This window comes from Trachinotus anak, unplaced genomic scaffold (genome assembly GCF_046630095.1).
Source record: "Trachinotus anak isolate AG129_WGS33_773 ecotype Australia unplaced genomic scaffold, CSIRO_AGI_Tana_v1 ptg000002l, whole genome shotgun sequence".
NCBI lineage: Eukaryota > Metazoa > Chordata > Actinopteri > Carangiformes > Carangidae > Trachinotus > Trachinotus anak.
In genome coordinates, this window is record NW_027273853.1 from 27,732,385 (window position 1) to 27,783,592 (window position 51,208).

The 51,208-nt window shown below is 39.7% G+C and overlaps 5 protein-coding genes across 7 annotated transcripts in view; 1 reads left to right on the forward strand and 4 right to left on the reverse strand.

The window, feature by feature from the left end:
* Positions 1 to 5,631, reverse strand: part of LOC139607105 (troponin I, fast skeletal muscle-like) — a 6,302-nt gene extending 671 nt beyond the window's left edge. Inside the window, exons 1-5 of one of the 2 annotated variants that reach the window (XM_071459741.1) lie at positions 5,545 to 5,631; positions 4,255 to 4,290; positions 3,518 to 3,554; positions 1,629 to 1,757; positions 836 to 925 (exon numbers count right to left, since the gene is read on the reverse strand). In XM_071459741.1, the coding sequence (XP_071315842.1) occupies positions 836 to 925; positions 1,629 to 1,757; positions 3,518 to 3,554; positions 4,255 to 4,265 (267 nt within the window). In that variant the 5' untranslated portion in view covers positions 4,266 to 4,290; positions 5,545 to 5,631. Of the gene's footprint in view, positions 1 to 835; positions 926 to 1,628; positions 1,758 to 3,517; positions 3,555 to 4,254; positions 4,291 to 5,130 lie in introns of both variants that reach the window. The other variant, XM_071459748.1, reaches the window with a different exon arrangement.
* Positions 5,632 to 15,376: 9,745 nt separating this feature from the next.
* LOC139607101 (troponin I, fast skeletal muscle-like) lies at positions 15,377 to 26,291 on the reverse strand. Its single transcript, XM_071459726.1, has 7 exons — positions 26,188 to 26,291; positions 20,129 to 20,164; positions 19,481 to 19,517; positions 19,262 to 19,390; positions 18,958 to 19,047; positions 18,165 to 18,341; positions 15,377 to 16,854 (listed from the first exon to the last, which is right to left on the reverse strand). The coding sequence occupies exons 2-7, from the start codon at positions 20,137 to 20,139 to the stop codon at positions 16,774 to 16,776; spliced, it is 525 nt and encodes a 174-aa protein (XP_071315827.1). The 5' UTR covers positions 20,140 to 20,164; positions 26,188 to 26,291; the 3' UTR covers positions 15,377 to 16,773.
* Positions 26,292 to 28,821: 2,530 nt separating this feature from the next.
* On the reverse strand, positions 28,822 to 34,362 carry LOC139607093 (troponin I, fast skeletal muscle-like). The gene is made up of 7 exons (XM_071459713.1): positions 34,278 to 34,362; positions 31,705 to 31,737; positions 31,213 to 31,249; positions 30,930 to 31,058; positions 30,403 to 30,492; positions 29,694 to 29,870; positions 28,822 to 29,073 (listed from the first exon to the last, which is right to left on the reverse strand). Exons 2-7 carry the CDS (start codon positions 31,710 to 31,712, stop codon positions 28,978 to 28,980), a joined length of 537 nt encoding a protein of 178 aa, XP_071315814.1. The 5' UTR covers positions 31,713 to 31,737; positions 34,278 to 34,362; the 3' UTR covers positions 28,822 to 28,977.
* A 3,782-nt stretch (positions 34,363 to 38,144) lies between these two features.
* LOC139607209 (uncharacterized) lies at positions 38,145 to 42,342 on the reverse strand. The gene is made up of 4 exons (XM_071459931.1): positions 42,211 to 42,342; positions 42,042 to 42,122; positions 41,225 to 41,409; positions 38,145 to 41,041 (listed from the first exon to the last, which is right to left on the reverse strand). Exons 1-4 carry the CDS (start codon positions 42,296 to 42,298, stop codon positions 40,160 to 40,162), a joined length of 1,236 nt encoding a protein of 411 aa, XP_071316032.1. The 5' UTR covers positions 42,299 to 42,342; the 3' UTR covers positions 38,145 to 40,159.
* Positions 42,343 to 42,490: 148 nt separating this feature from the next.
* On the forward strand, positions 42,491 to 48,778 carry LOC139607221 (endonuclease domain-containing 1 protein-like). 2 transcript variants are annotated; one of them, XM_071459946.1, is made up of 5 exons: positions 42,491 to 42,601; positions 46,727 to 46,815; positions 46,898 to 47,012; positions 47,247 to 47,421; positions 48,107 to 48,778. In XM_071459946.1, exons 1-5 carry the CDS (start codon positions 42,587 to 42,589, stop codon positions 48,577 to 48,579), a joined length of 867 nt encoding a protein of 288 aa, XP_071316047.1. In that variant the 5' UTR covers positions 42,491 to 42,586; the 3' UTR covers positions 48,580 to 48,778. The 2 variants fall into 2 exon arrangements, with proteins under 2 accessions (XP_071316047.1, XP_071316039.1); XM_071459938.1 differs by lacking the exon at positions 42,491 to 42,601 and adding an exon at positions 46,434 to 46,636.
* Positions 48,779 to 51,208: the final 2,430 nt, after the last annotated feature.

Consider the following 51,208-nt stretch of genomic DNA (forward strand, 5'->3'; position numbering starts at 1 on the left):
ATTTTCATGTACCTACAACCTAATATCCTATTTAGTTCTTAAAAACTCAAATTTAACCAATGAAGGTGCTCAATAAATGTAACAAGTGACACAAGTAAAAATAAATAAATAAATGCAGAAATAAATAATGAAATACATAAATTAATGCAAAATAGATAGATATTGGAGATTAAAAACTCTATTTCTGTTTTAACATTTATTTCTGTATTTATTTATTAAGCATTTCTACTTTATTTATTTATGAATTTCAAGATATATTTATGTATTTATTTCTGTATGTCTACATTTATTCATTTATTTAATTATGCATTTCTGTATTTATTTAAATATTTATTTATACATTTATTCATTATTTATTTATGCATTTCATTATTTATTGTAGCAGTGCGATCTACTGGATGATCTGCTATCACTACTGCATTGACTATCACTACTAAACAGGACCTTTGCCTTTCCAGTGTTGCCAATTTGGACACTTGATTTAGATTCAGACTTATCAAACCCTTGAAATGACATTTTCTTCATAAAGCCAGTTCTGCCCCGCGAGAAACACAAATTACCAAGGAATTAATAATTTGGAAAGTAAGAGGAGATTCAGTCACAAGGAAGAAAAACAAAAAGTTAAGAGGCTGAGCTTAACACAAACACACACAGCCACATTTGTGGTAAATAAACACAAACTACACAACCTCTCCAGTGGTCAGATGTGTGCAAACATTTGCTCAGTCAGAGTAATTCTTAACATTACCAATGTGTGCTCTGTCACAGTCTTCTTTCTCATAACTTTCTCATGAACATGAACAGCTCAGTGGCCATACAGCAGGAGGAGGTGTACCTCTTTTTCAGCTTTGCTCACTTTGACCGTCATGTCGTACCTCTCTTCATCCACTTTGTCAATGAGGGCGTGCAGCTTTCTGCAGGTGTCCTGAAAAGGTAGACATGGTGTCTTTATACTAATCACAACCGTTCACTAATGGATATTAATTAGTTGACAACAATATAGCAACAACAGGCTGCTTACATTCACTAAGTTTTTCACATTGAAGAAAAGCAAAACATCGTCAGCATAAAATGAGATGAAGAAACACAGCCAGAACTTAAAGTCTAAAGGATCCCTGTACCTAGGCTTGAGCAATATCCAAGATTTAATATCTCAATACAGTCCAGTCCATATATTGTGAAAGTTGTTGGTGTTTTTTTTTTTTGGATGGACATATAATATATAATTATATTACTGTATTTTATGTTTCAGGTGTAAGCTGCCACTAAACAGCAGTTCAAAGTTGTATTTGTCACATGCCAAAGTACAATGTACAGTAGGGCACACTGAGCAAAACTGTAAAAAAAAAAAAAAAAAAAAAAGTTTAACATTATGAAAAATATTCCATAGGGCAGGAAATATCACAATATTCAATATTCTTTATATCATTGAATATTGGCCCAAGCCTACCTGTAACTGAGCTATTTTGGCTGTTAGTCTGAACTGTTCAGCGTATTGTCATGACAACCACAACCATTGCTGCTGAGAATGTTTTTAGGCTTAAATTTAGGATAAAGGTCAACTAAAGGCCACAGAGACTGGGAAAGAAATGGTGAAACGTGAAACTGTAGATTGAAGGGTCTCTCACCATGAGGGCGGCTTGGTCTCCGCTCAGGCTGGGTTTGGGACAGTGCTCAGCCATGTAGGCCGCCTTGGTTTCTGCGATTTCCTTCTTCTCATTTTCAATCCAGCCCGCCGCAATCTGCAGCATCAAACTCTGCACGACACAAGCAAAGTCAAGAGTCAATCAAAGAAGGAAACAACTTACAAAGGTCACATGTGAGGATTCCACAGTAAAGGCTTTTTTCTCTTATGTCACTGCTGTGATTTTTCCACATGAAAAAGGAGATGCTCAAAAGATGTTTTTAATACGTGATATTTGGTGTATTTACATTCAAAATTCAGTGTGTCACCCCTCAAAAATGTGCTTTGAATTTCCCTGTGGATTCACACTAGTGTAAAAAAAAAAGAAATGCAAATAAAAATCAACAACTAAAAACATATTTAAAAAGTGGCTAGAATTACTGCCTCGCTGTTGTATGCCTCTGCCAGCCAGCAAGTTGCAGGAAATATGGTCAAAATCTCCCTTTACTGAGTTACAGTGTTGAATAATGTCCAGAGTTTTTACAGAACATTATGATGTCAGAGTGAAGTTGACCTTTGACAATTTGGATATAAAATGTCATCACTTCATTTTATCTTTATAAACATTTGTGTTCACTTGCATCATAATCAGTTTATGAACTTGTGAGTTGTGGCTAAAAAACAAGTTTTGTGAGGTCACAGTGACCTTTGACCTTTGACCACCAAAATCCCATTCAACTCAGTTCAATCAGGAATTTTTGCCTCCATGCTGGTGGAGGCATAAAAAGGCAAAACAGAAACATAATCAATATAAAAAGTTCTTCTTTTTTTTTGTTTGTTTGTTTGTTTTTTGAAAAGTCACAGTTTTATCTCTTAAATTATTATTATTGGCCACATCATCTCTACACATAACATTAGTTACCATAGTTATGCAGATAACACACAACTTTTTATTTCATTATTCAAAGAAGACTTGTATCCCATAAACTTTCTTGCTGCTATTTTTGCTATATTTAAATATCTGACTTGTATATATTATATTATTATTATTATCTATTATTTATCTTTTTAAGCGTTCAGTATTTGTCACTGACATTTTTTAAATTTCCTGCTGCAACACTGCAAATTTCCTCAGTGGGACTGATACAGGAATATCTCTTTTTATCAACTGATGGTCGTAAACTCTCTACATATGAATAGATTCTGTATGAAATGGTACAAGTAAAATATGATTTGATCTTTTTGTGTCCTGGTAAAAGCCGTCACTCTTTATTCGTCACTCCGTTTGTGAGAAATAACCCTCTGGATTTTATTCAACACACACACAACTTCAATCCAAAGCAGTTTTTCAGCAGCAGCATCTTCCTATCAGCCTCTTACATCATGAAAACACTTTGTGTGTTTGACAGATTCAACCAGCAGGTGGAGCCTCTGAGCTTTAAACTGTCTCAGCTCAGATGTGTGTGTGTCTGTTCAGACAAACTGAAACCAACACATCAGCTCAGTGTGAGATCAAATCCAATGTTACAAACAATCAAACAACATCATTAAAAACACAGCAGACTGCACTCTGCTACAGAGGCTTATTATTAACCACACTGTAAAAGCAGATAATCAGAGGAACAACAATCAAGGCTGTGACAGTCTATAATAATAAAAAGAACTTCAACTACAGTGACATTTTTTACAGGTTGAAATTACTGCAACTAAAAATCAAACCTTTTGCCACAACAACAAAAATATCCAAACCTGAGAGCACAATCTTCAACAAAGAAAAAACACAAGTGCAGCTGCTGATTGTAACTATGCTGTTCATTGATGAAATGAATATGTTAATTTCTCTGGTTAAAGAGGCGAGTGATTGGTCTGTTAACAGCGTGGACTCTGTCATACCTTGAGATGATGCTTGCGGCTCGAAGTCATCTTTTTGCTGTGAAGAGCACAAACAACACGGTCAGAGTCAACTCAGCTGCATCAGTCATTCGTTCTGTTCCTCAGCACAGTTCAAGCTCATGTCAATTTCTCATCAGTCAACATTTCAGATACAGAAACCCCTTCTCTCTTTCTTTGATTCTTTGATTCTGTCTTTCTTCTGGTCTTTCCTCTCTTTCTCTCCTCCTATTTTTCTTGTCTCCTTCCCTTTTTTCTTTATGAAGATATGACAAAGGAAAGGACTCTTTCTTTCTTTCTTGCTTTCTTTCTCTCTGGTTGTTTCCCTCTTTCCTTTCTTTCTTCTTTTCTTTCTTTCTTCATTCTCTTTCCTCTCTTTCTCACCCTATATCTTTCTTTCTTTTTGGTTTTCTTGCTCTTTTTCTCTCCTTTGCTTTCTTTCATTCATTCTTTTCTCTGTCTCTCCACCAAACTTTCTTACCATTTTTCCTCTTCTCTGTCTATAGGAAAAGAAAAGACTCAGTCTTCCTTTCTTTCTTTCTTTCTTTCTTTCTTGCCTTCACGGTGAGTCCTTTTACTTTCAGTATATTTCACTGCTGATGCTTTGAAAACAGTTTTTCTTGTACTGAAACATCTAAACGCTGTGACATTGATTCTTTTCTGTCCAACATCTAAAAACACATTAAAAACTATTTTCTGACACTAAAATAAAGACTTGATGAAGAAGAGCCAGAACTTACTCATGCGACATGTTGGCGGTTTCTTTTCTTCACAACCTGTTGATCAGAAGAGAAAAAAACAGAACAGAGGAAAAAGTCATTGAGACACTGAGTGAGAATAAAAGAAGTTATAATCTGCTCTCTGCTTAAATATCAGAGACCGACCCTCCTCTGGATGAAATGTGATCTATTCAAACAGTTGATGAGCGGCTGAGTGGTGACAGAGCTAAGTTTGGAGATTGGGTCAAGTGTCGCCTCTGACGCCTGTAATAAGCTACTTTACAGGTGTTCAACACTAAATATCCCCCGGGAGTTAACACTTCAATTCCTTTCGTGGAGAAGAATCCCTGCAGCAGAATCTGCTGCGGCAGCATGTTTAGCTGCCAGTACACAAACTCTCACACGGTGCAAAAACAAACCCGTCACTCAGTTCCAGAATCCGATTTCAGGAGTTATTTTTACTAAAAATAATCCGAGCTTTCAGTACTTCGTCTGGTCTAATGAGTCTGGAAACGTCAGAAGCTTAAAATACGACAGAAAATAACTGCATTAAGATTACATTTTCAAACTGTAAAAAAAAAAAAGTCTGAAAGCAACAAAATTTATTTTATCCAGACCTAGTGAAGGAATTTTTAAATCTTCCAATTCAATGAAATAAGAATACACTGTAAAAAATGTTCCCAGACCAAACCTGCAGGAACGTCCAGTCCCAGTACAGAGGTACAAAGCACTGTTGAAAACTTTCAACTGGCCAAAAGCATTCAAAATTTAATTTTTCAGCCTCAAAGGCAAATTTTGTTTTTCTTTTGTGAAACAAATAATTAAATAATTTGACACCAACAGATTTGTTGACTACATTTTTTTGCAGTGTAATTTCTGAAAGCAAAGAAATCTCACCATCCTCTCTCAAATTCAAAAGCTCTGGCGCAACCGAGGACTCCACATGCGATCTTTCAAAAAAGCTTCAGCTTAAAGGAAAAATTCAAATTTTCTAAACTTTGCCAAACAGCCAGATGCTTCAAAAATGAGATCCAACAATTATAAATGGACGACTAGAAATCCTCAGCTCATGTCAAAAGCAAATAATGAGATCTCTCCCGCAGTAATCAGCCCTCTCCTTCACCCTGGATCATGTTTCCCTTCACTTATTAACAAACCCCAGAGGTCAGGACCTTCATCACCTTAGCACTTTACAAGCAGGTCTCCTCAAAAAGACTCTAACAGTCTCCACACAGCCGCTTCCTATCACTTTACCAGCTCTGTCCAGACATGCAGAGAGGAGGGGGAGGAAGGAAGGGAAACTGGTCTCACCTACGACGAGACAGAAAGTCCAGGAGAAGGGCAGCAGAGCAGCGGCCAGGGGCTGTGGGAAGAGATCTTCCCCGAGGTGTATATATACAAGGGCTCAGATATGGATATGGAGCTCCTGTTTATGGAAATGCAGGATCCTCAGACCAATCGGCCAGCAAGCTCCTGAAATATCATGACCCCCTGCCAGCTTCACCCTGTAAATCAGGCATCTTCGAGGTGGAGCCTGATATCATTTTCAGCCTCTGATCGGTGCCACTAGGACGCTATAAAAGGGAGGAAAAGTATGATGATGCTTCACATTAACTATAAAACCATCACCAGATGAAGACAGGGCTGGTGTGAGGAGTGAGACAGTAGAGTCATTTCTGTTTCTGGCTTGTTATCATGCTGAAAGTGCTCAAGATCCTTGGGTTAAGTGATGATAAGCACTGGATACATGGCTACACTGCAGAGTTGGCGTCTGATTCACAAGTTAAAGGCAGCTTGAAGGAAAAATGTTTTGCTGTTACATCTCTTAAAAGGCTCAAACTGCTACAAGGAATTGTATTTATAGCCTTAAAGCATTTTTTAAGAAATGATTTGACTGCTTTTGTCTCTACTGAAACTGAACAAAAACAGAGACATGTAGGTATGGACAAAAGCCTGCTTCGGTCAAACTTGCAAAACCTGGTCTACTTGCTTTTTTTGTCGCCCCCCTCAAGAGTGTATGGAGCAAAGGTAAACCTCTGTCCACCACTCAGTATGTGTCGAATCTCAGCGAGCTCGCATAAGAAACACGAACATCTCATTAGAGGCAGATTTCTCATGAACGACACGTCCGTTCAAACTGACAGGTACTCAGATCCCAGCGTCTCCTCGCCGCTGCCTCCTCTCACAGAGTTCAGCTGTGGCGTTTAGGCTCGGGTGGTTTTCCTGGAGGGAATAAACAACAGAGCCTCTTTCTCCACAGCTGCCTGACACAAACTAATGAAGAGCCAAGTTTTTGAGCTGATGACCAGCAGAGAGTTACATTTTTTTAAAATAATCACGAAACAAAGGGATACAAGGGAAATAACTCCTAAACCTTCTTAAAAGCCTTTTTTAAATATCCATGGAATAAAAATCTTTTTTTCAAAACAACACAATTTGATCCTCACAGACTGAAATAAAACTACTAAACATTAGTAACGTCTGCTGTTACCGCTTCCTTGTAGGTATATTTATGCAGCTTGTCTCTTGTGGTTGAAAGTGGACTTAAGTGTGCTTACATGATCCGGACTTTATCTTAACTTATGTCTGGATAGAGAAACAGATGACTAAGGTACATTTTAAGGGATGTTTGGCCGCTAGAAAAGAGCAAAATCCAACAGACATCTTCAGAGGAGCATAACAAGGTGATCTTAAGACATCCACGAGTGACGAATTCAACACATAAAATGCATAAATTCAACTTTACAGAGGACATGTGTTTACCTGAATTTGGAAGAATGACCGCAGACACTCTGTGATCATCCAACCGTAAATGCAACGTCCCAGGAGTCAACAGCTGACGACCTCCACCTGTCTGATCTGCAACATTTTCTGACCCGTATTAACAGTTCCTTATTGATAACTTCACAGAACACAAAAAGACATTTAACACAGTCATGCAGCAAAAAAAAAAAATGGAATATCAAAACCTAAGCACGATGACCCTCCGGTGTTGTGCAAGTTCGGAAACAGGCTCAAAAGAGAGAAACCACTGGTGAAACTTTGATATTACTTTTTAGTATTGCTCCAAATAAAGTGCTTAACAAGCTCGCATTTCTGATATCTATAAATATCATGTAATCACCAACTGGCCCTGGTTAGCGTTTCATTTTGGATTGGATCTTCTCTGAGCCGTGAATCTGCCCTCAGAAAGGCTTCCAGACCTTTCTCTGGCTGCTGAGGGCCCTCTCATATTAACACTTGAGCTATAAAAATATGCGGGCATGATTTCAGGTAGGCAAGAAGGCAGATTTTCCATGTGGATAACATTACGTTCTGACCGACTCATGAAAGTTTTCTTTACTGCTTCAGATTTCTCTCAGGGAGAATTTACCTGAGCAGATATGTTTCGTGAAACATGTACCTATACATGAACTTGCAGGTAGTTTGATAAAACATGTTTAAAGGCCTAATTACTATATATACTAAAAGTACACATATTTAATCCAAGGTATTTTGACTATTTTGCTTGTCAGTATCTTCCAAAGCTCCATCACTAATATAGAGGAAAAGACTGTGGTTATTATGAAACAGCCAATGATCATTTTTAGCATCACTCTGTGGATGGTGTGGTTGGTTGGTCGGTCAGTGCATCACTTTGATCCAGAATGAAATATCTCAGCAGCTACTGAATGGATCACCATAAATATAATCTATAATAATAATATCTGTTGTGCAGAGACATTTATGGTCCCTAGAGGATGAATCCTAATGACTTTGGTGATCCTCTCACTTTTCCTCTAACAACCAGCAGGTCAGTGTCTTTGTATATACCTTAATATCTATATTTACACATCTTCTGATTGGATTGGCACTAGATTTGATTCAGATATTTACTTTAAGAGACATTCCCATCAACCTCTGCTGCACTTTGTTTCCACTGCTAATTAGCGAACGTTAGCATGCTAATAGGCTAAACTAAGATGGTAAAGTATGATAAACGTTTTACCTGCTTATCATGACCGGAGACTCTTAATCCTGTTCATGTGAGGACTGTCTCTCGTATCCTGTTTTTTATGTGCATTTTAACCTGCATTTCAACGCTTTACACAAACTGAATTGAAAGAAAAGAATTTCAACTTTCACTGAGAGTCTGCCGTTAGATGGAGCTACTGCTAGCTAGCTAGCTAGCTAACTAGCTGGCATCATGGCGGACGGCCACTGTTAGCACGACCGCACAGGAGCTGTCGGTCACATGATGTCTGGAGACAAAAGGCACTGAACTACCAACAGGTGAGTGGTTCGCTCCTGTAGTTACCTGGACCAGGCCTCGGTGGACCCGCTGCCTGTCCGGTTTGTGGACCTGAGAACCACCGAGCTCAGTAAAGATTTTGTAGTAACAACGAGATCATTCACTCCACCAACAGTGACGCAGGCGATCCAATGACAGAGTCGGTTATCTTGGTGTCGTAAAATATCTTTGCAGCAGTGGAGTGGAGTTACTTCAGGGAATTATCACCTCCACCAGGTAGGTTATAATTACACCCGTGTTGATGTGTTTGCTTGCTCACAGGAGTGTGTAAAAGGTGCCAAACTGATTTGCACCAAACCCGGTGGAGGAATGTGGTGTGGCCCCGGGAAGATGAGTGGATCCAGGATTTTTTTTTTTTTTATTAATCTTTTTCCTAAAATTGTGAGATAGAGCATTTTTCCACACAATTATTTAATTTTCTCTGGAAATAATGTTTGGACTTTGATGTAGAAAGTGAGATGTATTAATGGTGTTGAGGTCTATAAGATAATAGATAATGTGGATCTCACAGACGTGTAGGATTGTTGTGTGTGCTCCACTGAGTGTCCAGTTTCACGACTTCTATCATGTACACCTCAGAAAAAATATCTCAGCGACAGCCATGATTTTAACCCTTGAAAAACAAATCCTGCCACTGATAACGCTCCTCTGATAGCATCTTAGAAACACCTGCACAGGTTTATCTAAAGAGGAACTCCTAGATCAACTGCAGCGCTCCAGACTGCTTTTTCCTCTTTGGTTAGGGACATAAAACTCAAGCTTTTTTTTGAAAGCTTACGCAATTTCCTTTTCAGCTTGTTTCATTGGATTCATAATCTGAGGGGAAAAAACAGACAAAAAGTTTTATATATAGATTTTGTGAGAACTGCTGATGAACCACTGATGAGGGTCCTGAGATGTGGCACACAGCTGCAGAAAATTTCCAGTAAGTGAACCTTGTGCTAGAAATCTTATTAATGGGCAGAGGACTCTTGAGATGTGACCAGAACTGTAAGCTTTTATCCTGCAGCTTTCCCACTGAACGAGATCACATTTTGCACAACACAGTGGAACGTCTGTAATGATCGTGGTCTCTCATCTTTGAATGAAGCACCAGGGCAGATATAAGAATGCTGTTTTCACAGGACAGAAACTGTCACTCCTCAGTCAATGACAGAAATGTTAGATAACATCAAAATGTTGATGTTTCTGCAACAAAGCTGAGTTCAGACATCAATATGACAAGAAACACAGCAATCAACCAGCAACCACACCAATCAGAGGGTAAAGCCTGTCTGCAATTGATCTCCTTGTAAAGTCTTCTCCAGTGATCACCTCAGACCCGCTGACCTGTAAAAAGTGTCACCAGAGCTATAAGCATTTAGCAGGTCACACTATAGGACTGAAGGCTGAGGGGAAACGTGGTGACAGATCTGAGTGAGGTGAGGACAGCAGAGATGAAGGAGTCTGTGTCATGCTGGGAATGTAGCAGCGGAGGGTGATGCTGGGAGTCGGGTTCATGGTTCTGTCAGAGAGGCCGGCAGGTGTTTTCTACCGAGATGTCCGGCCTACAACTCGAGCCCCAAGAATGCTCTGTATGGCAGGTCAGAGTGTGGAAATGCGAGTGAAGCGTGTGGCCTTTCCTCACTATGTGAAAGCATTAATAACTATATGCGTATGTTTACATGGAGTTTGATTCATACTCCTGATGCTGGGAGTAGTTTTTTAGATCCAGCCACCATCTGGTTGTGTTTGAAGCGTGGACGAAGCGGCCGTGTTGCCACCTGCGGGGATGGTTTGTGGTTGATTTACTGCCTGTCACTAAGGGTTTATATATTACTGTATGACAAACACATCACAACCAGACAGAACTTCACATGAATGGAACTACTGGTGTTTTCACCATCAGTTTTCACGCTCACATTCACACCTGTCGCCAGTTAACCTAAACCCAATGTCTTTGGACTGTGGAAGGAAGCCGGAGAAAACCCACGTAGGCACGAGGAGAACATGTAAACTCCACACAGAAAGGCCGGCAGGTTTAAAATTTCTTGCTGTGAGGCAACAGTGCTGGACCACCGTGCCACCGTGCTGCCCTGGTTTCAGAACTCAGCACTGGAGACGTGATCTGACATTGCACCGCTCTGCCCTCCATCTTTCTCAACCATCTCCACTTCCTTTGCAGCAGATTGGCAGGTAATTTTGTGTTGCATTGTGTATTATAATATCATCAGTGATGAATAAAGGTGCCTCAATGAGGTTTGAGTCCGGAGCTTCTCACCTGATTCAATCTCCCAGCTCAACCTGTGACATCGTAGTTACTGCTGCCAGAAAATCCAAATCTGGGCAAAGAAGTTGGAGCCTGTTTGAGTTTTTACACTAGCTACAGTATAGTTACAAGCTTTTAGCAACAGTGCATCTACAGTAGGACTATGAGTTCTGTCACACCAGATCAATGGTCAACCCATATACAAACTGAGGTAGAAATCAAGTGAAGGTAATTAAGCTGCAGCAAAGTGCAGTGAATGTGAAGTTTCCAAAACACAACCAAAGCCTGAATCAGATGTTAAATTGGGTAAACTGAAACCTGGTTCAAACCTGGTGCGTTCAAAGGTTTGCAGAAGCAACAGATATTGACGTTTCCCTTACAATTGGTTCAGCATCACTGTGAAGGTAAAACTTGTCAGATGACAGGTTTTATCGAGCAGGTTATGAGCTACTGTACATGAACATGTTTTGCTAATTCAGATGTTTGTGAGCATCGAGAAATTTTATTCTGGGTGTTGTGATTTTAATATAATAAGTTGGGGGGAGGGGTAAGTAAAGGGGGACTTCTTACTCAGAAAAACACGCATTACCTACTGAGAGTCAAATGTGTTGTGGAAAAATGTGTTTTCTTTTTCTTTCTAATGGGTAAAGTTGAGGATTTTTTCATTCACTCAGAGGTCATATATTTTGGAGGTTGGAGCCGCATCTAGTGGTCAACTGAAGAACTGCAGCCAGGAACACTCACTTCCAGCTGCTTGGTGTATTTATTCTCCTTAGCTTCTTACAGTTTGACCATTCTGTTTGTTTGATCCCCGAATTTCATCAATTTGGAGAAAATTAAACCAACTGATGTAGATGTCTCACTGAATGACGTCTCTGAGCAGACAAACATGATGCCTACACTGGATCAGAAAACTCACCAAGCAGGTGCTGTCAGGGTTTCTCAGCGGGTGGAGACTCACCTGCTCTTTAACCTCCTTCGTCTCTCACTTCACTTCAGTCTTCATCAGGTCAGTGCTGCCAGTCAGTGCCTCACAGGACTGGAAGGGGAGGACATATGAATGAAATGTAAATACAGCCACTTTATGAACATGACCTTCAGGTCCTGACCTTTCCTTTTTGTCTCATCTGGCCTGCTCAGACATCAGCTGCGGTGTAAAAGCAGATCTCATTCACAGATGAAACACTATCTTAGACTGAAAAGTGCCCTGAAGATGAATGAATGTTTCTGCTTTACATGATCAAACTGGTCCAACAGCCTGACATTGTCATGCTGACATCTTACTCAGTTGTAATTAAAAGTGTCACCCAGTAACTGTGATGTAACGCTTTAACGTCAGTCCTTGTTGCAAAGTGTTGTTTAAATTAGAAGTGCTAAAGGATGTGACCTTGAGAGCAGCTGATTTCACTGATTAACAGCCTTCATTTAGAGAGGAAGAACTAATCGGTGAAATCAGCTGCTACGGTGTTTGATTGGAACACAGACCTGCAGGTTGGACTGCAGCTCCCTCTCCCACCACAAATGTAACGCAGCTAAATAATGTAAGTATTACTAAATAACCTCACAGGTTAAAAGATGGGTCAGCGTGGTGAACATTGCATAAGGCAAACTGTTGTGTCCGTCCTCTCTCCAGATGGCTCTCCTGCTCTGTTCTCTCATTTCTAATTCTGGCTGGCGTGAGTCTGAGTGAAGAAGCAGCTGTCATCTGAGGATATGATACAGCCGTCAGCAGAGGTCAAATATAACCTGCGGTAACTCTGAGGAATGAGATGCCAAATACACAAGACATTGTTGAGGCTGTCAAGTGCTGGTGCAAAGTGTTAAAGAGACGTGGTACCGAATGAGACCAGTACAGTAAAACTTACAGGATACTGATATCCCATCAACAATATTCAACCAGTCAGAGGCCTCATAAAACACATCCTCTTTTGGACGTGAAAACCACTTCATGCTCTGCTGTCAGTGCAGATCAGAGGCTGTCGTGATCAGGATTACCCTGGGATTTCAGGACGAGCCAGGAAACCCGAGCCCATAGTCTGACAATCTGACAGTTGTTTCATATGCTTCAGCCATCACTGGATGTGACTGCTCAGCAGAAATACAGCAGCTCAAGAACCAGTGGATGAAGGAGCAGAAACCACAAAGTGAATTTAACACTTTAATATTTTAAATCTTTGTGTGTCATGCTACCAAAGTTTTCACACGGAAGAAAGAAGTCAACACATACTCCCGACTGACAAAAACAAAAGTCACCTGACTTTGTGGAAGTGGGAAGAAACAAATCTAACATGCTAACATGAGATCAACAATTATCAAAATGAAAGCACATGAATGAGGTTGGGGTGGTTCCATCAAAATTTTAACAACATTTGCAAGAAGTCTGCAAAAGAAAATGCCAGTTAATGCGTGTTTCCAGCCACCTCTATGAAGGGAATATATGATGGAGATAAACAGTTGGTGGAGCTAATTCTCCAGGTGGCGCCACTAAACCACTGCAGAAGAAGAGGACACAAAGAGGTGAGGTCATTAAAAGAGATCAAGTCAAAGCTCAAATGTGACATTGAAAACATGATGGAAATATGGACTTTTAGAGAGTGTTTGTTTTATGTATTATTGTGAAGCAGTTTCTAGTCTCCTCATGTGTGTACATTATTCTGTAACACTTAATTGCATTTTGTTTTTTTGCATTTGTATCTCAGCTAAGCATAAAAACCTTTTAGCCATATTTTGAGTTTTATGTGCATTTTTGAAACTTGCAAAAAAGTTTTTACAAACTGAAAAACTGACTGAAAAGTTTGTGTATTGATAAAAACAAAACAGGACAACAGGCAATGGGAACACACCTGATGAATAAATGGTGACATACATCAATTTCACTCAAGAAGTCACTCAGAAGTGTCAGACTTTTATCATGTTTTCCACATCTCGTTGCACCTTCTTCAGTGGTTTAATGTTGAGAATTAGAGCCAGCAACTGTTTATCTTGATGAGCCCAACTCCTCATATTCACACAACAGTGGTGCTTGGACAATCAATTAGCATTTTCTTTTGCGTCACGTTTGGATGCCGTCCTGTGCACCTGCGTGAATGATTACATGTCAGCCAATGAACGAGCTGGGGAGCATCAGCGAAGCTCTTGATGATCATCAGTTGATGAAACCGGACCTCAGTGTTTTGCCTGAACTAAAGCTTTGCTCCATATATTTAAGAGCAGGCCACAGCTGTAGTGAAAGTGTCTAATACAGTTTAATTACACACAACGACTGCCAAATTATTTTTAAGTTTACACATAATCTATTGATCATTTGAAAACCTGATTTAAAGTACCTCGAATGGGTTTTATTTCATCGTCAGAAACACTAACGTCACAGTAACGAGAACTCGTCTGGACGCAAGAATGTACTCAACGTTCAACAGGTTCATTAAGTCCTTTAAGATTCCTTGTTGCTGGAGCCTAATGAGTCTAAATTCATATTTCTGACATGTAATCAGGGTTTTAATATATGACTTGACGAAGCTGGAAACAACTGTCCCCCCCAGAGCAAAGGGGCAGCTGAAACTGAAACCACCACCCCCTCAGCTTCCACATGAATAACCTTTCAGCACTGTTAGGCCTGTTTTATTGCCTTTTATTTTACTGGCTGTTAAACAACAAGAAGGGTTCTGATTTACGGTCTGAGCATCGGGGAGGAGGGAGTTTATCTGACAGCAGCAGGAAACTGAATGAACTTACCTCAAAGCAAATCAAACCAGACCAGGTCACGTTTGAGTTGACTCATCTGCAAGAATAAAAAAAGAAAAGAAAATCCAGTGATTATTGTGGAAAACATGACTAAGATCCAAAAATAGTGATGCTTGAGTGAATAACTCACCTCATCTTCTCTGACTGAAAGAAACGGCTCGGACTTCTCCATTCATAATGGTGAATAATTACAAATATAACATGAATTAATTCAATAAAACACATTAACAGTCTGCTGTAGAGTCACCTGACAAATTATATGCAATGATTGGTGCAAAAATAAAATCACAATTATTTCTATCTGAGTCCAGTTTGGTTTCCCTACGTTTGCATCAAAGTCATTTCTGAGTTTAGATCTGTTTGATGTTACAGACGACATGAGCTAACTGTTAGCTTACTGCAAGCTAACGGTTGTCAGGTAACTGTTGTCTGCAGTATCTAAACATTTCAAAGATCAAGAGTCAGTACTAGTTTATGTTTTGTGGTCTTCATGCATTTTGGAAAGACTTTTAAATCTTCCTCATAAAATGTTGCATTGGCTCAGGGTTAACATAAAGCTAATGCTACATAAAGAGTGTAGAGTTACTCTAAAGCAGGTAAAGTTTTTCAGGAAGCAAGAAAAGCTGACATTTTAAAGAAAATATTTTTCTTTACCAGTGATCTTAAACAAGCTTTTACAGCAGCTACAAGTTCTCATTTCCTCACTTTTAGCACAACGCAAATGTCAACTACATTTCTCCATCCTCAAATAATCTGAGCAACGAACCAAACCCCCAAAAGATCCTCGTCACAGGGACTGACATTTAAATTTCTGTGATTAAAACAGAAAAGCATTTACAAATTCAACAAGACTCTGAACAAGATGAACATGAAGCTTTGGTATTTAATGTGACAGCAACAAGACGAGAAAAGTAGATCACATTGTGGTTTGAACAGTTTAGAAAAGATGACATGATGTTGTTCAGTACAGACTGGTGACTGAATTATACTTCTGCAGAGTGGACTTCCAGTCACCGACAGGTTCGTTTCCTTCTGTGTACTGTTTGTCACTGGCCTTTTGCTTTATTTGATCCATTACTGACCGTTAGCTTGTCACGCTAATGCTAGGCTTGCATCTGAAGCTTTATGCAACAAAACAAACAAATTATGACCAAATAATGTGTCAGCATCCATCAGTGGTGGGTCAGGTAGCCTCAATCTGAAGGGATCTGTCTCAGACTTTTAATTTTATTAACCTTTTTATTTAAGTCTAATCTGCAGTAAAATAATATAAACTTGAAAATGAAAATCTTAAGCATGATACTGATCACTATTATTCTGCTAAGTCGACACCCCGAAGTAAATGAAAAGTGACAATAACATGATTTTTTTTTCTCTTTTTCTGGATTCACTCCCGGAGAAAAGAAAATCATGTTCACTTTCTGAAACACGTCAGTTTACAGTGGTAGTGAACTTTAAATTGTTTGAGATGAAGAATTGCTTTGACATTTACAGTCTGTGGGTTTATTGAGACACCAGGACGCAATGAGATGACAAATTAAAAGAACCTCAATTAAACCTAAAAAACACTTTTCTTCAAATTTCCGCTCAGGTTTTTTATAATGTGGAAATTGAAAATGTGCAACAGAAATGAAAAATTTTACAGTGACATTTTGATGCAGAAGTATAAATCAGCCTTGACACAGGCAGGTTTGATTCACTACTCATGTACTAACTGACATTGGCACATACAGTACAAATACATCACAGTACAATGTCGATACAGGCAAAAGCAGGAGGCAACTTCAACTCAGCTGAAGAGTTTTGTTCCAGAGTCACACATCCAAAAACCTCAGAACCCAACCCTGCCTCATCTGTCTCCGCTCACATCACAGATTTTAGTACAAATTCTGTGCAACTTCACTCAGCTCTGGATAAAACTTTATGTTTCTACTGATTTTAATAACCTAAATTAAAAACAGCTAGGGACACCAAGTCAAGCATAGAGGGGTGATGGATGAATATGAACATAAATCCAAGAGTCAGTCATCACTTTTAAAAACTTGTGAGGAGATTAAGGCCATTTACCACTTACTGTACCAGAAGCTTAAAACACACACTGTTACCTGTAACCTCCTCGGCTGTCGTGCCTCATCTGTTCAATAAAAGTTGGTGGATGTGCAGCATTTTGGAATAAAACTCCTCAGTTACAAAGACATTAGACCTGAACTCTGTCCTGAAAATCACTCTCAAAACCAACAATCAGGGACAGATGAGATGTTTAACTGTCAAACATCTTCTTCCTATCAGATTTGTCTTCAATGTTCTTACGCCAGTCTCCCACATCGCGCAGCTGCTTGTCCTGTGAACACAGAGAATATTGATTTTAGTTTGAATAATGACCTGTTAAATGATAGAATACAAGAAGAGGGGAAACGCAGTGAATAAGAAGTTTATCATAACATTACCAAGAGAAAAATGGTGATTAGGGAAATCAATGAATGTCACTCCTTCTCACAGATTTAACATGAGTTGTTTGCAGTTCCACCAAAAGCTGATTTTTCAACTCTCATGGTTTCATTTAAATAACAATATTTCACAAAAAAGCAAATATCGGAGACAAATAAGTTGTCCATGAATCTCACCATGTCTGATTAGAGTCATAGGCTTGTGACTGTTTATTTCATCAGATAGTTTCAAACCACACTCACTTTTAGTTTTTTAGTTAGACAAGTTTCTTTCACTAATTTCACTATGTTTGAGCAAGATTAACGTTTAAGAACTAGAAAAGAAGTGAAATAAGTCATGTTTTCCTTAATGACATAACTGTAGCATCCAACCAGTTCTCCAACCTGAACAAACCACGCAGGTCGTCTTTCTCAACCCTCTGATACGACCTGTAGCGGCGTCTCCTGGAATAGCCCCTACGGTGGCAGGTGTACTGGGTCGTGGTTGTCATGGTTACAATAAAAAACACATTGACTGTGATGAGAGCGGCGGACCTGCCTTCATTGCCATGGTTGCTATGGCTTGGTTAGGTTGACGGTTAAAATCAGTACTTCCTCAACATTAGACAATGTTTGTTGTCATGGTTACAATAACAACAACGAACGGTCATGGATAATAGAAACAACACAAACTGCTCCTGTCACATGGGAATCGAACACCGCTCTCCTGGGTCATATTCATCCATCCACCCCAACCTCCTCCTGACATGGACTTTGTCGCTCTATAAACTACGTCACCGCACTTTTCCCTTTGCTGTTATCGTTACTACAAACAACGAAACGTCACTCTGGGTCATAATAACCTGCTGACAGACGACCTATTGACAGTCTCGTAGCCTCAAAGTATTTCCACCTGTTGATGGTTCAAACCCTGTCTGATTTATCTGACTGCTCGTTTTTCTCTGCCTGTTAGACGCCTTTTAGCAACGCTCCCAGATTTCAGCACCAAACTCAGTGAGAACAGGCTTATCATAGCTGAAGAACAAGATGCAAGTTAATGAAACAAAATGATCCTTAAGCTCTGCCTATTAGTGTAGTAGGTGCACTAAGTTAAAGCAGATGTAAAAGAACCAAGATGACAAACTAAACCCTGTCTCAGGGAAACGCGTCTGTGGAGTATCTGTGTTTCTGTGTGAGTCTGAGACCGAAGCAGGCGGCAGCTCACCTCCTCTTTCACCTCCTTCTTGACCTGCTTCAGGTTGGCCCTCAGGTCCATGTTGACTGTGTGCTTGGAGCCCAGCAGAGCTTTCAGCATGGCGTCAGCAGACATACGCACTTTCTTCAGCCGAGGTCTCTTGAACTTTCCCCTCAGATCCACGATCTTTATGTTGAGATCTCTGACCTTTAGGAGGATTCCAGACACAAGGGATAATTATTGACTCCTGTTGTAGGTCAAATTACATTTCAGTCCTGTTTGTTAGAGCTGAGTTTCTCCCATTCACTTCAATACAAAGTCCATACAGCTGTAAATTCAAATAGAATTTAATGTTTCTGTCTGATCTCCAACCATTTCTAGCTGACTTACAGGTCAGACTTCACCTTAGCTTATCTTTCCATATGAATTCATACAGACGACTCATAAAAACACTGATGCACAGTGTGTAGAAATGTGGGAGTCATTACTGTAGCATGTACTGTAAACTGTGGATTGTCTCCCTGGTTCATGTCTGCAGTAAAAGTCATCAGAAGATGCTATGAACTAACTCTGAACAGAGTGAAAACACTCACTAACCTAGCAGCATTAAGGCTAAAAACTACCCATAATGCAACACTCTCTGCAGGAGCCCATATTAGACTGGTACTCTCTCCATTCAACAGGAATATTTAGAGTTGTCAACACATAATTGTCTCGTCCTCTAATGAAAGACGACCCCCACATATTCAAAACGAATTTCCAGAAGAAAAAAAAGAGTGTCTGCTCAAATATAAAAGTAAAAATACATTTTGAAGTTCCTCACCTCATTGAGAACCATGTTCAGCTTGAACTCTATGCAGTATCTCTCATCTTCACTGATGTCAATCTGTTCATGAAGTTTCTTGCAAAGCTCCTGAAGAGAAAAAGCTTTTGTGATTGAAGCACTGATTAAAACTTTCACCAAGGTCACTTCACCTGATTGCGGCTGAAATATTGTCCTCTTGTATTAATCATCTTGTATTGTCATAAAAAGTCTAACAGGGGTGTTTTGTAGGATGTGCATGAACTGAATTTAAGATGTAAAGGAACATGTTACATAAACAACCTATAACTCTGTTCTTTCTCACCAAGAGCTCGTCCTTGGAGTACGGCAGCTCCAGAGGAGGACATTTATCTGCCAGGAACTTCTCCCTCTCCTCAGCCTTTACTGTTGCTTCAGCTTCCAACAAATTATTCGCCACCACCAGCATACAGCTCTGCAGATCACATCATCGCACACCTTTGAGTATTTTCAAGTAAGCAAGACACAAACAGCAGCATCTCTCTGCTATTCATTCACCTCTTACCTTCAGAGTGTGCTTACGTCTCGCAGACAGTCTTTTCCTGCAGAGACACAGAAACATGCATCAGACTCGGGGGAATTAAAGGAGACTTGTTATAAATAAATTCACAATATATTATTGGCATGTATTATTTTTTTTTTAACAGAATCATGTAGTGATGATAAAATTATTGAGTTCACAATTCTGTTTTATAAAATGAGACAAATTAGATTTTTATTATATTTTTGTTGCAGATGATGCTGCACAAAAAAGTTTTTTATTGCAGCCATAAAAATCAGTTTGATCATTGAATTAACGTGACTGTAGCCGAAGCTACATAAACATTAAATGGAAAATGTTTAGAAATTCCTATAACATAAAATATATAAAACATGACATGGATCTGCTTCGAAAATCGATATCGAATCAATGATGGCTTCCACATGCAATTTAGGAAAACACTGTGAAAATACCCTGTTTCACAAAGTTACTAAATCCAAGACAAACAAAACCAAAAGTTCCTTGATCTGCACCAAAAATGATTTACTTGTTCCTTGGCTCATTGAACCAACTTTACACTAGATTTTAAGACAATTAAGACACCTGCCATTAAAAAATTAACATAACATGACAATTAACATGACCTGCTGATAAACTATATTATTTACTTACTCGCTTGCCATGTTGGCTGCAGGATCCTGATGTTATCTGGCAGAAAAAAAAGGAAAGTATTAAAATGATGTTAGTTACCTTTTGAAATGTGATAAAACATGGACATTTCTTCAGTATTTAAACAATAATACACAACAGATACAGTTCTACAAATACAAAACAACAACAAAATCCCGTTTAAATTTCAGCAACAAGGAGCAAAGAACTCTGTTGTTTTGAATTTTAACTTCCTGCCTACAAAGGAAGTGGGAATGTGTTGTTGTGTACAGTGACTTCGGCTGCTTGTGGTTACTTTTACCTGCATACTGAGATTCATTTGTCTATTACACATTATTATTGTGTAACAAGCAAATTATTCCATCTCCTATTATCAATAAAAATGTATCATATTACACAGTTGGGTGGAAAATGTGTCTTATACAAAGCTCTTGGATCAAATGATGCATCAAATTTTCAACATGGCAGCAGCTGCTGCAACAAATGTATATACAAGTTTTTACTTATGTTTAGTGTATCTGGCAAAAGTAACTATTACAACTCAAAATGAACAGGTGGGCTGCAAGAAGTCAGTAACACAGGTGTATTTTTTTTTCTTTTGTGCACATATTAAGTGCACAATGGCATCCATTCATTAGTAAACTAAAAAAGGAACGCCCATCCTCCTGTGTATAAACAACACGACCTCCTCTTCTGGCAACACAACAACATTACATTTTACATTTCCTTTTTTTGCTGCTCTAGTGGAAAAGATCTTAGAGTAGTGAAGATACAACATCTCTGGCCAAGCTATTTTTAATGTGATGAAACGGAATATATTTACTCTATATGTGATGTATCAACAGTTTCAACATATGATCTGAGTCTCAACAGACATATCAGATTAAAAGGCTATGACAGCGAGATTAAAAATATATGGAAATTCTTAGTCAAGTCAGTTTCTGACGTCTGTACATTATAAATGTCCCACCACTCTTGACTTAAATCTCACATCCCAGTCCACCTGTATTCAAAAGTAGCTTAAACTCTACATCATTACTTTCCACTGCACTGTCTCGGTATCAAACTGCTTCACATTTGAGGTCACGTCTCCTCCTTCTATTTCTCTCTTGCTGTAGAAACTCCACCTCTCTCACATTTCATGTTTGGATCATGTTAATTCTATCTTAAGGCATCATGTTAATTCCAGGAAATTTCATGGAACGGAACTTTGTAACCCAGGACGTGTTAATGCCTCTAAGGACCATACCTCTATTTTTAGCCACACTAGCAGCTTGGCTCAGAGAATCAAGGTCCAACACTATGGTCAAGACTCTTAGATCTCAACTATTAGATGGATTGGCATGAAATTTGGTTCAGATATTCTAGTACTCCTCTGACTGGTCTTTGAGTGCCACCAAGCGGTCAAAATTTACACATCCACCTTTCAACAGGAAATGATCCCTCTAAAACTAAAACTGAAACCAATTACTGAATTCCTTTGGCTAATGATAACATACTAACATGCTAATTGTCAATATGTTTTGCTAACATGCTAAATTGTAGGATACTACCATACTCAATAAAGCTATGGTAACATGTTAACATGTAAAATGTTACATGTTAAAAGTTAGTATTTTAACCAGCTGCCATGCTAAGTGTTTTGTCTGACTGAATTCCTTTCACCAATTTATCAGTTGTACCTTGAGTCTAAGGCCCGGGTCATACCGCCTACATTAAGATTCACCCCTGAGATGCTGTAGGCTCTGGACATTGTTGGACTGTTTTGGCTGACATGCTTCTTCAGTGTCGCATGTCAGGGACAGTACCGGTTTTCAAAAGGGGGGACCTGAGGGAGTACTCCAATTATCATGTATCATACTATATATATCACACAGCTCAGCCTCCCTGGGAAAGTATATATTGTCTGTGGAAAGGCGGTTCAGAGCAACAGTCGAACCTCCAAATCAGGGGCAGCAATGCAGGTTTCATCCTTGCCATTGGAGGAGGCTTACACCGGTGCCCTCCGGGGCACCCTGTGTGGGGTACTGCAGGAGTATGGGGTTCCAGGGCCAGTGCTATGCACCATCCAGTCCTTGTATAACCAAATTGAGAGGCCATATTCTTGACAATGTTAAACACATTTCCATTGGGTGTTGGACGCCACCAAAGTCGTCCCTTGTCTCTGATCCTGTTTGTGATGTTCATGGAAAGGATCTCAGGGCACAGCCAGACTGAGGAGGTTGTCCGGTATTGGAAACCTCACAATTGTGTATCTACTATTTGCAGATGATGTCGTTTTTTTTGTTTCATCAGACCGTGACCCTTTGACTTTGATCCCGTGGCTGGGATAAGAGTCAGCACCTCCAAATATGAGAGGTTCCCTCTGCACTGCTGCCCCAATTGGAAGAGTTGATGCAACTGGGGGTCTTGTTTGTGAGGGAGGGTAGGATGGAGCAGGGGTTTGGCTGGCAGAATGGTGCGGACATGGTACCAGACCATTGTGGTTAAGAGGGAGCTGAGCCGCAAGGCAAAGCTTTCGATATACCATTGGAATAGCCTGCTCATCCTGCTACTTCCACGACCCAACCTTGGATAAGAGGTAGAAAATGGATGGATGGAAATCAAATATTCAGTTATTGATGGCCATTATCAAAGGCAAACTCAATGTAGAAAGATAGAGCTGGCAGTGGCAGCACCGCAGCAGCAACACTGGTGGTGTGGAAACACAAGACGCAGCAGTTCCATGAGGTACTGTAGCTGTCACACAACGTCGGCAGTGTGTCCCAGGCATATTGCTAACATAATGTGCTAAAACTAGCATGCTAAAATATTAAATGTTAAAAGCCAGCACATAAGTATGTTAAAAGCTAAATGTAGGCATAAAACCTATGTTGACATGCTGAATTTAGTCTTTTGGTAATTCTAACAAGCTAATGTGCTACAATGTGCTTTATGGTTTATCTTTTTCAATGACCATTTTCCAAATAATTATATGTTTTTAGATTCTTTTCTCACCACCCAGACAGCTTTTATCAGTGTTTCATTTACTCACTCAGCAGCCTATGAAACTAAGCCTGCAGTGAATTGAAGTGAGTTCCCTGCTTTGTCCAGTTGTTAATCCAGCTTTGGTCCCGTCTCATACCAGCTGTCAGCACTGTATGAGGTGGGTATGCAACTAGAAACTGTGTCCAATTTTATATTAAATAGATAAATAAATAAAAACAGGAAATTGTTGACAACCCTACTTTTTAATTTTGCTCATCCGAAGTTGAATGCAAAGTTGGGCATTAACAGTAACTTGTCAAAAGACACATAGTGTTTACAATGTGGAGGTTACGTGAGTATTTCAAACTGCAGTACTGATACAGAGAACAAGAATGTTACTGAAAGATCATGTTAACTGTTTATAAAACCAACACTGACTAGTGGTAGGAGATCAGATTTGAACAGTGTCAAATCAGCCCAGCAAGCCACTCTAACTATCTCTACCTCAGGAGGTTTTGAGGTGTTGTAACATCATCAAGTTACCTCATCCTTTGCCTCTAAAAAAACATTTTAAGAACTGTGCCATGCTCAATTTCTCCTTCTTCAACTTGCTGTTTTTTTCTGACCTGCAGTCCAAACCCTAAAACTATTCAGATTTCAGAGAGCTGCTTTCTCCCCTTCACTCCTCATAGAGCCTGCATGCAAACTATTTCTTCAGGCATGCTAAAGGCATGGCTCTATTGATAGTACTGTCCGACCGTGTGTCTGACGGCTGGTCCACCACTTCGTCCAGTCTAAAACATATCGACAACTACTGGGTGGATTGCCATGAAAATTGGTATAGAGTCAAAACTCAAGACAACTTTATTGTCTGTGTCAAAGGAACAGAAATATGTGGTACTTAGACACTGTAGCCCAATGACTTTGGTGATCCCCTAACTTTTCCTCTATCACCATCACGAGTTTGATATTTGAAATTTTAAGTCAAATGTCTCAACACTAGCTTTCATCTAGTGCTGCCATTGGGTGGAATTTGATTTATGGCCAAATACCTGAAAAACTAATGACATTCCCATCAGCCACAGCAGCACTGTGTGACACAAGCTCAGCAAATAGGTCTCAGAACTTAGTTGAATAAAACCAAAACCATCTACATGGACAGTTACCACTAGACTAGGTAAACCAACCCTTAGAGTACCAAACTTGAGGGGCCTGAGGCCACTTCCAGAGGTACACAGAGGCCAAACAGTCACTGCCTGAGCTGCTTGTAATGTTTAGGAGCTGTGACCGACCAGTGGATTAAGACTCTATTCCTGGAGCCACAGCTGTTCCTAACGTCTTCATAATGTAGAAAAAAAACTTGACAGCGGGCTTGTCTTAAAAGAAAAGACGTCTGACAGCCACTGCAGGCATCCTGAAAGACATAGCTGGCCCAGGAACAAATGGCTGTCATCTGTAGACCAGTACCAGGCAGGGGGGCGGGGTATCTCCAGGGCTGACAATGTATTTTAGGACAGTCAAAACTCAAGAGGACATAACAACATTTGCCTTGGTGATGGAATAATATCTGCTGGGTTAAATTTGGGCCCTGATTTTTTTTGTCTTAAGTAAGCGTGTGTGTGCGTTATGGGTGGGATTGTCTCTGGACAGGAGGGTGGAAGGGTTTTGCAGTAACCCAACACCAAAGAACATCCCTCAGACAGCCAAGACATTAGAGCATATCACAAAAATAACTCAACACTGGCTTGACCTCAGATGCACATACAGTTCATCTGCTTCACACAAGAAGGTACAATGGCATTTAAAAAGTTGTATCTAAAAGAGAAATAAGATATCTCAAAGAAAAAAAAACATCCAAAATCTGTCTCAAAGGCTCCTTTATTGTAGGAGCCTTGTTTTTAAAGGGTAACGTTTTACAGTTGCTTTAACACTGTAGAACCAAAAACAGACACAATAATAAAGTGTAGTAAAGTGTAGTAAAGTGTAAAGTGACGACAACAACTGAGGTTTGGACCAGGAGGTTTTCCTCCTAAAACTTTGCCTCTAATTCTGTGAAAGATACAGGAGGAACCAATAAGTGCCATTTATTTCCATTCAACCTGAGAAAACTTGGTGATCACGTCCATAAAACTAAGGAGACCAAAAACTATTGTAAAAGTTCCTCTATCATAGGGACTCTTGTTCTGTAAAAGACAAAATGAAGCTTTGCTGTCGCCTAAACACTCAAACACTTGTGAGGAAAACAGGCTAAATCTGGGGAGCGGGGATTAAAGTGAAGCGTAAAGTGAAGACAGAGGCCGAGGTTGGCAGCCGCTGCAGATTAGTCCAGGTTTTCCCTCTGAACCACCTCGGTGCTGACAGGAGGATAAACACTGGAGGATCGATTTTCACGTTCATGTGTTGTAGTGGTGTTTCCTTTCAGTACACCACATCACCAGACCGTAAATCACAAGTTTGCCTCTCCAGCTAACCGAGCACATGCCTGAGCATTTCTAAAAACCACTCCCGTAAAACCACTGAAATCCAGAAAAAGCTCCCAGAAGGCAGCAGTAAGAGCTGTAATAACGAACAAAACAGAGAGGAAACCAAAAACTCTCCATGTCTGATGCAACGTTTCTCTTAATGCAACAATAAAAATACATTAAACTGATTTAATATCAATTAAACATCAACTACTAAATGTGTAAATTGCTAAAATTCTCTATAACTGTCACTTAACTCTTTTTACATTTTTATGCAAGATCAAACAATCGTGAACCTTCGCTACACACTGATCAGATTCATTGGCACATTGAGTTTATCACTTGGTTGAATGCCAACAGCAGCCAGTCACACTCTGCGTAGCTTCATTACCATGTGAGTAAACATCAAACGAAAAGCTCTGACGCCAAAGATTTTTCTACAAACCTTTTTCTACAACCGTCCAATGACAAAGTTTTATTTAAGGAAACACAAACAAAACTTTGTAACAAACATAATGACAAGATGAAGTATTAAACATGCACATGCAAACAACCAGAATGTTACACAGTTGTAGATTTTATCTGCTAAACAAACTACAACAATATCAAAGTGAAGAAGACGGTTGTTCTTACTTTAACTGAGCAGAGCTGTCAGGTTGTTAGAGTCACAGAGACACAGACTGAGTCCCAGGCAGACGAAGTGTTAAGAAGGTATATATTGCAATCTCTGATAGCCCTCTAAATCCTCCACTTTCTCTTTATGGAAGTGGATTACCAGTCAAACCAATGAGCTGGCAAGGTCATGAAATACAGTACAGTGTCATCTGCCCCCTTCCTCGGCTCGCCTCATTATAAATAACCCGCCCTTTAAGATTCTTATCTGTATTATTTTGTGCCATCGAGCTTCTGACAGACAAAATGCAGGAAAGTGATTAAAGCACAGAGGCATTTTGTAATCAACAGTTCATATATATAGACAGAAATAATGCTGCAGGATGAAATCTGTGTCACTGTATCTCACTGTGGAATATAGTAAAAAGACAAATAAATATACAATAAGTACCAATTGGTTTCATGTAAACTGGAGCAGCTGAAGTAATTAATTGAGAATATTAATCTACAAATATGTTTTATTTCATATTCTAGTTCAGGTTTAGAGCTTTCCACTTACAGCCAGTGGGGTCTGCAGTAAATATGGAATCAATCAAATGATTTCATATCAATCAAATCCAGTTTTATTCCCATGTTTTCTATGCTTTGATTAATTATATTAGTGAGTTTGCTGTTATGAGTATTCACATGAAGGCAAGGCAGAATTTCTGTGGGAAGTTTGTGCAGTTTCTATTTAAATTAGAGTAAGTTTTATAAGTGATTATAATCTGTTTTGATTACCAAGCGCAATGAGATTTTTTTTTCAGGCTCAGCTCAGAGCTGAGTCTGAACACTGATGTTTCCATCATCGATAACTACAGCATGAAATGATCAGAACTGAAAACATTGGCCTGATTTAAAGCAGCGTTTACAAGAACTACTGATGTAAAACAAACCTTTAAACATCCCATATTTTACACTTTTGATATCTATAAGAATTGTTTCTAATTGCTTGTTATTATTAATTAATTGTTTTTTAATCAATTGGTTTTAAGAACCAAAAACCATCTCAGTGTAGTTTTACATCTCCTCTCTCTGGCTTCTCTCTGGAGCTCAAGTAACAACAGGTCAGTCAGCCAATCAGAGGAGAGGATCTGTGCCTCTCTTCTGATTGGCTGACTGTTTTCTGAGTGATCCAGATTTCAGGGAAACACAAATGGTTGGATGGTGGGATGTCCTCACGACTGGTTTTAAGGCTCAGTGTCTGAATACAGGCTGTGTGCATTTCTCTGTGGACTGAGGCTTTGATACTTTCACAGTATTAATATAGAACCTAGACCTGCTTTATAATCACAAACACACGGACATCTGCCTTTAGACTGGATGGGAGCTTTAACAGTATCTGAAAAAATCAATAACTTAGATTAAAATGTTGTCTGGTGTTTGTCTCTGTATCAGAGCAGCTACGAAGCTTTTAGATTTTGGTCATGGAGCAACAGTTCCTTTATATTTAGATTACTTTATATTTAGTGCCTTTAATGAAGAGATTGAAGGAAGTTGAACTCACAGTGTGCTGAAGCAGCCACGTGGATCTGGATGAGAATCAACTAAATACCTGAAATGTAAAAACAAAGCAGATGACTTCATGTTAATGTGAACTCAATTTCACGAATGGTAACAATAAAATTTATGCCCCTATTTAGTATTTATGAGCAGTAAATAAACATTTAATGGTTTATCTCACACTATAATGTAGTTTAAAGCAGATATAAGGACATTTATTTTAAAAAAGACTTCACTTACCTCAGATCTGCTCCTGAATGAACTGAAGAAATTCTACTCAATAAAAAAGAGAATTTTTGTCCATGAATAACAATAATTTCATAGGTTTGATGCTAAAAGTCTCCAACAGAACTATAACTGTGGTTCATAGAGCTGATTTAAGACAACATGTTTTATTTATAAGGAAATTATGGGGGGTCCAGCATCTCAGGGTCGCTCACTATAAAATTACACCTCCAACAAAGTGTTGAAGATGACCTCTCTTGCTTGGAGTTTTCTGACACCATGAAAGGCTTTACACATCATAAACCTGCAACAACCAAGAAACTGGATCAGTCTGTAGTTCCACTGCTGGATTATGTTCACTGCTTTTTAACAAGATGAGCTAAAAAAAAAGCCACATCCGTTAATTCCCATCCACCTGCTGTATCTGGGGGTCACCCACTGGGCTGTACTGTCACTTCACACAGAGGCTGTGGCCCAGGAACCCTGTAACCCCTCGGGCCCCTGGACTAGAGCCACTGTATGAAGTGGCCGTTAACATTTATTGTGTGAGAGTCATAGAGCTCAGTCAAAAGACACAAAATGACAATAAGCAACACTGTTGTTTGTCATAATCCATCCACTATCTCAATGTATTGACCCACTTTTACTTATTTTTATTACTTATTTTCCAAACTCGTGAGTTGGATTGCTTTGATTTATAGCCCCTCTTATTTAGATGCTTCGTTTTAGACTGTGACTAATTAAAATGGCAAATGATGAACCTAAGATTTTTCTTTTGTAAGTATTAATGACACTGATTAATATTATCTATAATAATCTTTCGAGACCTGTGGTATTTCAGTTTTATGATCTGATACAGTTTTTACAACAAACACATGTGACTCTAAGTAAACATGAGGACACAGCTCCTCCAGCAGGTGTCGCTTGTTTATTCAATCAAAGTTTCTACAGTTTACAAGTTGGTTCAAAAAATGAACTTGTGCTAAACCAGTGAATGAAAAACAGACTACTCTATAAAAACTGCAGGTGTGTTGAGACACTGATTTAAGCCTCGGCCTCAAACATCTTCTTTCTCCCGTCCATACCGGCTTTGTCTTCAATGTTTTTACGCCAGTCACCGACATCACGCAGCTCCTTGTCCTGAAACACCAAGACGGCCACAACTCAGAGCTGGATCAGGAGGTTTCAGGAAACTTTACTGAACTCTTTGAGTCAGACGTTTTGGATAAAGATACTACAGATACTACAGTAGACAAGAATTACAGGAGTCTGGTAACCCTACTTTCCTTTGACTACCTGATACAAGCCTTAAAGGAGTTTTTAGTAAGTTTTGCTATTGCTAATGTTAGCATTAACAACTGTTAACTGACCAGTCTTGCCAAGAGCTTTAGCATTGCGTTTACAAGACAAGAGGGTATAACTCCTCTGAGCAGCTACTTCTTCAGGGCAGACTGGACGCGACAGAGACTCTATCAGACAAGATGGGCCTACCAGGCCAGGGCTAGCTAGTTAGCATGCTAGCTTCAGTACAAGAAAAGAACTGATAGAAATAGAAGCAAAACAAGAAGGTTGCCTTCTGCCGCTGGAGACAGCTCTGGGTGATTTTTGTTCCACACTAAGTAAAAAGTTGTTAATGCTAGTGCAACAACAGCAAAACTCAGAAATATCTCCTTTAATCAAACATTGTCGATATTAGAGGTTGATGGATATTGATAGATGATAGTTTGAAAAATAATAAATACATCCAGGCAGCTTCTCACCTCCTCTTTCACCTCCTTCTTGACCTGCTTCAGGTTGGCCCTCAGGTCCAGGTTGACTGTGTGCTTGGAGCCCAGCAGAGCTTTCAGCATGGCGTCAGCAGACATACGCACTTTCTTCAGGACGGGCTTCTTGAATTTGCCCATCAGGTCTTGAACTTTGATCTTCAGGTCGTCGATCTGGAAGGTGAAGACGATATAGAGGCCAGATTCAGCTCACTACTGAACATTTGGTGGGACATCATCAGGAAAGTCATTTTTACAGCCTGGATATTGAAGGGTTGCAATTTTGATTTTAGATACCAAGATTAGAAACCTGACAAGTTTTAATATGAATTTATGTTTTCAAACATAAGTTAAGGTTATTTTCCCTTTCAGTGGCATAAAGGGAGCCACTGAAACACAGGTTTTCTTTACCTGGCAAAAATACAGAAGGACTGCTGGACAGAATGAAATATATACCTTTTCTCCGTCCTAAAGCCTTACCAGTTAAAAATTTGTGTAAAAGATGGAAGGTTTATCCTGAGGGTGGGAATATTTGGGAATTTTGGATCATTTAATTTATATTTCCCCAAAATTCAACATGACATAGGCTGGTCACTATCGATGGAAACTCTGGAATCTGTACTACATTTTAAAATAAAGTTATGTAGGTTTGAAGAATATTTGGGAGCAGCACATGAGTTTATGATGGAGATGTTAAATTATTTACCTCCTTGTTGGACTTGTTGACTTTCATCTCCAGGTCGTATCTCTCCTCATCGATCACGTCGATCTTGTGGTGGATCTCTCTGCACAGCTCCTGAACACAAACATTAGCAATGTGTCATGATGCCAGAAAAACACACTGCAAACCAGAACACTTACTCACAATATTGACTAAATCTGATGAGGAAATTTGTTTACATGGCATCTGTGGCTCAGGAGATACAGCGGGTCATCCACTAATCTGAAAGTTGGCGTCTCCAGTTCATGTGTGGAAGTGTCCCTAAGCAAGATACTGAACCCCAAGTTGCCCCTGATGGCTTTTCTATCAGTGTATGAATGTGTGATTGGGTGAATGTGGGAAACACTTTGTGTGATAGACAAGCTGTATAGAAGTGCAGTCCATTACCCATACGGAGCTGAAAACTGACCCAGCATTACAGGACAAACTGTGTTATGCTCATCTGCGGCACATGAATGTGTTCAGAGTGTGATCAAGCGTCACTGTGGGATTTTAATGTGCTGGTGACGAACCTGCAGCTCCTTCATGCTCCTGGGCATGGACAGAGAAGGACAGTTCTCAGCCATGTACCTCGTCCTCTCCTCCTCTTGTTCCCGCTCTTCCTCCTCCAGTAAACCTTTGGCGATGGACAGCATCAAGCTCTGCCAATGATAAAGCCAGATAACATCAAACATTACAGCACATCGCACATTTTTAGGTAACTCTTAGATGTTCATAAGAATCTTAATATTCAGCCCTTTGCTTTTGTTATTCGCCTCAGCTTTGCTTTATAAAAACACTGAGGGAGTCTTTTACCTTCAGATGATGCTTGCGACTCGAAGACATCTTTTTTCTGAGGAGAAAACAACAACTGTTTATCATGATGGTCACTTGTGAGTCATATAAATTTTTTTTTTTTTTTTTTTTGGGGGGGGGGGGGGGGGGGTCTTTTTATGCCTGTATTATAGATCAGTACAGACTGACAGGAAAGGGGGTAGAGAGAGGGGAATGACATGCAGGAAAGAGTCAGACCGGTCGGGAGTCGAACCGGTGACTGCACCTTTTTTTTTTTTTTGAGTCATAGAAATAATTTTTTTTAATGTTAGGACTCAATAATGGGATCTAATTAAAATGAGATGAACATGTTTTGGCAGTACAAATAGGTGCACTTGCACTTCTACAATATGGTGAAACCCTTGTTACATACAATGTATGATTCTTAGAATTGTTCAACAGTTGTTGAAGTTTAAAATGTTAAGTTTAACTGGGTCTGAACTTGAACAGATGAATGAGACCAGAATTACTTACTCTGACATGTTGGCGTTCGTTTGGCTTCGAACCCTGCAGAAAAACATAATTTCCCATTTCAAAATAATGAAGGATCAAGACACACAGACGAATACACACACAAATGAAGAGCTTATTTGTTAGGAAAAGTCATTAACTGTGTGCTGTTCAACGGACACAAAAAGAGGGGAATAGGAAAGAGGGTGAAGGAGGGGTCAGGACTGGAATACCTCTGTCTGGTCTTTCCCAAATAATAACGCCACTTAAAAGAAATACGACACTGACTCGAGGATCAACGTGCTGCATCGAGGAAAAACCTGTTGTCTAAATTAGGGCAAGGATCTGGGGTCCAGTTGTCCCCCTCTGGACATCCCTGCCATGAAAAGTCTGTCTGCTAGAAGATTATCAGAAAACACCTGATACCTCTCCTGCTGGTGCAAACATCTCAGACATGACCAAGACATCAGCCATATTCTCTTAAAATAGAGACCATGCATAATAATTCAAATCAGCACTCGCTGCATCCAAACAGTGAACAGAGAACTAAAGTCTCTCCTGTCTTTACTAAAAGGTCTAAAAGTCACAACCATTTCAGCCTTTAGTTTTTAAGAGTTAGTCAACTTCAGGGTTGTTGCAAAGTTTTTTTTGTTCACAACTCTGGAAAATCTGCAAATACCAAGTCTGATGCAGTACTTCTTTGTGTAAATATAGACTTTCAACAGAATAATACACAAATAAACAAAGTTCAGGAATGGATCAGGAATGGATCAGGCTCTACGTATCTTATATCAAACCATTAAAAAATGACAGAATCTGCACTGATCCCAATTCTGCTGATTTTTTTTTTTTATTTTAATTTTAATTTTTTTGCTCAACAGACAAAATAAGAAATGGATCAGGTTTTCATATCAGCAACACAATCATTCAGAAAATATTTTTAATACAGTTACAGAATGAAGACCATATCAGTTAAATGAACTTTTCATTAAAATAATTGTCCCTAACCCTCAGCCACATGAGCAGATCCAGTTTTTACAAAGTTTATTGTTCCAGTTATGCTAAATTCTTATTATTAAATTATATAACATTTCATTTTGTATTTACATATTTTAATTATAATGTATTGAATTTTAAATATTCAAGATTTGTGTTTAAAACAATTTTGCATATCCCCATACTAACTTTCAAATCAATTAGTTTAGTTTAAAATGATGAAATTGGAATTGAAGATATATATATATATATATTAAATCTATATTTTTTTAATATTTTGAACTGTTGGTCACATCACAGTAAACATAAAAAACATTTTTTAATTGTCCATGAATATGTTTTGTTGCAATTAAGACATACTTTGGACTGAAACAAAATGTTATTAATATAACGCAGAGCATCATCAGCATATGAAAATCTTTGAAATACCTTTCAGTGGTGAAATTCCTTGAGTTAAGTGTTAAATAACTTTTCGATATGTTAAATCTCCTGAGTGATGACAGAACTTTGCCCTCTTATCGAGTATCAAATACCAGCCAGTGTCAGATGATTATTTGCTGAGCACAGCTACAGACACGACAGTGTTTCTTATTGCTAATTAAATTTCACTTAATAGAATTTAATTTGATAAAAAATATTTTAATGAACTATTCTATACTTGTTACCCTTAAAATTGTATTGTAGTGTATCTGAAGAGTTGGGTGACACCAACATGCCTTAAAGGTTGCTTGACAGTGTGTTAGACCAAAAGATTAATATAAAAGTCTTATTTCAGTGCAGAGCCTTGGTGCCCAGTGATGCTCTAAATGCTGTTTAGCAGGTTTTCTAACAGGAAAAAGCCCTGGAGCAAAACTTGAACCTCCTTCACACACAAGATGTTTTATTCCATTAAGATCTTAGGGCAAAGGAAGCAATAGCATATATTAATATATACTATAATATAATATATAGTAATATAAATAAATTCTTTTTTTCTGTTGGAGCTCACATGTAGATCATAATTAAATGTACATTAGAAACAATTTATGAGTGTATTTGTAATATAAATACAATGCACATGTATATGTAGACACACCCTTAAAAAATATCAGAAAAGTATTTACAAAATGTGTTCTTGATATTGCAATCCAATATTAACATAAATGTGGATTATTGTGAGCATAACTGGATCAACATGAAGCCAGAGGTCATTTTATTGGCTCTGACACATCTTATCTATCCATGCAGTCTGTGATGACACAGAGAGAAACACTGGGACTATCACCTTCCACCTCTAGAGTCCACTTACACCAACACACCACATCACACCTGCGGCACCGAGCCCTTCATCCCGAACTAACCATAATAACATCCAAAAAACTCCTCATCCGACATCATCACCTTCATCATCCTGCAGCAACAGTGTCTAACGAGCTGGATTATTTTACCAACTGATCCATTTCACAGTTTAAATATCCAAAGCAACATCAAAAATCATCAAGAACAACCAAAAACCTTATTTACCATGAGTAACTGCATGACAACAGGACCAAAAAGCTTTTATATGAATCAAATCTGTGCAAACAAATCAGCACCAGCAGAGAACAGAAAAGATTTCTCACCTTTTGGCTGCAGATGGAAACAGAACGGAGCAAGAGATTTGGAAAGAGGCTCAGATTTGACATTATAAGTTGGTATATATTGTATTCCCCAAAGGCTAAGGAAACCCCATATTTCTCTTTATGGAAGTTGATGTTCTCATAGACCAATGAGCTCACCAGTACCTGAAATATTATATCTGACCTCCCCTCCACTAGGAAATCTCCTCCCTATCTGACCATTATAAATAACTCCCTGCCTTCTAGATTGTTTCACTGATTATATTATTTCCATTAAACCCCCAAAAGGAAAGTGCTCTCAGACATCCTGGAGTTCAAAACAAGGGGAACTAGAGTAAAGAGGCAATAGATATTAGTCAAGAAATAGAATAAGATTATATATGAACACTGTTAGACTGATTCTATAACTGAAGGCTGGCTCTGAGGCAGCTTCTCAGGGAAGGAAACCAGGGAACAGCAGTGATGAAAGTTGAGGGGAAGCAGGTGGGAGAGCAGTGGGGTTTCAAGACGGTCATTTAAGACACACTAAATGGACGCTATTAAGAAGCTGTTAACAGGAGCAGAGAAGTAAAAGAGGTTAAGGTTATGACAATAAAAAGTTCATGAATAGAAGGAACTTATCTGATACTTAAGATCAGTTTACTTATTAATTAGCTGCAAACTTATGTCCAAAGAATGTATTTAACAAACTGAAAGTAAATGATTTGAACAACGAGGACTGTAGGACATTTGAGAACCAATTTTTAAACATGGATGGGAGTTCAGTAAATGATGGTAAAATAGTTGCAAACTCAAGTGGGTAAAATTGTACATTACATAACTAATGGAAAACAAGCTAACATTGTTAAGCTCAGTTAAACAGCAACATTTTCAGTAACAGAATAGAAACAAACACGTGGTCCGGCACCGAGTGCAGGCATGGGTGTGTGCCGACCCCTCCCCCCAAATGAAGAACTTTTTGATCACAAAGAATCTGCATCTATGAATAGTATCTTATAATATATACGATAATTAATATACTAATATTAAGCAATACATTTGAACAATAACTACACTTCTACATCACTTACGTCTTCCTGACAGATGTGAAAGCAGAAAAACATTTTCTCTGGTAGGGTGGTCCCAGTGAGGGAGGGGTGAGTCAAACAGATGGGTGGGTGGGTGGGTGGGGGTGTTGTAATGGCTGCTGGTGACAGACGATCTGCAGCATGTGAAGCCACGAACACAGTGATGATAAGACAGCGGACGGGGAAGCCTTGAACCACAACTAACCAAAACAACCGTTAAGTACATATTTTACTTTAATATTTCAACAGTACAAATTATATCTGACTTAAGAAACATGACATGAGAAATACATCGCTTCACATTTCTGAACATCATATTCATTGAGAACATTCTGGCCCACTGAGAAATCACCTGAGAGAACGAGTAAGAAAACCTATTCAGTTGGATAGGATGACTTTGACTTGGAGCATTTAGAATAAGGGATAAACCAAAATATGTCTACTACAATATGAGCATTAAAACATCCTTCAAGAGATATATGATCTTCTTCAGTCTCATCACCACCTGCATTAGTAAAACACCAGTACTGTACACTGAAGGCTAGCAAATATATTACAGCAAGGACCACTTTACACAAATGTCATGTTCATACTTTTGCCCAAAATAAAACATCAAAAATATTAAACATTTTACAACATACTGAGAGAAGTTAAAGTCTTACAAAGTGTGCAAATGTCACCGTACGGTCACGAGACGACTTCAGATGAAGGCACCATACTTTTAGTTTCCAGTCCTACCACTCCGCTCACGTCAAGACTGAACTGTGCTGCAGGGTTAATGTTGTTAAAACTGTCCTGTACAGCTGATTCCCACTGGGGCTGCCCATGAACTTAAATTTAAACATGAAAAATACAACAAAAATGATATAAAATGCCCTCATTGTGCTTCCAGGCATAATGTGGATGCCACTTAGACGTTACCGTTTGCCCTTTTTAATAATTTTAATATTTGCATGGTTTTTATTGACAGTTTGAGTTTGATTTTGGACACTTGTCTTAGCTCGATTTGTCTTTACTCTAATGTATTTACAGTGGCTATGCGTTGTGCTAATCATACAAAAATCATACAGAAAATTGATTGGACAAGTCACAAACCATTAACCAATCAGAATCAAAACTTTAACCACAAAACTTAACATTAACTTTTCGCTCCTTAATTGAACTGTTACTGATTCAGGACTAAACTTTAGCCTACTAGCTAATGAAAAATCTATCTCTAAATCTAACAGTGTGCAAATATCTGTGCTGTTCATGTTTTGTACTCAAAAATAATTCCTCAGCTTTGACAACACAACTTCAAACTTCAGACGATGATAAACTTAATTTAACAAAACTGTTGAACTGTTATTTAACAGCAGCCGAACTTGACTATCTAATAAAACTTTTAGTCACTAACAAATATAGAGAAAATGTGTCTCTATTGAACTAAAAGAATTCAACATTGGGTTAATATCAGTCTGATTTATACTTCAGGAGTGCCGAGGTTCAGAGCACGACAGGATTTGTACAAGGAGTTTTTTCATTGATTGATTGGGAGGCAAAGCATTAGCTGATCAGAACTAAAGTTTTGATCGCTAAACCGAACCATTAGCTGTTACTTAACCAGAAAGAGACTTTGCTATCCAGCACACTTAGAGTCAAAGTGTTGCTGTTGAACTAATACAGTTAGAGAAAAAAAATCAGAGTGGGTTAATATCGGTTTGGCTCATGTTTTATGCTAAAAAAATCAGTTACTTTCTGGTTTGACAACACAGCTTCAGTGTTCAGTGTTTTAACTCTGTGTTTTCTTTTGTTTTTATGCTGTTTTATGCTGTTCTTTTTTGTCTTTATGTAAAGCACATTGAGTTGCCTTGGTATGAAATGCACTATATAAATACAGATGCCTTGCCTTGCCTTGCCTTCAGAGCTGGCAAGTTTTGGGGGAGTCTCAGACTTTACTAGCTGACAAGTTTAGAGCTAAGAAGTGTCTATTGGAGTACTTAGGTTTAGGAAAATCCAGCCAAAGGCTAACATCTTCCTGGTTTATTCTTTGTGCTAAAAATGCCTTCAGTTCAGGGGGTCTATTTTACCCACTGGACTGGACCATGAGCATGAGCCTGAAGCAAACCTTTAGCTGATTAATCAAACTGTTGCTTAACCATAACTAAACTTCAGTAGCTACAAATTCACAGTAAATCTGAGAGTAACCTTAGAGGGGACTAATGTGTCTGGTTCACGTTTTGCACTAAACAAAGTTACTGTCAGTTTTGATGACACAGTTTTGTACAACATCGATTGAGGGCGCAAACCATTAGCTAATCTAGCTTCAGCTAGCATTAACTAGCTAACATGGACTATGAGCAAACTACAACCAAACCTGTAGCTCTTACATTGATTTTTTTTTTTTTTTTTTTTTTTTTTTTATTAGATCCGCAGTGACCCCAGAAACAGTAAAGATATAGTTGGAGCACAACCTGATGGAGCTTACCTGACTAGCGAGCTAAAAACAGCATCCTACAAGTTGAAAAACTTACATTTTTAAATATCTGTCATCTTTCCTGTCTGAACTGTGTTCGGACACCTGAACTGTGACTGTAGCGCGAGTTTCCAAACCTATTGTTCACCTGATGTTGGCATAGGTGCCGAAACTATTACATGATGAATTTTTTTAGGTCATTTATAAAGGCAGATATTGAAAAACTATCTCCAATGTGACTGATGATTTTGGGTTTTATATCACCGTAAGTGGAATATTTTGGGGTTGAATGGTGAAACCTTTATCTGAAATTTTGTATTCAGAAAAGTACAAGATACTGAACAAAGCTTCATGCTGAGACTAAAACTTGTAGTGTTTTAATAACGGCCCTCCACAACAAACAGATGTAAACTCAGGGAATACAGTAGTGTGAACCATGTAAACACTTTAACTGAACCATTACCTTAATCTGTTTATAATGTTGAGCATGTAAACATGGTAACTGGCAAACTCATAGCTGACAGTAAAATAAAATAAATCAATATTAAAATAAAAGGCAACACTTGCATTTAGGCAACCCCGTGTGTAGTGCAAAATCATCTCTTGCAGCGTAAACCCTGAATCGCAGTTCAGTGGCACCGACACACTAATACTGATAATCCACAGAGATGCACATCACCCAGCTTCACTGCATACACTGAAGTTCAAATTCACAAAGCCACAGTCTGAGCACCACCAGAGAGATTTAACCAAACAAACTGTGGCTGAAAACGGGTCAACAGTCTTCCTCACAGAGGAGAGGTCGGGTACCTATGACCTCGGAAAACACACAAAAAACAGCGTGAAAAGGTCACAAACAACAGAAGCAGTTCAGATTTAAAACGTGTGTCCGTGTGCAAAGTTCCCTCTTGCAATAAAAGCAGATTAATCAGTAATGAAATCCAGTCAGTGGTGATAGATCCAATGGTGACAAAATCACATGTACATCCTCTGATCTTCAGAGTTGCAGCTTTGTTTCAACAGGGTTGGAAACAAACTTTTTTTTTTTAACCCACCAACTACACTGGCTACTACATTCAAACAACCATTTTAATCAGCAAAACAGATTATTAAGGAAGAAATACAGGCCTCCAAACACACGATGGCCAGTCACTTGCTTCATTGTCAGCTCTTTGTCAAAGTCTATATGAAACGTATCTCAATTCACTTCTGGGATTAGAGATATTTCTAAAATGCATCTCGAGTGGCCCCTTTGTGTTTTGATTTCACTTTCACATTAAAATTAGTTTTAAATCTGTGGGTAGAATTAAAATGCTTGTAAAACAGTTTTATTAGTAATAAAGCCACAAATATGGATATGTAATATGCAATTTTTTTTAATCCTGTCATCTCAAGATAATGAGATATTATAAGGGGAAAATTATCTTTTCACAAGGTAACGGGATAATTATTCCATTATCTCGATGTAACAAAACTCAGTTATCTCGAGATAAAGGGATAAAAAAATATTTGCAAGTGTGGCCTTTCTCGGCTTCTGTACAGAAAGGAAGTTTAGGCTGTTTAATAACTCACTTTATGTATTCAGTTAAAGGTGCTCCGTGGTGCTATGGAGAAATTGTTTTCTCATGCTCAACTTGCATATGTACAAGGACGGGGGAATGCAAGGTAATGCAAAATTCTAGTACATGTGAACCGTACTTCATTTGATGAAAAACAACCAAACAGCTGTGTTTGAAGAAAAGTCCACTGTGTATATTTAAATAACTTTATCTGAGTTATTTCAAATCTCGACTAGGGTTTGGTGGCAGGATGACTACCCTCGCGTTTTTCTAAACTCTTTCCAACTCTTTCAATATATTGCCAAACCCTATGTGCCACACAGCTCACCAAGATGCATTTTGTTTCCAGGTGTGAACCGGGACTAGTCTAATGAGTAATTTCCCACCCTGTACTGGAATGACATCAATTATCTCCTGAGATCTCCCGTTAAGAAATTCCCCTGATATAAAACACCACCACGACGGCATGGCACAGAACTGAAGCAGGACTATATCAACTATACAGCCAACACTATTACATCGTTATACCAAGAAGCTGTATACATTATAGTGAAGTCTATTGCGTATCCTGTTCTGTGAGGGGGGAGGGGGGCATCACAGGTAGGTCACATTTACAGGTTTGAAGAGGAAACACATCAAATTCATAAGTTTCACAACCACTGAACTCAAGTGGGGACGATAATATCCAGTTGACCAGTCTACAGGGGAAAGTACAGCTGCCCTTAAGGAACATATCTAATACCATGGGAGGGTGGTGGAATAATGAGAGCCTGGAGCAGCAGCCGGGCATGATGGGAAATTGAGTCAGGTCCAAGCCACTTTGCGGGAGATGGCCTGTTTGAAGCACTCAGGGTCAACGTTGCCCCCGGGCCGCAGCGCCCTCTCCAGGCTCACCAGCACATTTTGGTGGCACTCCCTGATGTTGACCGGGTACTTGGCCCTCAGCAGCTCGTAGGCGGCGATCAGCCTCATGTTCTGCTTCACCATCAGGTACTGGATGATACACGTCGGTGCCAGGGAGAACCCGTCCCGACAGTGGACCAGGACGCGCTTCTTCTTCTCAGTGGAGGCGTCAATGCACTCATTGATGTCCTCGAAGCAGCGCTGCTTCAGAGCCGGCCCGTCGCCCAGAGCGCCCGGCACGTCTCCGATGTCCACCTTGAGGCGGGACCAGCTGTGGCGGGTTCCGCGGGAGCAGGTGCAGGGTATGAGGCTGAGGCTGGGCCCTGGTTCTCCCGGCACACAACTCATATCAATGATGCTGTCGATGTTGTTGCGACACAGGGTGCGACCGTTGTATGCCGCATTCAGGTTGCCAACATAGATGTAGTCCGTCACCTTGGAGATGACGGGTTCAGAGTACTGGAAGTGTTCAGGGCCGCTAGGTTTTGGCTCAGGTGTATCGGGGCCCCGGGCGCCTGCCGGCCCCGTGGCGGCTCTCCTGCTGTAGTTGCGCAACTTCTTGGAACCCGAACGGGACGGAGGGTTGGAGTCGGACTCAGAGCTGCTGTTCCAGGGCGGAGAGAAGAGAGAGAAGCGGCTGGAGGATTTGCTCTTGTTGAGGATCTCCACTGGACTGGACAGGCCGGAGCTGGACGCTGTGGTGGAAGCTGAGGCGCAGAACAGAGACGCTCGCTCCAGAGAGCCTGTGCTGCTGGCTGCTCCTGCACTGTGGGCCTGCTCCATCTGCAACAAACACACACATCTGACATCCAGTCTCCCATAGAACCCAGAACTCTTCACCCTGGGAGCCTCTGGATGGCCAAGTGACCTTCTTGTAAACAAGCAAGACACTGAATGGATTGGGATTGTAAACCTTTCTGTAAACTTTCTTTATTTCTGGCATTTCATTTCTTTAAACTGTTGTACCTGAGCTTTGAGGTTGTTCTTCCACTCCTGCGTCTCCAGAGCTTTGAAGCGTCCGCTGCTGTCGGAGGAGACCGACACACAGAGGGGCCGGTGAGCTCTGGGGGGGAGCTGGGGGGTGAGGGCCACGGGGACGGGCCTTGCATCGGCGTGCTCGCTCCTACTCATCATGAGATTTGGACAGGAGCCTGGGACAAGGGAGGACACATCAGAACCAAATATCAGAGACATCTGTCGGAAGTTACAGTATTTGACCCTTTTGGGGGAAAAAAAAAAAGTTTAGCCAACTTTGGAAAGGAGCCAAAATAAAAAAAAGCTGTCTACTTAATTGATTTTTTGTGAACAAAACCTGATATTGCAGTTATCAGTGATGACACTGGACTCACCTTTTCATATTCTTTATGTAAATTCAGATACAATAGCTTAAAAAGGTGTGTCTTACACTAGTCAGTCATTTTATACCAAGATCATGTCTTTACAAATCAAATACAGTCAATAACTTGATGATAATATTCCAGAATTAATTAATATTATGAAAATCATGCTAGAGGGGCATTTGAGGATTTTGGAGCAGCATCTAGCTTTTGCAAACAGTGCCAGAGATCCCTCTTTGAGATAAACTGATGTGACATGAACAATATGCATTAAAAGGTACAAACTGGGGCTTTTCCAGTGTAATCATTCTTTCCAGCAGTCTGCCTCAGTTATCAGGATGCTGCATTAGACCTCTTTATGCTGGCAGTCACTCTACCTGCACCATCTAAGCCATCAGATCTAGCAGCATTTCCTGGATTCAGGTGTAAACTAGGGTTTCACTCACCAGCACATTCTGAGCGGGCAATGGACTGAATCAGCAGTGTGTTCTGGGTTTTCAACAGGCCGTGCAGGGTCCCCGCTATACCTGGAGATGAGAGGTCACCTTGCTGTAAACGTAACAAACTCTTACGGCTGCTTGGAAGGGTGACTGTCATGACAAACCCCGGCCTTACCAGTCCTTCCATCCTGCCTGCGGAGCACCTTTTTATCCAGCAGTTTGTGGGCACTCAGGTCTTTGTTCCACTCTTCCTCGGCTTCCATGTTCCGCCTCCTGCAGACAGAGGCACAGAAACGCGGCCCGTCATCTTTGGCAAGCCGAGAAACACTTCAGCTCCATGGGACGGACATGACTTCAGCTGCAGGCGGCGTGGACGGATGCTGCTGCTAGCATCGCCGGCTAGATTAGCCGCTAATAGCAGCCTGCTAGCTCACTGTGAGGGGGTCATGCCGTCGGGCTGCTGGGGGCTCTAACTGTCGGTTATTCCCGCCCCACGGGGAGAAGAAACACCGCAGCAAACTAGAGAGTGCACAGCAGGGGACGGAACAAACATGACGGCCGAAGAGGTAAAAAAAGAAAAGCTAAACGTTAGCTTGCTAGCCGCAGCTAGTGAGCACGACTACCCGCCGTTTGCTGCTCGTATACCGGTGCCGCAGCTCATTACGCCCAACGACAACTACAACCGCATCTTGTGTTTGTCAGTAGCTGCACAACACAGCCTAACGTCGGTGACAAACACCGCGATTACAGCAACGAGCACGGCGGAGCTCCGGTGGCCAGCTGGCAGGGACCTGCACCACCAGCCGAGCGGCATCGCCTCAGAGCCGCATGCGCAGTGTGTGCGGCGCTCAGCCCGGATCTGTGTCTGCCAGGCGGAGCGGCCCCTCAGGACAGGCTCCTCCAGCCACACAGTTCAGCTAATGAGGAGTTAAAATGAGGCGAGATGTGACTGGGGGCTAAGGTTCGTGAAGAGAGAGCAGTATGTGTACATACCCTGAGAGGAAAACTACCTGGAAGACAACTGTCAGTGAAAAAAACCCATTACTCAGGGATTGCTTGATGGAGTTACCGGCATCTCTCAGGTGGGCGGCACAAGTCAGTTTCTCAATCAATTAAATTTCAACTGATTGAGAACACTAAAACCAATGCCTCTCCAATAATTTATGTAGTTAATTAATGATAATTAAATGACAAACTCTCAATTAATTATAACATACTACTTCATATTTAGAAAATGCAGATTATCAAAATAATAATTTCACACTTTCCTCTGACAGATGGAAGAATTGTGTAATCATACCAAGTTTCACTGAAACAGTTGTACTGAAGTTATTTTTAATGAAACATAATACTATGTTGTAAACATTTAAATAGCCCAACCATACGTTTTGTTTCGCTGCAAAGCTACTGCTGCGTTACCTTGTCTGCCACTATCTTAGCTTGCAAGCTTTTTACAGGTGGGCAGTATTACCTTAAAAATAAAATGAGGTTGTTACCTTAAAATAAGACAGCTAGCAAACAATATTTCTAAAATTAAACGTTTCCAAGTGACTCACATTATACGTGGTTTTGAGACTTTTTTGGGAGAAGCCGTCCTTTCCCCTCACGCTCCACCCTGGTTATCAACCTGCCTGCACCTGATGTGTTTTAAATGCACATGTTTTAAACAGTGACGGGGGCCATGTCCCCTGTGTCCCCCCCGAAATCTACGTCTATGGCTTTATCAATGTTTTGGTTCGTGTGTGAGTCATATAAGCTTTTGTTTAAAGTAACCTATGTGTCTCCAGGGGTAAAAAAAGGCCCATTTCAGCACATTGAAAGTCAGGGATTTTATCACATTTTTACTTCCTTTGTTCCTTTGAAAGTTCCCTGGAAGCACCAGATTCATGACCCAGTGGCTCATACTTAACTGTAAATACTGTTACACGTTCAGCAACATCCAAATGTGAGCGTATAGTATCATAAAAACTGGACATGCATGTCTGCAAATTAATAATATTCTTTTAAACCTGTACAAAAACAAATTCTAACTCTAGTTTGATGTAATGACCCTCAGTTAAAAAAAGAGCTGTAATGTTAATTTGAACAAAATAAATCCAGCATTATTTCTTATTGTTTTTTTTTTTAAAATTATTTTCTTCTTTCTTTTCCTTTTTAACTTCACAACAGCTGAACAGTTTCATTATGTTGTCACATGACCTCCCCTGTTAAATAAAGAAATGCTCTAAAGAACCATTTGACTAATAATAGACTTAAACATTCATGTTGAGAAAGCTCTAAATAAGCATAGCAACACCTAAAATATTTGCATTGCGTCTAAAGTGAAGCTACAGCTTTATCACCTCACACCATCAGTTTTATTAATTGACTCACCCTGTGACGCTGGTTGTGGTTGTTGGTCTGTTTCTCCTTGTGTCAGCAGACTGACTGAAGCAACAGCAGCAGCTCTGGCTGAAAACAATTATCTGCTGCTGATCTGGAGCCTGTTTTTTTCTTCTTCTTCTTGTGTTTTAATTGGATGGCCGAGTCTCTCTCCAGGTATCCTGGTAACCCACCGACCAGCTGATGTCACTGCTCTCCATAATGAAGTGGGAGTGTATTTGGCTGCCTTTGTCAATAAGCAGGCAGGGAAATTCACAGGAGATAAGACCGACAACAAAGGCCGGGTCTGCCATGATGTGATTTAAGGTGACCAGGACACACTCAGCGTCTGTGGTTGTAGTATGTTAAGGTGGTCTGATCAGATTAGTTTCATTACTTTGGCTTTGAAAGGCTCCTCTGACTTCATATGGATGCAGACACGTGCACAGATAGACCTCAGGTCTAGTCTTGTTTTTAAACTTAATGGAGGCTGTTGTCTGAGTGAGAGTGTCCATATTAAGCTGTTTTAATAGTAGTTTTAATTTCACAACAGTGACAAACATTACCGAGTCGTAGGACAGACAATGTCCTCACCTGGTTGTCACCACTGAAGGCAGCTCAGTGAGAAGTGCTGCTCTGCAGAGCTCTGGGTCTGTGGACGTTAACTGTGGAGGCTGAGGGGAGCTGAAGAGGGACGGGCCAGGGCTCATGGGTCTGGCAGAAATTCAGAAATTCATTTCAACAGATTCAACACGTTTTTAGATGAGAACCAGAGGCCAAATTAAAAAAACTTAAATATAAAATTAGAAAAAGACATTGAAAAAGTGTCTTGTAAAAACAGCACTTATCTGGTCAGAGACCAAAGGGCAGGTGCTTGAGCACCAGCTGAGGTCTACCCGTGCACGTGTCTGCATAGACAGACCACAGCATGGAAATAAACTTCCAGAGACTTCTAACTTTGAGAATCATCCTCCAAGGCACCAGGTGCAAAACTGTAATAAGACTGAACATCTGCAGTGGCCCAGTGGGACTGTGGAGTTCATTACAGAGAGCTGAACCGTGATATGGAGGCCAGCGACATAAAAAAATAAAAGTAAAGCCTGTCCTGTCCAGAGGATGGCGCCAGAGGGAAGACCATGTTGTTAACTTTTGGACACCTCAGACTCAGTTTGTCAGGTCTTTGCTGTCAAATTTAACTGAAGACTCAACAGACTAAAGACAGAAGACAATTTCTGTGGTGATTAATAAAAAAAAACTGGTATAATTTAAATATTGACATATATGTCCAGACCGTAAATATGCATGTTTATGTATGTATGTTTATTGTAAACGTATGTAAATATATATCTATCCCATAGCCTGCCAGTATATGTTAATAATATATAAAGTAGAATCCAAAAGTCTCAGACCACTGTATATTGTTTCAATAAACCTGCAATTGTAAATGAAATATGGAAACAAATATGGTTGCAACATGTCATTGTTCTTGTCTTACAGCTGCACTTTCTGATAAAACCCATTAAAACCTCGTCACTTAGATTGAAAGAGGAACAAAAAACATATTTTCAAGATGGCAAAAATACATCTGATCACAGTGACACCCAATTCTAAGTAGTGACAGACAAAGGACAGGAAACATTAAAAATAAGGGTGTGAAGGAGTGGTGACACAGGACGTCTAAACTGAGGCTGACGTATTTAGCAAGTTATACTCATTGTGATCTACATGTACTTATTGTCATGTTTTACAATTTTCATGTTTTACTTTCATATGTCTCCTTATTACTGCTCATTACTCAATTACACTTATTACTCACTACTTAATTTACATTTTGCATTAGTCATAGTTTTACATTTTACTCTCTAAATAGTCATGTTATACCTTGAATTATAGAACTCTTAAAATTAATGTGCAGATGGCCGTACAGCTATTTAGCTCAGGGAGCATCAACTATAGCCTTTGACCATATAAGCTCATGTTTGTTAAAACACAATGAGTTACTTCCTCTAATTACTCTATATAAGACAGACAGAGTTGTTCCCGCCTTCATGTAGCAGCTGCATTGTTACCACACATTACCCTGTTTAACATATGCTTCCTGTTTCCTTCTGTACTGTCTTATTGGTGCCAACAAAAGATCGTGATACGGGGTTTTGTTCATAATGCAGGGCTTGGTAACTGTTTGCGGTCTTCTTTTACTCATCTTCTCCGTCCATGCACATGTTGTGCAAAATTTCGAGGTTCTTGTTCTGTTTCACTGCATTCAAAAACGTATATGGAAAACCTGTAAGTAAGTGGTTCACATTGTCACTGTTTTCTCCTTTGTGCAGGTGTGCAATGAGTACTTCTACAAAAACGTTACGCCACAGCTGGAGGCTTCCAGACACCACGTCAACATCTGCCAGAATTTTAAAAACAAGTAAGACACAACTCCTTTCAATTAGTCAAATCTGAATCAAAGTTCAATTTGAACGTTTCTTATTTAATCTTTGCACAAACAGGTACTACTTTGCCACACTGTACGACACTGCCAACCGAATTCCTGTCTACTCTGCTTATATATTTGAGAAGAATAATAATTGGGGCCGGGAGACTCAGTGGTTTGTAGAGCCTCAGGTACACCACACATGTTCATACATGCATGTTCAAATACACAATTCAAAAGGCAAGATAATGGAAACTACATTAGAATGTGTCCTCTCTTTAATTTTAAAAAAGGGGGAGCAAAAAAAAAAGCAAAAAATCAAATCATTTTAATTAAATTACACGATTGCTTGCATTGGGCTCAATAACACGACTAGTTGAGGTTTAAATCTGCTTTTTTACTGATGTGAATCTTCTGCCTTGTAGCTGGTAAACCAGTCCTGGGAAAAAAGCATGATGACTGATAAAATTTTGAGGTACAAGCATAACATCGATATAACATCAATAGGAGAGAGGCAGGCGGTTAATGCGGACTACGTTGGTCTTCAAAATAAAACAGGATACAACCGTGGTCACCTCAACCCCAATGGACACCATGCAGGTAAGGAAGTCTAGAGCTGGACATTGCTGTTTGTTTGATTGTTCATCAACTGTGTGAGCATATAGCCACAAGCCAAAGATCAGAGATCAGAAAAAAAAAAACCAAAATATTCCCATATATTCATGTTTTTGTGTATTTAACAATTGTTCTGAATTAAATGTGTGTTTTCGACTACTAGTGGCAGAATGCACCACAAAGCTGTTATTCTATGAGTGGGTTCCTGTGTTGATAATCTCATGCACAAAGATGTAAATGTGTGCAGCTGTCATGATACACAGTCTACTTGTGGTGTCGCAGTCTTCCATTTCAGCACACATCTTGTGCACCAGAGAGGACAGAGAGGAAAAGGGCTGCAGGCTGGTAAACGTAGATGTAAAGTAGAATGGCAGTCAGTCGAGCGCGAACCCCCACCTATGCCAAACAATCCTGCACGACTGTGAGATCAGATCATCTGGATCAGCGCCAAATCAAAGAGTCATAGATCTGATGACCATTAATGTGTCTGATTTTTAAAAAATTTCCCACCACATTAGATTTTGTCTCAAGGAACATTGGCACTGATCTATCTCTAACTCTCTGATCCATCCACCATGTACATCCAAACTTCTTCCAAACTCCCTTTTCACATCCACAAAATGTAAGTTTACTTCTTGTCTAATTTATTGACTGTATTACGTTTTTACAGATCTTGGCCGCAAAGCCACTTTTACCCTGACCAACGTGGTTCCCCAGAACGCTGCCCTGAACAAAGGTTCCTGGAAAAACTATGAGAATAAACTCAAGGACACTTTCAAGGATTGCAAAAAAGCCTATGTTCTGGTTGGTGCGATTCCCTCTTCAAATTGGGTTACTAAGCAAAATGTCACACGTGTCAACATCCCTGAGTACTTGTGGCATGCCTACTGCTGCGTGGACAACAATGATAAACCCTTTAAGAGCGGTGCTGCAACAGCACAGAATACAGACAGCGAGGTGCAGGAGTGCTCCCTGGACAGCCTCAAAAACTTCTTTAAAAAAGTCAAACCAGAAGTAAATGAACTTTTTTCTGACAACTGCAATGAACCAACCAGCAGCGGACCTGAAGGCGATTGTGCAAGTGTTGTCCCTTCGTTTTACCGAATGTTAATAGTAACAGTGCTAATCCTCTTAAAGCTCTAGTTTTTGGTTCTTTAAACCACAAATATATCTTCTGATGGAGATCGACACTTCAAAATAAAACACAAGAGAAGGGTAAAATATGGGAACTTTAATCATTAAAAGTAATTTTTCCACATACATGATGTATGTTTCAGTTCAACCAATGTATTGTTTATATTCACAGTCCAGCACAAATTGAGAAATAAAAAGCACAAACTGATGAATTGTGTATTTTTCCATTAATACTAAAGGCATTAACACATTAACAAACAATTATGTGACAATCAACACAGTGTGCAGTGTGTTCACACAAAGTCTGTCAGACTATCAGAGTCATTGTGGTAAATTAACAATGTTTCACACACACACTGACGGTGACAGAGCTGAGATGAAAGGTGGTGATCATAGGGAAGAAATAAGGGCCTTGCCTGAGGACACTTTGACATGAAGAAAGGAAGAATTTAAACTACCAGCTTCCTGAAATAGGCAAAGAGAAAAACATACTTACAACATTTGCTTTTCAACTGGAATATGCTTTTTTCCAGTGGCTTGTAAATTGTAGTAAACATCTCCCCAATTCAGAAGATAACAGAGCAGAAAAATGTAAATGTAGGAAAAATTCATAGCCTATAATTACAGAACATAATGTTATTTGCTATGCAGTTATTGTGTGTGTGTGTGTGTGTGTGTGTGTATGTGTGTGTATGTCTTACACTAATAACTGGTAGTTATGAGGTTTACAGTCTAAAGAGTTCTTTCTGGTTTTGGGTCCTGAATCTGAAACAGTGTTTACCTCGATTTATCATTCATTCATTTCGCCTACATTCACTGATCAGACTTTAAAGTGTTTCAATTAATCATTAAAATATTATCAATAATAATAAGATTACTAATATGCAATGCTATAGCATATTTGAATGACATATAATGATTATTATTTGACAAGAAGGAAAATAAGTCAGTCAGTCCCTGGTTAAAATGCCCATTGATCTAAACTCAATATCTCAAGTCCAAGGAACTCTCAGTAAATTTGTAGTGATTCATAGACCAGGACAAAGGTATAAAACCACCAGGACTCTTCCTAGAGTCTGTCGTCCAACCAAACTGAGGTGACCAAGAACCCAATGATGACTCTGTATGTCCAGGATGATACATTAGTTGTCACATATTTGATTTGTTCCTATGCAGACACAAGATCTCAGTGAGGTCCAGCACTGACGTCGGGTGGTGAGCTCTGTCTGTGCTCCAGTTCATCCCACAGGTGTTGGAAGAGGTTGAGGTTGACTCTGTGTAGACCAGTCGAGTTCTTTCACACCAAACTGGGAAAACTATTTATGGAGCTGACTGAATGACAGTTATCTAAATTATGATTGTTGTGTTACACTTTCCCCTTCATTGGAACCAAGGAACCTCCAAGAACCAAGGAACACAGACCAAAAGAACACTAACACAGGAGGTAATTTGCTCTGGGTGTGTTCACCACCAACATTTTTCCTTCTGCAGATAAAAGGGGTTGATATTTCAGCATCAGTGTGCTGACAGAGTTAAAATCAAACCAACCCCTCTGCTGCCTCCAGAGCTCAGGGACGTTTTAATGAAGATGATCTCTGGAGGCCTGAAGCAGCAGGAGTCGCCTGCTGAGCTCAGCTTGATTAATCTCATTTTACACCTTTATCCATCAGGGGACAGACGAGCAAACACAAAGATCTTTGTGCTGCTGTTGCCCATAAAACTGCTGCTGAGGATCCAGTGCCTTGCTCAAAGGCACCCAAGCAGTGTTTTGACCTTTACTTTCCTGCCTCTTTGTTAATAAGTTTAGAAAATGACTGAAGCCCAAAGGACAAACTCTGAATATAATTAAGTTCCCATCTTTCACCACCTCATTTTGTGGGGTTCACACAATCACAAAGGACATTACATCATAAAATTATTACAGATTTAGTATATTTGATTTTAAGACCCTAAATTAAATTGTAGTTCATCTGTTCACAGTTTGCACATTAGCTGTGGTTCACAAGGCAAAATATCTTTGTTGAGTTTGGTTAATTTGCTGTGTTGACAGTTCTCAGTGTGACTCATGTTTCTCCGCGTGCAGCCGACAGCGAGGAGCCGTGACCACGCTGAGCTCTAAACTCTCCTCTGCAAAGGCAGTAGCCTCCTCTGCTGGCTGCACCATCCTGCAGTTATCTGAGCACTGACCTCAGATGGCAGATTATTAGGAACACTAAGATAAAACTAAGTCAGACAAATACAACAGTCCTGCAATAAATGCAACTGTCATGAAGGTTTTAATTTTCAGTTTAAGACATGGTTCAACTTTACAACTGTAGAAGCTGCAGTTTGTGGTTCTGTTGAGTTGTATTGTGTTATACAGACACTTTCTTTTAGTTTTCCTTTTATTTTATTACTCTACCCTTCTTATATCAGTGAGTAGGATAATTAACAAACATCTGTTTAACAACAAACTACAGCCTCCAAAATGATCGCAAAGTTGAAAGCTTTACTATATTTACTATTTTATTATGTTATATATTCTTCTGCAGAATCCTGGTTGTTGCTTGTTTATTTCCAGGACAACTCCTTTTTTTCAGTTTTCTGTTTTGAAAACCTTCGCTTGAGCAGCGGTTTTCAACCTTTTCCAAATCATGGC

Bases quoted from the DNA above. Each gene is read 5' to 3' on its own strand.
- LOC139607101 (XM_071459726.1), bottom strand. The intron at 19,391-19,480 runs GTAAGAGGTGAA...TGTGATCTGCAG, and splicing joins GACGTAAGCACACTCTGAAG to AGCTGTATGCTGGTGGTGGC. The intron at 16,855-18,164 runs GTGAGCTGCCGC...CTGTGTTCACAG, and splicing joins AGAAGGAGGTGAAAGAGGAG to GACAAGCAGCTGCGCGATGT.
- LOC139607093 (XM_071459713.1), bottom strand. The intron at 31,059-31,212 runs GTAAAAGACTCC...TATCATTGGCAG, and splicing joins GTCGCAAGCATCATCTGAAG to AGCTTGATGCTGTCCATCGC. The intron at 29,074-29,693 runs GTGAGAAGCTGC...TTGGTGTTTCAG, and splicing joins AGAAGGAGGTGAAAGAGGAG to GACAAGGAGCTGCGTGATGT.
- LOC139607209 (XM_071459931.1), bottom strand. From the start codon at position 42,298: ATGGAAGCCGAGGAAGAGTGGAACAAAGACCTGAGTGCCCACAAACTG. The intron at 42,123-42,210 runs GTAAGGCCGGGG...TCTCATCTCCAG, and splicing joins CAGGCAGGATGGAAGGACTG to GTATAGCGGGGACCCTGCAC. The intron at 41,042-41,224 runs GTACAACAGTTT...TGTTTGTTGCAG, and splicing joins AGAACAACCTCAAAGCTCAG to ATGGAGCAGGCCCACAGTGC.
- LOC139607221 (XM_071459938.1), top strand. From the start codon at position 46,559: ATGCAGGGCTTGGTAACTGTTTGCGGTCTTCTTTTACTCATCTTCTCC. The intron at 46,816-46,897 runs GTAAGACACAAC...TTGCACAAACAG, and splicing joins TGCCAGAATTTTAAAAACAA to GTACTACTTTGCCACACTGT. The intron at 47,013-47,246 runs GTACACCACACA...TCTGCCTTGTAG, and splicing joins AGTGGTTTGTAGAGCCTCAG to CTGGTAAACCAGTCCTGGGA.